The 64,442-nt window shown below is 33.4% G+C and overlaps 1 protein-coding gene across 3 annotated transcripts; it reads right to left on the bottom strand.

The window, feature by feature from the left end:
* Window positions 1-9,617: 9,617 nt before the first annotated feature.
* LOC145277071 (uncharacterized) lies at window positions 9,618-30,720 on the bottom strand. 3 transcript variants are annotated; one of them, XM_080128741.1, is made up of 2 exons: window positions 30,483-30,720; window positions 9,618-12,802 (listed from the first exon to the last, which is right to left on the bottom strand). In XM_080128741.1, exon 2 carries the CDS (start codon window positions 12,633-12,635, stop codon window positions 9,687-9,689), a length of 2,949 nt encoding a protein of 982 aa, XP_079984867.1. In that variant the 5' UTR covers window positions 12,636-12,802; window positions 30,483-30,720; the 3' UTR covers window positions 9,618-9,686. The 3 variants fall into 3 exon arrangements, with proteins under 3 accessions (XP_079984867.1, XP_079984863.1, XP_079984871.1); XM_080128737.1 differs by lacking the exon at window positions 30,483-30,720 and adding an exon at window positions 23,213-23,343; XM_080128745.1 differs by lacking the exon at window positions 30,483-30,720 and adding an exon at window positions 21,074-21,818.
* Window positions 30,721-64,442: the final 33,722 nt, after the last annotated feature.

Raw genomic sequence — 64,442 nt, 5'->3', positions numbered from 1 at the left:
TCTGGTGGACAGTAATCTCATAAACATGTTTTTCCTCTTCCTCTATTTTAAAAGCAAGATCATCTGGTGTCGCCAGGGATCTTGTCATATAACTTATATGGAACGGCTCATCAAAAACTTGTTTACGTTAGACTTGAAGACAACCATATTGTAGTCAGCCGGAGAGCAGGAAAACGGAAGACAATTCCATAGGCGTGCAGTTCTAAGAAAAAAGTTTTGTTCATGGAATCTACATTTAGGTTTAGGCACAGATAAAGAGTGGGGGAAATTAGTGATAGTGTTTTCTGCTAGATGGGTGTTTCTTGTGAAAGTTTGGCGAGGGGAGGGACCATAGATTGGAGCTCAGCTGAGCATTTCTATGAAAATAATGATAAAGCAGAGACAAACTCGCAACATCTCTTCTGTGAGAAAGAGGTTACAGGGAAGAGTAAAGGACATCCCCTACGAGTCTACGAAGTCTATTTTGAACTCTATCAAGGCAGGATAAGTCCTTTCTAGCAGCTCCTGCCCAGATTTTCCAACAGTACTCCATCCTTGGACGTACCTGGCTCTTATATAGATAGAGAATTGCATCAGCAGTAAGATTAATTTTTATTGCAGTTTTCACAGCTGCATATGTACATCCTATAAATTTTCCTATTTTTTTTTTTTTTTTTTCATTTTTCTTAAACTTTTTCTTCTAGGGGATAGGACATCCAACCAGATGTCTGACATTTACCCCTATTTTAGTGAGTCCAACCAAGAGATCTTTTCAGGATTCTAGCCGTCCCTTTCAGTGCAATCGTTTGTATTTCACTTGCACTTGGTTCACCGGGTATGCCTGCTATGTACTTTTTAAAGTTCTTTTTCATAAGCCCAGTTGCTCCTATGATGACTGGTATAATTGAAACGTCTTTTAATTTCCAATTTCGTTTCATATCATACAGAAGTCCTTGATACTTTGTTATCTTTTCCCTCTCAACTCTGTTAAGCCCTGTATCATTGGGTACACTGCCCTCTATTACGGTCGCTTTTGTTTGCTCTGTCTCAAATCACTATATCTGGTTTAACAGCTGCGTTTTCAAGATATGTAGCAGTAGGGATTATGTAGTCATAGTGAATAGTGTAGTTGTCATTCCCAACTGTTCGTTCGGGTATATGTTCCCAGGAGTTTTTACTACACTGAATGTTGAGTTTCTTACATATCTTCCAGTGAAGGTATTTGCAAACTCCGTTATGGCGATCTGTATAATAACCGTCTCCAAGTAGGACTTTGCAACCAGAAATCAGGTGGCCCACACTCTCAACCTCAGTGCTACAGAACCTGCATTTATTATTGTTGCTTAGACCACACATCTGTGTGTGCGTGTGACGCGGTTTATCTTTGGTTGAGAGCAGGTATACAATGGCCAGTTTTCTTTTTTTACATTTAACATCTATTCTTAATATTGATATAATTTTCAACTCATTTACACATAACATTTTATAATGAAATACACATGGTATACGTTTATAAGCCATTTTTTAAAATAAACATTTGTTTAAAATTAAAATTTTGCCGTAAGACGCCATCATCAGAATTTAATCTATGATATTTTTTTTCCTTGCCATGGTCGTAAAAAGAATACAGTAGTGAGAGAATCTGCATGTTTTTTTATTTTCCCATCTACTACAATGGTGAGGAAAAATTTTATATTGGGTATTTTCAAAATAAAATCAAGAAAATTTTAGAAACTATGTAGACGGTTATGGTAATATATTTTTACAATTAATAGAAAACAGTAAACTTTATCAGATAATCAAAGTAAATTTACTTTGATAAAAAACAAACAAAAAAAAACATCAAGGAATGCATGTTTTTATTGCTTTTTTGCATTTTAAAATTTTCTTTCACAGTTGGAATTTAAATATTTGCCAAAAAAGAAAAAAAAGAAACACAAAAAACAATGTAATGAGAAAAAAAAAAAAAAAAAAATGAACAAAGATTACCAAAAATGTACTTTTTTTTTTTTTTTTAATGATAAAGATAAATAAACAATATGTAATAAAAAAAGAAAAAAAAGAAAAAAAAACAACAAACAAAAAACAAAAAACATTGCAATCGTCTTTTCAGTAGTTTTTTTTTTTTTTTTTTTTTTTTTTAAAGAAATTTTTCAAAAGCAAAATAATTTTGCAGGATGGATTTTTTTTAATTTATTAAATTAAGCAAAGTTTTTCACAAAAAGCTGTTTTAGTAAATTCATTTTTCGCTTAGGAAAATATAAGAAAATGGTCAGTTGAATATTTCATGAAATTTGTTTTTAATTTTCAGATGACAAAAATATATATTTAAAGGGCATCTTAATGCACCAGCAATACACATTGCTTTTATCATTACCCTCCAGCAAACGAACACAAATATATGTACATACACACACGTATCAAATAGATAAATTATGTAGGTTAATAATTGAACGTAACAGCCATTTGATATCTAAAGCAGTTTCACAGACGACTGAGATCATAGAAGAGTAGAAAAAAAAGGTTTGAGGTATAGATATTTCCAAAATATTTATGTAATAAACTTTACAAATTCATTTTCTGAACAAAAAATGCGGACAACTGAAGATGGATTTCGTCTGTTTTAAAAAAGGAGAAAACAAAATATTAATCGGATTTATTAATGAAAGAGAAAGAACAAGTCTTTTTTAAGAAATGCATTCAAGAAACCATTTTTTTGTAGCTGTTAAAATTGGTGGTTATTCTTGATGTTTTGATTTGGAAGCTAAAAGCTATTGATTATCTCCCCTGTTGAAAAGTATAAAAGAAGTTTGGAAGTATAAATGCTTTAGATTTGAAACCGTCGATAGGATATAAAAATAGTTAGGTGGCCGACTATAGTTGAAGACGACTCAAAGGCTCCCTATTCATTAGCTGCTACATAGAAGTGTAGGACAAAGTGTCATTCCATTCCTAGGATTACTCTACTTGTACTTGATCCTCCACTTATAATACTAAGTTTTTAGTCAAAGGACATCAAGTACCATTTTTTAGTATTTTGGTATGACTATCAAGGATTGAACTCCGGTTTCCTGGCCTATTAGTGAACACTCCTACCTTTAATGATACAAAATATTATTAGGGCTATCTGGTAAATAGATGAAATAGAAGAGTTTAAAAAAAAAAAAAAAAATGTAACATCTATGACTGTCCCTCTCTCTGGCAACTGGTTCAATATAATAGGAAAAAACTGGAACGGTAGGAATGGGGGGGGGGGGGAAGAAAGTTAACCCCCCCCCCCTTCCCAATAATTTGGTCACTTGTGACCACATAGGGACTGTATATTGTAGTATTTATTTTTATTGTAATCATATCAAGGTCACACTGAATTTGATCATATGTATGTTTATCCTATGTAGTTTCTGATTTTTAGTCAGAATCACAACTTTAATGGATTAATATGTTAAAGGTAGGTAATTTGCGCCAATCGTTTTTGTTATTAGTTTCTTCACATTTAAAGTTGGACTTGTATCATAGAATTTAGAGTTTCAACTGTAAAGTGGTTACTCTTGAAGTTTATGGTTGCCTTAGCATTTTATGTACAGATGAGATAATCAACATTTTATTTTACAGCTGCTGAAAATGTCATTTTTTTGTTTTAGACAATATCCTTTGTTTGAAACAAAATTATTGTTTGTCAAAGTTGCTTGAAAGAAATCACATCTGGGAAAAATTATTATTTAAAAATTTATTTCCAATGCTAAACTTCAGGATAATTTTTGTTGGTTTTTAGTAAATGTTATTTTTGGTCACACGTCTTTGAAAAGCCAATACGCTAAAAACTTAAAATATTTATTTAAGCATCTAAAGCATTAAAAAACAACCCCCCCCAAAAAAAGTTAACCCATCGGAAATAAAAGCTCTGTCCCCTTCCACATTATTTAAATTTGCAAGACCTGTAGAGAGGCATGAACCTGAATCCAGTTTTTCCCTTTTTTTAAATTCTTTTAATAAAAATAAAAATTTAACAGATTTTAAAAGTTTGTTTTTAATGTAAATGTAGTAAATAATTGTAATAGTATGATATTTTGAAATGGTAAAATGAAAAATAAAAAAGATTTTTTAAGTAAAAAAGAAGTAAAAAATTAAAGAAAAACACTATAAAAGGTAATCAGAAATTAATACAAGAATCTTGAGTTTTGGCAATTCTTTGCTGAATTGTTTTGAATATTTTAATTCTATAAAATAAAAAAGTGGAATCAAATAACTGCAATTGCCCCAACAAGATTTGAACATAATAGTTCATTATCCTGACATTCAATGTTGCTTTCAATGTAGATGCTGAACACTTTCAGATAAGACAGTTTTGCAATGCACCTTTCATATATATATATATATATATATATATACAGGATGTCCGTAAAGTTACTATACAGTCTTATTGTTTTAATCAAGTATGACTGTATAGTAACTTTATGGACACCCTGTATATTAATTTATCCATTCTCAGGATGTGTTGGTCCCTAATATCTTATGGAATTTGGAACAGAGTATATGGAAATTATAATAAATAGGAAGTTATTTTCTTTATTTTGAGTGTTCAACAAATGGTTTACGTCAATTCTAATAAATTTAAGTCACAACAAAAATGAAATCAATCTGATAAAAAGTAAATTGAGCACATTTCTATTTTTAGATTTTACAAATTTTTATTCTTCAAAAGTAAAGTCAGTAAAGGTCAGTTTTCACCTGAAGGTTGAGAGTAAATAAACAAAAACTTGTGTTAAAAAAAAAAAAAAAAAAAAAAGTTAATACAACTAATAATTTGTTCAGGGAGAAGTCATGTTAACTTCAAGTGGATTATGGTCACAAGTTTTTTGTTTTAGGTTAAAAATGTATAGCTGATTACTCTTTAAAGACCTGGGTTCGGTAATAAAGCAATGAAAGAAAACAGAACACAATCAAAAGAATTACTAAAGACCCCCCCCCCTAAAAAAAACCCTTGAATCTTATCAAATGACAAAGAATAGTTCTGATAACTTTAGAGAAACTTTTAGTTTTTTTTTTTAAATCTAGTAATAAAAAAGACCTGCTAATATAAATGAGAGTTAAACAAGACAAGACTATTTTTTCACTGTCTGCAAGTGTACATATTGTAGGCTCCCTTTTGTATTAAAGAAAATGAATACCAAACCAAGGGAGACAACCCAGTAAACACTTAAAGCCAAATGCTTCTTTAGTAATTCTAAATTTTTTTATTTCCGCTAGAGACAATACAAGAGCACAAATTACAATGCTAGCATTTAACTTTTTGTGAAAATGTCTGAATACACATCTCTAAAAAAATCTGCAGATCATTTTCTTTCTTTCATAATGTTTAATACTGAATCTGGACTATACTGAATTTAAAACGCTAATTTTGTTACAATTTTACTTCCAGTATTTGTTCCATTATTCACATTTTGCTATTTTATGAATTAAATATTGAGCACTATTGTAAATAATATCTGCATATATATGTATAAAAAATTAGTTTATGGAAATGTGGATAAGAAAGGCAACATGCTAGTAGAAATAACGCAAACACATCATTAAATAAATAATAGATAATGGAAATAAAACTAATTTTACCAAACGAATACAGTCGAACCTTTCGATAAAAATATCTTGGTTCAGCTTTAATGTGTTTGTGTCCTTCAACATTTCGTTAACTCCCACATATATATGATTTCAAATATGTAGCCTTTATCTCTTTCTTTTACGAAACATACTTATTAAATACGTTTGTAATGTTGATATATTGTCTGCCTTGGTTCGAAATCAAATTTGTTTAGAAATTTGATATTTATTCTGAAATACTACGAAAAGCTGTCAGTTTTCTGTCAGTCTAATTCAATTTGTGTAATCCAAGATAAATGTGTGTGTGTGTGTGTTAGTTACTACATTTTTTAATAGGAGTGTGCTTAATAGCACCTATAGAGCCTGTTTATATTGAAGTTTGAAGAGTGTACATAGAATTGATAGTGCATGCATTTTCTCGCATCATGTTTATAGGAATGTAAAGCCAAAAACTCAATCCTCTGCGCTAAACTAGGACAAAGCATGACTGGAATTTAGACAATCATTTTAAGAAAAAAAAAGTTTATTTTTCCTCTTTGAAATGATTTTGATAGTGTGAATGTTTTACTTGAAATATTAAAAGTTGTAATTAAGGTATGATAATTGTTTGAAGTGAATTTAAATGTCTCACACTGGGTTTCATGGTATGTTTGAATCCAAAGACAGATTGAAACATCATTTTCTTAATGTATGAAAGCAAATGACAAAATAATTTCTGAAAGTTTATTAATTTCATAAAACTAATACAAATTTCTTAAAAAAAAAAAAAAAAAAAAAAAAAAAAGATTTAATATTTTTTGTAGTTTTTCTAATAATGCCATACAATTGCAGATGAAGGTTTGAAAATGATGTAAAAATATCTCTTTAGGATTTCATAGGGAAGATACACCAAACCATAAAGCTTAAAATTATCTATACATTTCAATAATATAGATATATATATATACATATATATATATATATATATATATATATGTGTGTGTGTAACAAAAAAACCTTTATAATTTATGTCATGTTTATTTAACAATTATTAACTATATTTAGATAAGAGTATATATTTAAAAAGGATAAAGAACTTTTTTCTATTGAATACGGTTAACAATTTTATTTAAACCATTTTCAAGAAAAGAAAATGAAAATTATTAATTCTTGTAAACGGCAATAAATGAGATTTTTTTGAACATTACAACATGAAATCTTATTTGAATATAAAACTTTTGTCAGATATAAAGCTTATTTGTTGCTTTTTATTTCATTTTAGTTTATTCATTTAATTTGGATAAAATCTATTCTTTTACTTTGAAGTAAATGAAAAAAAAAATGTGATAAAAAAAAAGAACAAACTAAATTCATATTAACAAAAAAAAAAAAAAAAAAAATACAAATCAGAATGTTCCAGGTCGAAAACTGTTCATATCAAGTATTTATGTTGAGCAAGAGTTTCTCATACAGACAGACGAACGAGATCACAGATATTTTGAAAATCTTCATCTTTTGTTTTTTTGTTTCAGTTAAAAAATTGAAAAATACTTGCAGCTGAGAAATATCTGAAAATTATAATATCATATAGAAATGTGTATATCATTTGTTGAGACTTAAAAAAGAGGAAAAAAAAATTAATAGAAATGTAAAAGATTAAAAAAGAAAAAATACAATTTTTTTTGTTTTTACAAAATATAAGTCAGTTTTTTTCAATGGAATACTTTTGAGATTTATTGTGCTGGGTAATTTATCTGTCATTTTATTGCAGATAATGAGCGAAAGAAACGTACACACATTAATTATTAGTTTTGTGTGTACACATGTGCGCATATCAGTTAGGAGGAGGCAGAGAGTTAAAAAAGGAAGATACAGAAATGTAAAAAAGAAAAAAAAAGAAAGAAAAGAAATTAATTGAAAAGATTCTTTAGAATATGCAAAAAAATGGCAGCTTGTGACATTAGGTTGAGATGTAACTTCAGAAATTTTAGAAACAAAATTTTAAACTTTAAAAAACAAATTCGTTATCTGCTCAAATTTTTCAGTAAATATAAAAATCATATAAATATAAAAAAACGTTTTTGCATTTTACTTAAATTTCAACATATAAAACTTTTTCAAGTAGTAAATTGTAAAATTAGAAAAAAAAAATCCAAAAATGGACACTAAGAATTAAAAAAAAAAATCCAAAACAGTAAAACTAAGTGAACAGCAATATTAAAAATTTAATCCTACTGTTATGTGTGAAACGTTGAAATAATGAAGTTTGCTTTAACTAAAATAAAAATTGATTTAAAAAATAAAAAATGTTATTCAACTTTGGGGGGGGGGGGTTAATTCCAGGATGTCACCTAACAATAAAACAAATATTGAACGAAATTTCACCAATGCTTTTAATACTGTTTTATTTACAAGGTCTTTGTTTTATCACTTACTTATATGACCCCCTTTCCCTCTCACACACACACACACACACACACACACACACACACACACACACACACTTCATTCATGTTCTGAATTTTCACACTGCCACTGTCTCATTGACAATGCTTTCATGGCTGTGGAATCATTTTTATTTCTAGAAAAGAGGGCTATTTAAGTAGTATTGATTTTTGTACAAAATATATTGTACAAGTCTATACAAATAAATTACATACATGCATACGATATACGATCTGTAACCTGTTGGGCCAACGTTGACACATTATACATTAGATAAATACAAAAGGATAAGACAGCATCCATGTTCACGTAACTTTAAGAGAATCGATAGACCACTTTTCAACACATTCAATGTTCACAAAGTCAGAGAATTTCAGAATACATTGTGCTGTCATAATAGATTTTCTCTTCTCTATTTCTCTCCCTCTCTTTCGCATCTTTCACCTTATTTTAGATTATTTACATTATTTCATTCCTCTTATCATTCGTCCTTTCTCCAAGTCATGCGCAAACATCTGCAGCCGTCAACATTATATAGATATCGAAAATAAATAGGAGTGCTGCTGCTGTTTGACACCACTTACAGGTGAGCCGCCACTATTATACTCTATATAAAGAGAAGGAAGAACAAAAAGAAAGAAAAGCAAAAAAAAAAAGAAAAAAAAAAGAAAAGGAAATATAGGAAAGGAAATAAAGAAAATAAAGAAGAGGAAAAAAGAAAAGGAAAAAGGGAAAAAAAGAAACCTTTTTTCTTTCACTTTCTTCATTCAAGATAAGCTCTTGAGAAAGAAAAGGATATCAGTTTAGTTGGATATCAGAATTAGCATAAATAAATAAAAAAAATAATACTGCAAAGTTAAACAAAATAATTATGCAATTTTCTTAGGAATTTAAAATGATACAATTTTCCAAGCTTTACTTTGGCAGAGACCAAAATTTGAGGCACCTAGTGAGGTTTACATTCAGTAGTAATCAATGCAACTCACTAAGTATGAGATGCCTAATAATAGCTTTAAATATTCACTTGTTATTTTCAAATATATAAATCATTCAATATGGAAAAAAAATTGAAGAGATGAAAAAAAAAAAAAAAAAAAAAAGAAAGCAACATCGTCTTCAGAAAGTTCAAAAACAAAACAAAGTCATGAAACTCCACAAAATCGAGGAGTGTCCCGGCTCACAGGGTAGATCTTTTTTTTTAGCATAAAATCCACCCCCACACAATTTTTTTTTTTTACTTTTAAAAACGCAATTTATCTGAAGTACAAAGTTACATTTATAAAAAAAAAAAAAAAAAAAAAAGATCCCCTTTCTTTAAAAAAATGAGTTTACTTTTTACATTTTTTTTTTTTTTCTTTTTGTGCTTAATGTGTCAGAGGCTACTGCAACACTTTCACTTAGGGAAAGGTCTGAACTTGTATATTCTTCCTTCTGCTATGAATTAAATAGTAGGATAGACTAGATTCTCAAGCCTTGGTTGTGCAACTAGTCTAAGAGAAGGAAAACTCTGAAATAACACCAGTCTTTCTCTGCTTATCCTGGCATCGTTTCGGTTTGTCCTGGACTTCTTCTTGCTATGGGATTCAAGCAATACTGGTTCAGGAAATGTGGTTAAAGATTGTGTAATCCTTGCTTCATTATAGACTCCCCATGCAGATAGTCTTACATAGGGTATCTATTATCTCTCAAGACTGAAAGAGGGTCTCTTTTAATGTGTCCGTAACAACTTCTTTATGCGTGTTCTTTCCGATGCGGTGTGACAGTCTGTGCTGAATAAGCATGTAAGAGTACAAGTATCTCTTGCTACATTCCTCGCATTCGTATGGTAGATTCTCGTAAGCATGTTCTTTGCACAGGTGTTCATGAAGACTCTTTTTCAGAGGGAAACGCCTTTCGCAGTGGTCACATTTAAATAGCGACTCACGCGCGTGTAATTGTGCATGACACTGCAGCTGTCCACTCGTGCTGAATATCTTATCGCAGATGTCACACTGGTATGGCTTGTGCGTTCGCATATGGGCATTTAGGCTTCCAGGGCGGGTGAACTTTCGCCCACATTCGTCGCAACTGTACGGTTGTACACCAGTATGTGTGTGCAGGTGGAAGTTGAGGTTGCACTTTTGCAAGAAAGTCTTGTCGCAATGATTGCAGTTGTAAGTCTTCTCAGTGTAATGTACGAGACGGGTGTGGCGGTTTAAATCTGACTGGCATACAAAAACCTGCTTGCACTGCTCGCACATGTAGCCCTGGTGCGTGATCTTGCGGTGGAAAATCAAAGTGAGGAAATCTTCAAAGATCTTGTGGCATACGTCACACTGGTAAAGGATGTCACCCGTATGGTTTTCTAGATGTTTGCTGAAGAGACAGCCAACGGCAAACTTTTCACCACAAAAGTGACATTTAAACGGTTTATCTCCAGGATTACTTTCTAAAAATTCCATTAACTCTTTGCTGTGCGTCTTCTCACCACAATACACGCAAACATTACTCGAGATTTGGTCATTAGGCGTATTGTTTGCTGCTTCAACAGTGAAATGATTCTCCTTCACTGGCTTCGCATTAATCAATGATATAACTGAATCATCCGTGTTTAAATTTGAGATTGGTTCTTCTTTAATGAAATTGCTACGGTTTTCTAAAATATTGTTATGCTCCATTGGTTCAGGATTGCTAGCCATTTGGCTACTGTGCTCCTCCTTCACAAGGCTTTGGTCGTTGGTTTCAGGAGGTACAATTGTACGGAAATTATTTACTATTTCATAAGGAGGCACTTCGTTTGCAACATTCATATCTGCAGTTGATTCCATCGGAGAGTTCAGTTTTGCATCTCCGTTAATTTCCATTGGTTCCAACTTGATTAACATGGATGCGCGTTCTGGTTGATTATCTTCTGGGGAAGGTTCCATATAACTAACTGAACCTTCAGAATCAGAATCTATTTTTTCAACCTTCAGTAGGTTGAGGTCGGAAACCAGAGTTGGGGACGGTGTCGAGGAAGGGGTAACTGCAGCCTTCATTTGGACGTCATTTGTCAGCCATTTATCAGATTCTTCTTTTATCTTCAATTTAATCGGAAGTTTGGGGATGGACTGCACATCTTTAGTCGTCGCTTGGTCAATACTTGCAAAAGGAAGAACAGGAAATGCTAGCTTCCCGTTAATAGGTTGCACTTCAGTTGAGGCGGGTCTCTGAATTTCAACAGTGTTGGTCAAGTTTGGACAAATGACAGCAGTTGTATCAACATTCTCTTGTTTTATTTTTGTGACCAGTGATACCGGACTCGCACGTGTTGGAATGGCGACTTGATTAAGAGAAACTGGATTGATAATTGAAGAAACGGTAGCTGGTACAAGGACAGAGGATGAAACAGGGGACGAGACAACAACTGATGCATTGGATGATGAATTATTAATTGAACTAATTGAAGTAGTAGCAGGTGAGCTAACAATTGAGGTGGAGACAATTAAACTGCTTGGTAATTTTTTTGGATTTATAATACTTGAATCCTCTCCAATCTGATGGATAACAGAACTCCTTACTGCAGGAGCGGAGGTTTGTTGCCGGAAATCCAATGGAGCGGTCATAATTGGATTGGGGTTAGGGTCAGCAATTTTAATGGGTAACTTTCCTTTAGAATGAGCTGGAATAGTGTTCTCGATGGTTCCGGACGCATTCACGATTTGGCCTGGTTTCAGCACGTCGGACGTAAGAGAGTTGTTGCGCAACAGGGAAGTTAACAACACGGGTGAAGATTTCGAATGTTCTTTCGAGATGGGTTTGCAGGTGTTGGCATGAATCCGTACATGTGATGCAAGGTGGCGCCATTGAGAGAACACCCGTTTACAATACTCACACTCGTATGCATCAGCACCCGCATGCTGCTGTTGGTGAATCTTTAGGACCGTGCTATGCTTGAAGTTTTTCCCACACGTATCGCACTTGTATGGTTTTTCTTTGGTGTGGCATCTTTTATGGGTCAACAGATATGACAATAAGGGAAAACTCTTGTAGCAGACATCACAGGTGTGGGTCGGCTTTAAAATGTTGGTATTCTGTTGTAGAATTAGGTCGACCTTCAGGGAGAAGGCCCTTTTGCTCAATTTGGATAGTCGTGTCAGCTTCTTCTTCTTTTTCTTTGGATAATGAGAACTGGACATGTGTTTGTGCATCTCTTCATTGCTTACAAACTTTTGGCTACAATACTTGCACGGAAAAATCAGGTGTTCTTTTCGATGGGCTATCATGGAAAAGAAATCGACAAAGAGGACACCGCAGAATTCACAACGGTACAAACTTTTCCCCGTGTGGTTTTCCATATGTGCAATGAAGAGACATGAGATGGAGAAAATTGCCTGACAAAACTGGCATTTGAATGGTTTCTGTTTGGAAGTTTTATCAAGATCACGGGCAGACTCCTGATTATGAGTACGGTGACAAAACCGACAAACAGAGGGCGTGGAGATGATATTGAACATGGTCAGTTGAGAAGGATCATCAGTTTCGGTCATCTGAGCTTTGACCAATGAAGCAGTTGATAAAAGAGATGACCGTGGCCGATAAGGTTTCTTCCACATTTTAACTGGCTTTGGTAAAAGAAACTTGTCAGTGTTGGCTTGGGCTATTTTCACATCCATATTTAGCAATTACAGTTTGCGTTTCCAGATTATTATTATTATTATTATTATTATTTCACTTTTAATTTTGGTTGTAAACTTCCCAGATTCAAGGACTTTAATCTCAATAATCAGCACAATTCCAAGAATTGTTTCTTTCTGTTTTGGTAGAGGAAATTTACCATTCTCTGCAAATAAAAAGAAAACAAAATAAATTACTTAGAAAAAATTGTTTACTCATGTTAGTTGAATTTAAAAAAAGATATAAAAAAAAAAAAAGCAAATGGACATTCTAAAATTCAATCTACATGTTTATCGATAAAGATATTTTTAACTCGAAAATGGCAGACTGACAGACAAAGTCTCTTATAAAGATGCTTAAATGCTTATAAAATCTGCTCTTAATAATTCATAATGCTTATTCAAATTGAAATATGACTGATCGTCTCGTAGATAAAACCTTTTATAGGGATGCAAGAATAGATCTAAAAGAGAGAGAGAGAGAAGTTTAATCAGTTTTAAGAAAAAAAAAAAAACCCAAAAAAACTCATTGAAATGTTTAATCGTTTTGATCAAACAATCTCCTTTATTTTTTACCTGGACATTTTAAACTACACAAAAAAGGTAGAATGCTGCTAGTTTAATATGTGGCAAACATACTAATATTTCAATTATTTGATATCAGTAATCTGTATTTTCAATGTGGCCCCTGCCCAACTCCGACATTAGTGGGGAGAAATTTAATGCAAATAAATATCAAACTCAACACTTCTTATAATGTCTGCTGTATGCGGGACCACAGAAAATTGGGACAAAACACCATATGATGTGTTTGGGGGAAAAACAACGTAAGCACCACTTGATCTTTTCACACACGCAAAAAAAAAAAAAAAAAAAAAGAGGTTAAATGTTGTGAGCATAATGATACTTCTTTGAGCCTTTGAATGGAGTTTAATAATCGTGTAATGGAAGAAATTTATTAACTATTTAAATACAAAGACGATCTTACAATGTCATTCGAACATAAAGTACAAATTTAACCAGATATAGTTAGAAACCATATAGAGGTCAGTGCAGTGAATAATAATGAACAGAAAAAACATTTTACATTGAAGATATTGATATGTCATAAATATATGTTGATTTGCAAGTCTGGAAAAATCAAAACAAATAGAACATAATTAGGTAGAGAATTTTAAGAAAATCCATGGTCTTAAGTATTCACATTTCAACAGACGTATATCAAATATTCAATTTCACATAAATACTTTGAATTCAGCAATGATTTTTTTTGTGATTAGATTCTCCTTGATATTTTAGCGTTTTGTGACAAAAATCTCAAAATTTCAACTTTTGGCGCTTATGTTGTTTTTCCACCGAACGCGTCATAAAATCTGTTTCTTTCACAGTCATTGTACTCATGTATGATGTTCTAGTCATAACTCAATTGGCTATGTTTCATTTAGTATTTCACTAGAATTAATAATTTTTTTTGATAAAAAAACAAAACATTGATGGGCCCATATATATCAAATTAGGGAGGCGGTTATGAATCCTTAATGCCAACATTGAATGTCAATGATTGATTTAACAAATCTATAGAATGAACTGAAAAAAAAAAAAAAAAAATTTTTTTCAGAATTTCTTTTGCTTAGATTTTTATATGTAGAGCATCATTAAAAAAATATGTATGCTATTAATAATTTGCAAATACTATTTAATAAAACAACTACTCAAGCACCAGATATTTTTTTCATAATGAAATAAAAAGAAAAAATCCCAATCTATATAACATTTTGCTGAGTCTGTATGTTATGCTTTGAAAAAGGCCAAATACAATTTCTGAAGGCCAAACTATTTAAAAAAAAAAGGCGATTATTGTTGTAATGGTGTTAGAAAGGATGGCATAGTAATTTGGATGTGCAGTAGTTCTTCACTGAAGAAAGGAGTCAGTGAAACGTTACGTAAAAAAGGGAACATTCGAAAGAAATAGAAAAAGATCATTGTCTGTCAAGAGGAGCTGGATGGAAGGAATAAATTAAAGATTGTCTCTTACAATGTAAATTTATTATTTGTATTGTAGCACAATATTACTTTCTGAGTATTTGCTAACTTATTAATCTTATTTCATTTAGATCAGTTCTTTGTTTAAAATACAATTGACACTATTTTCATAGAAATGTTAATAAGCACATATTGGCTGCATGTTATTAGTTATAAAAAAAAAACAAAATAAAAAACCAAAAAAAAAAAAAAAACCCCTGATTTTTTGCACTATTCAGAAAACTATCAGCTTTATCAAAACATTTGTTAATATATTTCTCATTCCATGGAATTTTCACAGGTCCTGTTAGTCAATTAGATTTTGTTTTTAGTGGTTACCAGTGTCAGAACTAAACTTTGAAATAGGAAAACTTTGGTTTTCTTTTCAAGCAGCAATAAAGTCGAAAGGTTCTTTCTTACTCATAAGCTTGAAATCAACATTAGAACAGTATGAAGTTAGTGCTTGAAAACGGGTCATACAGTAAACCCACAGTTCATGTTAAGAAAAATAGGCTTATCATTTTGTACAAAATTTTTAAATATTTCACAAATCATAATTATTTTCGATATAAACGAATTCAGATAAGAAATAAATTCAAGTTTAAAATAGTAAAATTTTCAAGTAAGAGACAAGAAAAAGAAAAGTTATCCCCCTTCATGATTTGGATATATTGGCCATCTTTTTTTGCTGGTTGATTTTTGGCTAATGCTTGCATTGCTATCACCCAATGCTTAATTTTTTGTGCTTATTCAGATTGACACTTATGGCAGCATTTAAAATAAAATACAGAAATGTCTGAATGATGTACATACCAATCACAGGACGAAAATGAAAAATTCCAAAAACCATTTAATTTAATCAAGTAGTTTTATTTCAACGGTTCAAGAAAATCAAATTTTACTGTTTCGACAAGAGTAAGAAAAAACAAACAGAAAAACGTTCAATGAATCAGTAGACAAGGGCAGACAACTCTAATGCACATGGAAGCTGTCAAAACAATCACTTCTTACCCCCCTTTATTATATTCTATTAAAGTATGGTCTCACCTGTTACTTATCAGTAAAAACAATTTGTTTTTTGTAAATAAAAATAATTTTTATGATTTGTGGAACATACAATCTTCAATCCATGACAATAGTTTTTCTCCATTTTTGTTTGTTACAATGCCAATCTGAATAAGCACCAATTTTTTTTTCTATTAAAACGGTTATATGTTAAAAAATACTTGAACTCCTAGTACTTGTGCTTCTCAACTAACCAGACAAGCAGCAAAATTCCGCGTTTTCACTACTGAGGTCCGTAAATGCTAGAAAGCGTTTTACTCTAATAGTTTCTTCCCTCGAACAACTAGACGTTGGAATTCAATCCTTGTTTCCAACTTCCTTTACTTTACTAACCTGCAGAAGTTTAGATGTAATGTGAACAGACATATCACCGCTCAACTCCCCCCAACTCCATTAGTCACAATCTCAAATAGTAGCTGCTAGCGTTCAAGTGCCAATATGCCTCATTCAAGATGAAAAAATAAAAAAAAATACGAACAAAACAAAAAAAAAAAAACAGTAAAGGAATCTCAATTATATAAACAATTTCCAACCAATCAAGGTGACTTCCTCCTAGGCAACATTTCATCTGAGAGGTGGTGGTGGTGGTGGTTATTACCAATCGTTTAATTGTAGAATGACGATGGAACCAATCATGGTTAATTTTACATTCATCCAAAGTGCCCCTTTTTGAAGGGAGTTGGATTCCCAAGATAAACTATTTTCGTTTTTAACTTTTCCACTGTGGAATGAGGAGGCATCAGTTGTAAAATATCTTTTGAAACACTTCATTAAAGCCCCCCCCCCCCGTCTTTCCAATAAACATCTTTCTTGAAATACAATCGATTCAACTGATGTCAAAAGAGTCTATGTGAGTAATAATGCTGATCAATGGTGTGACCTGCATTTGATTACTTTAGAAATGTCCATGACATGGACATTGGATTTGAAAACGACCAAGTTGTAATCAGGAAGGAAGCAATTCCACAGCAATGTTTTCATCAGGTGAGAAGCCTCTGAAAAGAAACTGTCCATGGAAATAAAGAAAACAACTCCCCACATCTTTAATTTTAGAGTAGGATATTTTTATATATATATATATATATATATATATATATATACATTTTTTTTTTTTTATCGGTGATTTGTGGTTATTATCAAGAGAAAAGTATAAGGCACCTTAAACAAGACATATTGCCACCAAGACGTAAATGTGATTAGGGGTTAGAATTATAGGGGCATCCTAAGTGAAGAGTTGTGCATCAAATTTCAGAAAGCAAGAAACTAAAAAGTTGCAGTGTATAATCGTAACATGCATGCGTAAAATGTTGCAGTGTTTGTTTCCTTCATTCTCTCATTCACATAAAAAGGGGTCATTAACGCAGTTTACATATGGGGAGGGATCGAGTTCTAATAGCATTAGGAGATGGGGTGCAAAAATGATAAGAAAAATAACAAAATACTTTAAAATGTTATCTAATGTAGTTTTCTGTGAATGTTCTAGCATAAAACCAAAGTTTAATTTTGTTAATTTATATACTTCCTATCACTAGCAGTTCAACCCGGCTTTGCTATGGCCTTATGTACTGTTCATAACTTTATGTGCATATATATATATATATATATATATATATATATATATATATATATATATATTAAAAAGTTTGACTCATGTCCAGTAACCTACATCTAAAATTTCAAGTGTTTATACCCAAAATTGTCGGAGGAGTTTGGTAGAGTCTGCAAAGGTCAACTCTTTTAACTTTGACCTCTTGGCAACCAAATTTTGCCCCAAAACTGATTTAAAAGCTTGCTGCATGCCTGAATACTCTTTATATAAAATTGAAACGTTTGCTAGAGACTGCAAAGGTCAAATCTTTCGAACTTTGACCCCTTGTTAGGCAAATTTTCGGCCAAAAGAACGATTAAAAACTTGCCCTATGTCTGAATACACTTTATGTAAAATTTCAAATGTTTAGACCAAAAATTGGTTGAGAAGTTAATTTTTTAAAAAACTTTGACCCCAATTTTGATTCCTTAACATTTATTGTTTTGGGCTCAAATTAAGTTAAGTTTGATCCATGCCCAAAGAACCTACATATAAAATTTTAAGTGTTCAGACCCAAAATTGACGGGGGAGTTTGGTAACGTTTTCAAAGGTCAAATTGTTGAACTTTGACCCCTTGACAGCCAAATTTCTGGCCGAAAACCGATTAAAAAGGGTTTCCCAAATCTCGATACCCCTTATGCCAAATCTCGAGTCTGTAGACTGAAAATTGTCAGAGTAATTTGGTAGGGAAATGCATACACACACAAAATTTCACTTTTCTAGATATATAGATCTATTTTACTATAAACATTCAAGTATAATGTAACTGTAAGTATGACACTAATAAAAGGCGGAATTTTCAACCTCCATAGCAAATAATTACAGTAAAAACATGTAAAATAAAATAGATTCATCGTAATTTTAGTTGTATTCTCAAGAAGACTTTTAAAAAATCTTTTTCTTAACTCTCCATAGAACTGATGAATTTTCCAAAAATTCCCCCAAAATCTAAATACAAAAAAAAAGAAAAATGGAATCCGATGTTATTTCTACGCATTTTGATGTAAACAATAAAAAACATGATTTTTAAAATTCTTTCAAATTTCGTTAATTTTTTTTTACTAAGTTTTTTTTTCTTATATTTTTTTATGTTTTGTCATTTTGTGATGTTCAAGTCCAATTTCATCGGTTTTATGGAATGTAAAATAAATGTTTATGTGCGATTTAAAACCTGATCCTTCTTTCAATATAGAGTAAAAATTATGAATTAATTTCATTTTACTAGTTTTACTTATTTTTTGTTATGGTGTCGAAAATTAGTGTCATGCCTAATGTGAATGTAATAATGAGGACTAGAATAGAAAATAAATATTGTAATGAACGTAAATATAAAACCATATAAGGGAAGTGTAGAAAATTTTTGGATCTATTTCGTTATTATAATAAAATTCGGAAAATTGAAATATTGAATTTCAAGTGAAACCAATGGTATCTACTGGATTGTCATGTCGCACTAATGAAAATATCAAAAAATTACGAAAAACGATAAGGTAGAAAATTAATTATTAATGAAAACACTTTTCAAAGACAATTAGCGAAAATTAAATTTTGCAAAATTGACCAAAGGTTTTCAGTTTTCAAAATATATTTACCTTCCTTGGGTTACAATTAGAACTCTCCCAGTTTTTTTTTTTTTTTTTTCTGCAAAACTCAATTTTTGCGAATTGTCTTTGAAAACTATTTTCATTAATTTTCTACCTTATCATTTTCATAAGTTTTGTTTATCATTTTCATTAATTTTTGTTTATCATTTTCATTACTGTGACATGACAATTTAATAGATACCATTGATTTCATTTGAAATTTTATATTTCAACATTCGAATTTCGCTACAATAACGAAGAAGGATAAAATTTGTCCCCTTGTTTAGTTTAAGGTGGCAATTTGTCATATCAAGGGAGACAACTTTCCTTATTTCAAATTATGTGATTTTTTATTTATTTATTTATTTTTTTTATATATAATTTGAGATAAGAAAAAGACGGAAATTCTCCCGAACCCGACAGGACATGTTACGTTTGGTTGTATGCGGTAGCGACAACGTGAAATGGAAAAAGTATTTCCGTGTATCATTCGTTCTTTAACATATTTTTAAAAATCCGATCTAAACTTAAACAATCTAACAGAAAATGGCTAATAAAATTGACGTACTTGTTACATTTGAGGGTCCCGAATGGAGTGTCTTACGTCACTGGAATGTTAGACAAGTGATTTATTTTCACTTATACTGCTAAACTTAAAATATACTGGAATTGACAAAAGCTGAAAATGTAATTAAATTTCGGTAATCATGCAGAATTGCCATGTTTTAGATGGGATTTTCAAGTTAAAAATTAAATTTTTTTCAGTATTCAAAGAAAATACAGTTAGAAAACGCCCTCCCCATGTTAAGAATGAGTTTCTAAACATTATTTCAATACGGTCCATATTCTGCATAAGTACCTAAATTTCCTTGTTTGATGAATTTACACCCAAATAATTTTTTTTTTCCGAAAAAAAAAAAAAAAAAAAAAAAAATTTCGGAAAAATAAATATTCACTTTAAAAACAAAAATATTTTGAAGGGGAAAAATGTTTTCTTTAGTTTTAAAGTATTAACTTTTAAAGCCAAGGATTTACCCATTTTCGCCCAAATTTTTGTAATGTGGGATAGCCAGCTCCCCCAAAAGAGGGGAGGTAGGTACACTATGAACGTGGTTGGACTCGTCATTTCATGAGCTCGGGAGACAAGCAATAAACCACACTCAAGAAGTAATGTTTGTGAGAATAGCTTTCTTACACTAAACAAAACGATTTTTTTTTTTTTTTTTAGCAAGATTGAAAAACTGTTGGTTTGTCGCGAGTAAATACTCGCCTCCTCACGAGGGTAAAGTTAGACACAAAGTCGATTTTTAATTTAGAGAAAATCCGGTTCTCCAAAAAGGCACTGTGGATTGGGACAAAAAAATTGATTCAGTCTAGGAGGAGGAGTTCTCCTTGATTGATCAATAACAAAAAAGATAAAGTGTTTCAAAACGGATATCACACTTATTAAAGCTAAAATTCAGGACGATGACGCCAGAACATGTATACCAATATCGGATCTTTTAAAGTACCAAATAACTACGATATTAATATTTTTTAATTCGAAATTGGTTCCGACATTTTCGTTTTTACTTCTGTAATCGCTTCCTTTCTTTAGTTCTTTTTTTTTTCTTAAACTATTTTCGATATACACCCATAATTAATCGGCATTTAATTATGCAATCAAATACGAATTAAACTGTGTGTAAATAACATTTAATGTACGAAGTTATTACTTAAATGTACAGTTATTAAGCATAGCGAACAACGGCTATTAAGTTTTAATAAGCTCATGTGCGACGCTGTACATTTTTGTTGTATTACGACGTCATGAAGGATGACGTCATTTTTGGCCACCTTCCCTCCAAGCACAAAAAAACAAAAACAAAAAAACACCAACCGTAACTCCATTTGAAACATCGCTTTTCGCTAAAGCTAAGACTGCGATTATGAATAATGTGAAACATGAAAACAAAAAAAATGACAAAAAAAAAAATAATAATAAAAAAAAAAAAAAAAAAAGAAATATAAAGAAATCAGTTATAGTTTGTTTTTCTTTTTTTGGTAGTAAAACTTCCTGTTGGTTTGTGTAACAGTCAGTGATATCACCAATGTTAAAAAACAAAATAAAAGTCTCTAACTCGCGATTTGTTGTAATGTTTTCTTTCTGACAAACATGAAATTCTACTGATTTTACTTACCTTAAGCGAGGAAGGTGAAATAAAGATTTGTTTAAAAAAAAAAAAAAAGTAGGTTCGAGCCAAACTCCAAGACGATCACTTAGGATCACACTATATGATTCTTTTGAATAATATGTAATGCGATGACGTTGTCAGGGAGAGGAAAAAAAGCGCGTTTCTCGGGGAGAGGGGAGGTATTTTTTGTCTGTCTCTCTCTCTCTCTCTCTCTCTCTCTCTCTCTCCTCTCCGCCCCGTGACGTATGTGTGTTAGTAGTACTGCTTCTTCAGTTTCTCTTTTTATAAAATACATGGAAAGATAGAGCCTAAGGCAGCAATAATGATAATAAAGTTAATGACGTTTAAAGTAGGATTTTATTTCTTTTGAGGTCTCTTTGGAAAGATGAGTGACAAATCACGATATCGCCATCCAGGACAAACAAACAAAAACTGGAGTGGGGATCGCCAAGAAAAAAAGTTCGGGTCCGTCGCCGGCGCTAACAAGAGTCGAATTAACGAAAGAATAGAAATTCATGAATGAAAAGTTACCTTCCCATAAAAAAGCGTAGTGTAGAGGACCGTTATGATTTGTTCAGGCATCTTCCAGAAAAACAATGAAATTTTAAACGTTAGAGTAGTTAATACTACTAGTTAAAGATATAGCTTTTCTTTAATTTTTCATTTTAGTAGAAATTCGAATTAATTAGATGATGCTTGATTATAAGTAAAAAAAAAAAGTAGTACCTAAAGTCGATAATGTAGTAGTAGTAGTAGTGGTGGTGGCTCTAGCGGTACGTCATGAACAAGTATGAGTAATCAAAAAAGGAAAACGTGACGCAGGTGCGAGGGAGAGATGTGCGAGAGAAAGAAAAGTAGAGGCAAGAAGCACACGTCACAAACATGAATTAGAACATGACGACACAACAGTGGCACTATCGATGATCATGATGATGGTGACGTCATCATTTCTAGGTTGTGAAAAACGGTGAATAACAAGTGCGTCATCATAGATTAGTTTTTGTTGTGGCCGAGTAAAAAATAAAAAAAGGTCTTGAGTGAAGAAATAGTGTTCGATTTACTTTTAAAAGGGTGAAAAAAGCGAAGTTAAAATAAAATAATGCATTTTCCACATCCATTATTTTAAATAAATTGTAAAAACAAACGATTGGTTCTTTTTTTTTTTTTTTTTTTAAATTTTGATTGTTTTTAAGCGATTGTATAAATTAGTTGAAATTTTAACAAATTCGAATATATTTAAGAATTTTATAATTTTTGTTGACAATCGAAATTCTACCCCCCCCCCAAAAAAAAATGAAGGAGCTTTCATTTTCATCCATAATGAGAAAATATATTGAAATTTTTATATTTTTATCAAATTATTTGAAATTTTAAACATTTACAAAGTTTATATTAATTTTTCTAGAAAATAAACAAAAGTTTAAAATGAGACGATAATTGCAAACAATCATTCTTGTTGTTTTTGAATTGAAAACAAAACAACGATTGAATTGAACTCATCAACAAACACTTCAATAAATGATGCAAATTGTTATGGCATTTGAAGGGGAGGAAAAAGGGCGTTGCCGTAAACATTTCACCACCTTCAAGAATGCAGATGTGGGGTCCAATGTGACTCATAAGAATGGGAGGAGAGAAAACATACGAAATTATTAGCTAAGTTAAAATTTGCAACAATTGAGTGTGTATGTGTGACGGGGACGGGGGGGTATTTAAGTTACTAGAGAGAAAGCGCTAACAAGGCAACTGGCAACACTTATTTTAATCTAATTAAGATGTTTCAATTTCCTATTAATGGTTCCCGTTATTGTTAACTTTGTTGATTCAAATCCTCTCGCTTCGTTAGTCTGCTGAATATTTGAATGAAACACAAAATAAAAGAAAACGTGTGGAATTAACTAGTAAAAACAACACGGGAACTTCTTACAGTTTAAATAAAGTTTAAACAAGAAATAAATGTTAAAATGTATTAAAAATACGATGCGTTTTTTTTTTTTTTTTTTTTTAAATAATCTTTTAAGATAAAAACAAACAAAACAAACAAGAACAGAAGTACAAACAAATAAGAAAATATGGATAAAATATTATACACCGGGTAATGTAAAAACCGAAAAGGAAAATTGATAACTTTAAATAAAAACTTACATTATATAAAACTCAAAGATCCAAAGCCTGGTGGCGTCATATTTTTTTCTTTTCTTTTTTTTTTTTTTAACCCTCTCTCTTTATTATGTTATGGTATCTACCCCACCATCCCCCGGGCCCGTAATCTATATATCTCTCCCTTTCTCCCTCTCTACTTATTTATTTACATTTATTTACCCTGTCTTTAAAATACGCCCCTCCCTCTCTTTACTCAACGTAGAACACGTCATAAAAATGACGTCATTCCCGGATACATTTACGATGACGACGGCTCGATGTGTAGACTTATTTGTTGAACGCCGGTGATAATTTATTTCGCCGTACTTTGTTTGCAAAACCGATCGAAATGCAATCTGTTTAACGAGTTATTTTTATTTCTATCGATTAAAATCCTTCCTCTGTTTTTATGATGAAAAAAAAAAAAAAAAGAAAAGAAAAGTCATTTTCAAAGTTCACAAAAACAAAAATTAAAACTATTCAACCCGTTGTTACTGATGGTTTAGTTTATTTCTATTTAAGCTCATTTTAAGCGTTTTATTATTATTATTATTATTATTATTATTATTTATCTATAAAATTATATTTTCTTCAATTTTGTAATTAACACTTCAACAACCTTTTCTCTCATAAAAATGAATAAATTCTTGAATCGTACGAGGCGGACCTGTACGAGAGTGCCCCCTTAAAAATTCGCCCCCCCCCTAAAAAGAAAAAAAAACTTTTTCCTGCGATTATCATAGATTACAGACTTAATTATCATATCAGCAGAAAAAATGATAAAAAATAAATTTAATGACTTTTAAGAAGGGGGTTCACTTTCTCGTTATAACATTCTACTTGTTCCCTGACTTACTGTACACCTCTTTACCGACGTGTCACGGTGAGATTTCCTTAAGTTCACTTACAACAAACAATAAAAAGAAAAAAAAAAAAGAAAGAAAAAAATGTCCCCTACAGCTCCCAAAATATATTTTAAGCGTCTTTTAATACAGGTCTTCTTTATTTTTAATTATTTTTTTTTATTATTAATTATCAAAGTTACATACACACGAGAACTACATATACACAGAAAATCTCACCGATCACGTGACAAGTCGGAAAAGAGATGTACAGTAAGTCAGGGAGCAAGGTAACAAACAAATATCCGTGCATGAGGTCGCCAAGCTAATCAACAACCTTGATTCCAGTAAAGCAACTGGCCCTGACGGCATCCTAATTATAGTGTTAAAAAAGCTTCAACCAGAACTTGCTCCCATACTTACGAAACTGTTTAAGCGCTGTCTTAAGGAGAAATGCTTTCCGACTCCCTGGAAGACCTCATCAGTTTGCCCTGTATTTAAGAATTCAGGTGATAAGTCATCTCCCTCTCAGTACAGACCAATAAGTCTCCTGTGTGTTATGAGTAAGTTGCTGGAATCCATATTAAATAGAGAAATAGTCAACCACCTCAGCAGAAACAACCTTCTTAGTGACACACAATATGGTTTCCACTCTGCAAGATCTACCACAAATGTGCTGACGGTTATATCTCACAAGATTAGTGAATCTCTTGACAAAGGCTTCCTTTCTAGGGCAATTGCTCTTGACATATCAAAGGCCTTCGACAAGGTATGGCATAAGGGTCTACTTCACAAGATTTTCAGCTACGGTATAACTGGAAATGTTTTCTCAATCATTAAATCATTTCTCTCCGATAAGCTCATAAGAGTAGTGGTCGATGGAAAAAAATTGGAGGCCTGCAGTATTAATGCTGGAATCCCTCAGGGGTCAATCCTGGGCCCAACTCTCTTCCTGATCTACATCAATGATCTCCTTAAACACATACTTAAATCATTCGTTGACATCTATGCTGATGACACGACCATCTACGGCAACACATCAAAGGCTGTAAATGACAAAGTTCTCCCTGATTCTCTCTCCTCTGATCTCAAGCGCGTGGTTCAGTGGGGGAAGACGTGGCTGGTTACCTTTAATGCATCCAAAACACAAACTCCTATCCTTACATCATCAACACTCTGATTCCCATCTGGCATCAATTGGGATGGATGGCTCTCGTCTGGCAGAGGCTCCGTGTTTTGACAAGCTTCTGGGTTTGACCTTTACTCCTGATCTGAAATGGAACACGTACATCAAGTCTGTTGCCAAGGTCGCTGGAAAGATGGTGGGATCCTTCTACCGCTCTAGAAGATATCTCACTACTGATGCAATTCTCTATCTATATAAAAGCCAAGTACGTCCAAGGATTGAATACTGTTGCCATATCTGGGCAGGAGCTGCTAAAAACAGCCTATTCTGCCTTGACAGAGTACAAAATAGACTTTGTGGCTTAGTGGGGGATGCCCTTTTCTCTACCCTGCAACCTCTCTCCCACAGAAGAGACGTTGCGAGCCTATCCTTGTTTTATCGTTATTTCCATGGCAGGTGCTCGTCTGAACTCCAATCTCTGGTCCCCCCTCGCCAATCTTTCACAAAAACACCCGTCTAGCTGAATCCATTGTGAAAAATTTCCCCCACTCTTTATCTGTGCCTAAATCAAAACGTGGATTCCACGAACAAAGCTTCTTTCTTAGAACTGCACGCCTGTGGAACTCTGTTCCGTCTGCCTGCTTCCCACCTGACTACAACTTGGATGTCTTCAAGTCCAACGTTAACAAATTCTTAATTAATTGCCCCCTTCATCAAATATAATGTAGTGTACTTGCAATAACCCTTATCCCTGAGTGGCTTCCGGGCCTTGATAAGTGGTGACCACTGTGTAAAAAAAATAAAAAAAAGTAAGTAGAATGTTATAACGAGAACCCCTTCTTAAAAGTTATTAAATTTATTTTTTTATCAAATTTTTTTTCTGCTAATATGATAGTTAAATCTAAGCTATGATAATCGTTGGGGAGGGAAAAAAAAACAAAAAAACACGCATTTTTTTGTGAGGTGGGGGCACTCTTTCACAGGTCCGCCTCGTACGAATTTAACAAAAATAAAAACGAAATCCTATTCTTTCTTAATCGATTTCACGCCAACAACCTAAAAAGATATATGCACAAGTTAGACTTTACAGTGGGAGATCACTTCAACTATATTAAAGTAATGTAAAATGATCACTTACTTCGTGTTATGATAGTGCAAAAAAGAACAAGTATTTTTGCACACAAGAAGAAAAATAGTTTCCATATTATTATTATATAGCAGGTCTGATGGTTTAGGTGTATCAGAATTTTTTGGGAATTTTTGACACCCCTAACTGCAAATAAAATATTAAAAAAAAAATTGTAATTTCTCTTTTTAAAGTGGGTTGTTTATTTTCTTTATGGAATATACTTCTAAAATAAACTATTAAAGTTGTTTAAAAAATATTATATTATTTTTTTTATTTAAAAAAAAACAAAAAAACAGTGTATACAAAGTGCCTGCGCGTGTTCATGCAACCATTTTTTACGCAATGAAATCAATTGAATTTTACGAGTTAATTTTTTTCAATTTTAAAAATATCAAAATTTTTCTATTGGTTCAATTTTTAAGATATTTTCAGGTTCAATGTGAAATTTTATACTCTTTCTGAATATAATATTCTAGACAAGCGTTTTTTTTTTTTTTAAATTCACCCCCTCCCCATTTTGAAATGTCTACTAAAATGAAAATAATTAATTTTCTCACCTCAAACTTATATACCAAAAATTGAAGGTAAAAGATCAATAAATAAAATAAGCTAATAATAATTTAAAACAAAAAAAGAACAGTTATTTGCAAATTCACCTGTAAAGTCCAAAGTTTAAAACCCTTTTTTTTTTTTTTTTTTTATTAAACCACGTTGAACTTTTTTTTTTTTAAAGTTAAACCTTATAATCTTGTTATATTGTTCAGAAAATTTCGTAGAATTACGACAATTTTTTCTATTTCATTCAATGTTTTTTTAGATATTAAAAAAAAAAATTCACTCTATAAAGAAGAAATAAAATATATTAAATCAAAATCTCATGTATTTCTTTAAGAGAATAATAAAAAAAATATCTCGACTTTTTTTTTTATTGGCAAAAACTAATAAGTGAAATGGGATTATTTTTCAAGTATGGTGGCCCATATTTACTAACTTTTGTTTACAGCACACAATAGAAAGAGACATTTATTCTGTCGCTTAAAGCCACCGGAAATTTCAACTAGAAGAAAAGCAGACATTTGTCTCCCTTTATTTCAACTGTGAAAAACATCTGATGGCGTGTTTTTTTTTAATCCTTGCTTTAAAAAAGTATTTTATTTAAAAAGTACATGGAATATAAAATATAAATATGGATAAATTCTTAACAATGAAGAATGGAAGTACCCATTGATTAATATTTTTACAGTCAAGTGATTTTTTGGAATGTATATATACATATATTTTATCGAAGTAAGTTAAAATTTGTTGATTTTCTTTAAATCTTTTTAAAAGAAAACCGATTTAAAAAACAAATATTGCATAATTTGTTATTAAACCTGTTATTTTTGTTTTTTTAATTTAGTCTTTGCTCCTGTAATTAAAAAAAAATTAGGGTTTGAATTATATTTTTCAAATAGTTATAAGCTTCGAAAGATAGGAGGTCGAATTATTCAATTTTTTATCACGCATTTTTAATGACGTTTTCTGACACTGCTAGTGATGGTCACCAACCCTAAGTCTTGAGGGTGGTAGCGCCAAAAATGTTTATTTATGGTAACTATACTATTTTTTGTATAGCAGTTATGTTGGAAAAAAAAATTTATGCAGAATGCGCACGTTATTATTTTGCAACCCATTCTTAACATGGAGAGGGGCATTTTGTAACTATTCTGTACTTTCACCTAACACTTTAACACACAAAAGATATCGTAAAGTTTGGATTTTACTTGAAAATCCTATCTAAAAAAATTTTTTTAAATAGAATTAGCACAGTTCGTATTCTGCACAAGTACCATAAAAAAAATGGTTACCTGTTCATTCATCCGCTATTTGGTAGTAGTGGTCAAAAAATGAGTGATTATTTTACGTTAAATTTATACAGTAAAGTGATCCCGTTCTAAAATATATTTTAAACATCTTTTATAGATATTTTTTTCAGACCATTGACATGTAATCACATTAAAAAATGATACCTGTACAGATCGCGCTCCAAGGCTGAACAGATTGGCTCGGTATTTTTTTTTCCCTTTGGTAACAACAAAAAATATTATAATAGCTGAAAAACAACAAGACAATGAAAACAACGTATAATTTACACTGTTGCGTTGCCTGGTTTTCTTTTTGTAAATGGTAAAGAAAAAAAAGCGAAAAAAAAAAAAAAAAAAAAAGACACGAATGTTTATTCCATTTCTCTCATCATTACAAATGAAGTATGCACAATGACAAGCGAGCAATGGTCACTTTAACCATCCTACTACCCTAAGTCCGAGTGGCAATACATAAAAAATCATTTTCTGTATTATGCTGTAAAAATAAAAATAAAAAATATTACTAGTTTATTTGAAGCTTCTTTTAAATGGTATAAAAGTTATGATAATATTAAATTAAATTAGTTACATCGTGTTAAATATAAAAAGGGGTTGGGTAAATCTGTGTCGCGCGTTGGAGGTACCTATTGAACAATCAATCATTTTATGTGTACTCGTCTATCATTATTATCACTTGCATTTTAATTACGTCATGACGTCATCTCTTCTATCTGTTGTAATGAATGACGTCATAATTTTATGACGTCAACAAGTGTGCACTGCAGCCAGTGCACGACGTTTTTTGTGATCTCATCCAATATGAACCATGACAAATTAAAAACTGTATCTGTGATAAATTTGTATATTAACGCCTTATACTGAACTCACCTCCAACTCTTTAGAAAAAAATTAGATTCTACTTTTATTTAGAATTTAAAATGGGTGATCAATTTCGTATATTAAATTTAAATTAAAATATCCGCTATTTCCAAGCCATTCCAGCCTATTTAGAGCAATTTAAAAAATAGTATTTTACCATAAGTTCGACTGACAAATACGTAAAATCATACGTAATTGCTTAAAAATGTAGTCCCCTCCCATCCAACAAAAAAAGTCACAGAATTTATCTCCCATAGCAAAAAGAAAAAAAAAAGAAAAAGAAAAAATACTTATGCAAGATACGGACCGACGGGGCGCCGGGCCGCCGGACCGTGCTATGTTTTAATACTAAAATTTTACGGCATCTTTTGTTCATTAAATTGTTAGGTGCAAAAGTACAGAACAGTTACAAAACGCCATTCCTTCCGCGTAAGATTTCTAAATAATAACGTTATTATTTCAGTATGGCCCATATTCTGCATGAGTACAAAAAAAAAAAGAAGAAAAATGGTTAATTGTCCTAACGCTAGAACAGCACAGAAATGAGAATGCTTAACTGATCCCCCTCTGTAAATTCTAATTTTTTCCCCCAAATTATAATCTCATTTTTAGAGTGGGGGTAGTAAAGAGTATTAAGCTAATACTTTTGATCCCGAAGTTGAAATGAAACTACATTTTTTCCTATAAATTTTGGAACCAAACAAAAACTTAACATATTGACAATTCGGTTTCTTGGCCTTCGGGCCAAGATCAGTGTCGTAAACATCTGTTATTGCTACACTTCACCTTTTCTATCCACGGTCAGTGGAGAAGAAATCCTTCATGACTGAGACAATTTTAATTTTTGTTCGAATCCAGAGTGCCTCTTTATGGAGAGCTGTTTTTTTTTTTTTTTTTTTTTTTTTTTTTTTTCACATTTAAAAACCGACCTTGTGTCTAACTCTGCCCTCGTAGGGAGGCAAGTAAGTAGAAGTATTAATAACAACAAATGTAAAATGCGACGATATAGTAATTTTTCTTAAAATATTCGAGTAATTTTTAACTACTTTAGTAAAATATAGTTAACTTCCTTAAAACCATGATTTAAGCTTCCGAATTGCCGACAGATTAATTTTTAAGATTTCTTTAAAACTTGAAAGTAACCATAAAGCCTTTAAACTTTCGAGTAAGCTTAAAATCAAAATCACAAAACATAAACAAATCGCCATGATGCAAGAATGCAAATATAAACGCTTGATTGTGACTTCTGACGTCAAAAAATCAACATGTGATCAAATTACTCAGAAAGAAGAAAAAAAAAAAAATTGAACATAATAAATGACAAAACATTGATTCATAACCGGACACGGCGTTCATGAACACAAAATCGAAAGCATTTTTTTTTTTTAACAATTACGTAAGTTAAAATTTAATCTTTCATTATTAAAAAAAAATTTTTTTTCAAAGTTCTTACCGGCTTATTTCATATCTGCATCGTCATCATCTTTAGTTCTTCCAATGTTTGTTTTCCAGTGAGAGAACGAAAAGTTGAAAAAAAAAAAGGGTGAAAAATCAGTTAACTCGTCACATTGACATCTACTTTCGTTCAGCTAGAAATTGGACATCCACATACATGAAACAAAATAATATAAAAGGAAAACCGATACAAATATAATAATATTGCATAAAACTAAAGTATAGACAACGATTACGATTACTTCCGGTTACGTCACTTCCGGATATAAACAAAAACCCGCCATACAATTCGATTTTCCTTTCTCATAAAAGCTGTAATTTAAAAACATAAAGATTCTTATTTAGAATTTAACCTAATTAAAAAATAATAATAATAATAATAAATAAAATACAGGAAATTGTTTATGCTATACGTACCTGCCACGAAACGAAGATGTCATATTCCAAAAATCACATAAACTGATTAAGTAATTATTCTAAGAAAATCAAATTTTATGACGAAGCCAAAAAGGACTGTCTATCAATCTTGAAAAAACAAAACAAAATAAGAGCAGATAAATCCACAATAATTCAAACTTGCGAAATCAGTCTTGTAATGTTACCGATTTCACATCAATCGCTTTAAATCGTTTAAAAATGATTTTCTTCATAAAAATAAAACCATTTGATCAATTTACGTGATTTCTTGAAATATAAATTTCCGTTCTGTGACGGATACGTTAGGAGTATCAGAAGGCGCCATTGAAAACTTGAATAAACATAGACTGTCTCTGTTTCGAAGCTTATAATCAATATGAAAATGTAATTTCAAACCGTAATTTTTTTTTTTCAATAAAATGAAGAAAGACCGAATTTTAAAATAATGAAAGGTTTAATCGAAAAAATACAGTTTTTTTTCCATCGGTTTTCTTAAAAACAGATTTCATGAAATTCAACAAATTTTAACTGATACCAAAATCTATTTAATATATATAAATGCCAAAAAATCAATTACCTGTAAAAAAAAAAACAACAACTAAGCAATGGCTGCTTCAATTCTTCATTTATAAGAATTGCCCATATTTATATTTTATATTCCATGTATTTTTTAAATAAAAGGATTTTTTTAAAGCAAGGGTCCCAGAAAATCGCATTTTCGTAACTCGTTTTGCGCCATTAGCTTAAAGCGATGCTGCTACTAATTTGCAACTTATCAAATACGAATTCGTCAAAAGGACATAATTGATGTCTCTTTTTTATTGCGTGCTGTTAACCAAAATTAGTATTTTGGGGCCTCCGTAGGTAAAAAAAAAAAAAAAAAAAAAAAAAAAAAGCGCACATTCACTTATAAGTTTTTGCCGTTATAGAAAAAATCCAGTAGACCATTTTTTTTTTTTAATTCTCTTAATGAAATATATGAGTTTTGGATTATTATATTTTCTTTCTACTTTATCGAGTGAATTTTTGTTTTTAAATATCTAAAAAAGAAAACATTGAATGAAATAGAAAGAACTGTCGTCAGCGTCCGATATTTACTTGACAATATAAACATAACATGAGCTTTCATTTAAAAAGAAAAAATCATCGTGGTTTAAAAAAAAAAAAAAAGGTTTTACACTTTAGACACTAGGTAAATTTCCAAAACACACTTCATTTTTTTTGTTTTAAATTAGAATATTTTATTTATTGATCTTTTATCTTCAATTTGTGATATATAAAACTTTGGGGAGTAAATTAATTATTTAAATTTTAATAGACATTTCAAAATGGGGGGGGTGAATTAAAAAAAAAAGTTTGTCTAAAATTTTATATTCGGTTTATTGGAAAGAGCATAAAATTTCACATTGACCCTGAAAATATCGTAAAAATTGAACCAATAGAAAAAGTTTGATAGATTTTTAAAGTTTAAAAATTGAAAAAAATTTCACTCGTAAAATTCAATTGATTTCATACGTTAAAAAAATGGCTGGTTGAACGCGCACCGGCACTTTGTAAACACTGTTTTTTAAAAAATAAAAAAATAATATTTCTATTTTTTAAACAACTTTAATAGTTTATTTTAGAAGTATATTCCATACAGAAAATAAACTTCCCACTTTAAAAAAAAAAAAAATTGCAAGATTCTGGTAGCAGCAGAAGTTCGCACGCACACACACACACACACACACACACACACACACACACACACACACACACACACACACACACACACACACACACACACAATCCACTAGCAACTTCCAGTTTAATAATAACCATATGGCGAGTTGTCATCCTTATTCATATTTAGTTGCATAGTTTTTAGAACCACAGATAATACTTATGTGGTGCAACTAACTTTTGTTTGCCTGACACCTTAAAAAAAAAAACCCTGAACTCGATCTCTTTGTAAACGTTTTTTTAAGCTCAGGCTATCGATGCTGTGAGCATCTTGCCACTATCGTAGGCCGTCTACCTTCTTCCACTGGTCATAGTTGAATACTCACTATGATAGATCATTTTATTCATTGGCCAGTGGCCGTTTCCTTGCAGAACCTTTGCTCTGAAACTGTGGCCTGTTCATTCGTGTAGAATTTGATCTCTATCTCTATATTTTGCTGTACCCTCCACTGTTATTACCGACAGAGGTTTGCAGTTTTCCAAACATACTTTCGAGGACCTTTGTAAATCTTTTAGAATTTTACAATTTGTGACTACAGCAACAATGATATGATGCAGTGCTTTTATCGCTAGCCCTATCCATCCAGTCCACACTGCATAGGTGGAGTGAAAATATACTGCTCGTTCTTTTGGAACTTCGGTCCATTATTAAAGCCGACTTGAATATTACATTAGCTGAAATAGTTCTTTAAATTTTCTTTTGCCTACTTGGCGTTTTTTTTTTTACTGAGAACTGATCCATACTCACTGCCATCTCCAGCTATGTAGGCAGTTTTAAACTCGCAATGTCATAAGTACTGTATACCTACCCCTCGCACTGCTAGTTCCAAACCGTATTATCTGCCCGACTTTCAATCCGCAAAGTTTGTTTTTGCCTGTATGGACTCTGTACACAAACCTCTCCAGTCTCTTTATAATGGATCATATTTAGTGTTGGAATGTTCCGATAAATATTTTGTTAAAATAAAATACATATAAAATATGTTTATAAGCAAAATTACAATGCAATATTATGGAAATAAACAAATGTTTATTTGCTTAAAATTAATATTTTGATGAATTTTATACAATTTTTCTTTTTCCTCGCCATGATGTTAAATTGAAGAAAAAAAAAAAAACAATTAGTGACAACAATGGCAAGATGCTAAAGGCATCGATCAGAATAGCCTGAGCTTAAAAACCCATGTTTGCAGAGAGACTGAGTTTTGGGTTTATTTAAACGTGTTGGCCAAACAGAAGTTTGTTGTGTCACACAAGTATTAGCAGCAGTTATAAGAACTATGCCTCGAACTAAGAACCACAACTCACTATATGGTTATTGTTAAACTGAAAGTTGCTAGTGGATTGTGGTTGTGTGTGCAAGCTTCTACTGATACTAGAATTTCAGAAACTTGTTTCCTACAATACTCCCCTCCAGATAGCCGAAGGGTGAAAAAAGGGCGAAAAGGATGAACAATTAGGCATGAAGTAGCATGAGTTTTTCACAAAGTACATTTTATCTTAAAGTTCTGGGTTGTTGAGATAAGGGCTAATTGTTTATATTACGTGTATTGATCGGACTATTGATCTCATCTTGAGTGCTATTTGTGCACCATTTCAGTTGGATTGTCTTTGGACCATCTTCAGGCATTTTGGTTATTGTTGGGAAAAAAAAGAGAACAATTACTGGCTCTGTATATATATTTGTATTCTGTGAGTTAGTCTCTATTTTATGGTTATAGTTTCGAATTTGGGAAAAAATTGATTGACAAAGAGTAGGCAAGTATAATAAAGATCGACAGAACATTATCTCCCTTTCATTGCCGAAATTTTAAGGGTGTACAATGTTTTTTTTTTTCTATAATTAGAGGCTCCCAAATTGGATCAACAACAAATCTCTCTTGGAATGCAAACTGGAACTCATTTAACCACGAATTCTCGAGTAAATAACACTCCTAGAGCAAACATGGTGATGAAATGCAGGCATGTGGATGGATATCAATATAACACACACACACACACACACACACACACACACACACACACACACACACACACACACACACACACACACACACACACACTACATACAGGCTTGAACTTTGCTTTTTTTTAAACAAAACATGTATGAGAACTCTTCACACTTTCCTACTAATGGGACATTTATGCAACACATGGACTCGCTAACCTTTATCCTAGACCAGACTTTAGAAATATTATCCTCTACTATTTATCGTCTTCTTCTTTCCTGCCTTCATCCATGTAATTCCCAAGCATCGGTTATCTTGATTCGAAGATAAACTGCTCATAAACTTTTAGCAGCTAACGAACCTTCTTAATTCCTTTTCTTTTCCATGTTAATAAAAATAACCAATAAAGTTTGTATTGTTTGGATTGTCAATCCAATAATACAAATTATCTCATCTCCTAAATTCTCAAACATTATATCAAAGCAGTATGGACCCGAATTTATTACAAAAAAAAAAAAAAAGGAAATGTGTTATTTGTGCAATGTTTCAGTCGGTTTGGTCTTCAACAGTCTTCGGGCATGTTGATCGTTGTTTGGAAAATAAAGGAAAAAAGTTACTGGCCATAAAACAGAGACTAACTCCAAGAATACGAAAATATCTACTGAGCCAGTAACTTCTCTTTTTCTTTTTCAAACAACAACCAACATGCCTGAGGAAGGTCGAAGGCCAAACCAACTGAAGCAATAACACTCAAGATGAGAACAATAGTCCGATCAATACAAATAATATAAGCCCTCATAATGAGCCTTCATCTAAAAAATTCAGAACTTTAAAAATGGAAATGATTCAACACTCTTTTCATTTCATAAAAGCATCACATAATCTTAATTCTAACGACATCGATTTCATAGAGAAAAAAACAATAAAAACTTTCTTTCTCACCATTCAGCAAGAACATCCATTGTGAAGATACCCCTTAAGAAGATTGGAGGTTACATCGACTGAAACGCTGTGAGAATAAGTATTAAGATGAAAACAGTAGTCTGAACCATCTGAATAATACAAATTGTAGCAGACGAGCTTGTAACAATTACAAACCAGCTCCCAGTCACGTGACCAAGCATATAAAACCTGAAACCAGCTAGGCTCCTCCTTTTTTTGCTCCCTGCTGGCTGGCAGCAAACACTGTTTGAGGGTTTTGGCCCTAGGCTAATGTAAGTACCACAAGTCAACATGGTTATCGTCAAAACTTGCTTCCACATGCGCTTCACACACATACTCTTTCCTACAACGAGACACTAACCCTTTGCCCTGTCTCTACTATCAGACGCACACTCCTACAACATGTATATACTGAACACTTTTCCCTTTCTTTCTATAGGCTTGTCGGATATCTAATCTACGTCCCCACACCAGAAACTCTTTTCATGACTACTATAAATACAAGCACGCACGAACACTGAACTCTCCTGCTAACCCGTTGCTCTTTCTATAGGCTTGTCGGATATTTAATCTACGTCACAGGACTCTTTAATCCTTTGCCCACAACACGTGGCACACGCACAAACTTTCTTTACAAGCTACAGGACTACTCACGTCGATATTTTGAAGAAAAAATTTTTGATAGAATATATTTGTTGTTTTCAAGTCGGTTTCTATTTAACCCATAGTTGGAACCCTAACAGGTACTACTACTCCGGGTCAGAGTGGACCTGGGAGCAATATATACATTGAATAAGTCATGTATAAAAAAAAACACGTAAACTTACTGAACACCTTTCTCTTTCAACAGACCTGACCTATATCTAACCTTCGTCTCCACATCAGGAACTCTTTTCACAAATACTATAAAAACTACTATAAATACAAGAATGCATGAGCACTCTTCTCTCTTTCAACAAACCCTTATCATATTAAATCTATCTTTACACACAAGAACACTTCCACCTAGTAACCCGTTTCTCTCTTGTACACGCTACTAATGAAGATAACAAATAAAGTTGTTTTTTGAATATAGAATGGAATTCCATTTTGTTGTCTCTTATTCTATAAAATTACGTTGGGCAACAATTTTTTATGTTTTGAATGTTGTCTAGATTTCTACAACAGGTATTTTTGCATTGCCGAATCAGGAAATGGCATCTGTTTCTCTCCATCAGGTCAGGTTTTTGTGTGAAGCTTATTTGAAAAAAAAAAAAAAATCAGATCTTGTGACAAAATCGATTACATTTTTGTGACATTATCAGCAAATTTTTGTCAGCACATATCACATCCTAATTGTTCTTAAGAGAAAAAATGTTTTGACAACAACCTATATTAATTACCTGATAGAAACATTGATTATTTTTAACTGAATGGTGGGCATTCATAAAGGTAAGTATACATAAATAGCATGTTGTTTCAGCATTGTTCAAACTTTATGACTTGAACTTCTGTTTCTTCGAACTTCTGGAATGCTCAGCAGCAGAGGGAGGGGGTGGTCTCTCTTCAGATTCCAATAGTTGGCAGCCATCATAACTGCATCCCAGCAACCCTGATACTTAGTCTCCATCTCTTTCAGATCTTGATGGAATCTCTTCCCTTGCTCATCAGCCATTGAACCCAGGTTCTCAGTAAACTGGTCCATATGAGAAAATACTCATGTTGCAGTTCAAGTCTCTGAAAGAAGTCAGCATGTTGTTGACAAGTTCTGCGTAGTTTCTGGCCTTATTGTTGACAAGAAAGTTCTTCACTACCAGAACAAATACCTTCCATGCTTCCATTTCCACTTTGTTCATTGAGTTTTCGAACTCTGGATCTCTGATGAGCTGCTAGATCTGAGAACCATCAAAGATGCCAACTTTCAACTTCTCCATGGTCAATTCTGGAAAAGCCTGGCACAAGTAAATGAAGTAGTCACCATCCTTGTCCAAAGCCTTGGTGAACTGCTTGATTAAGCCGAGCTTGATGTGCAATAGTGGGAAGAGTATTCTATCTCTGTCCATTGGAGGGTCGTTGATGACATTCCTTTCTTTGCAAGGCACCAATTCTTGCCGCACAGGCCATTCCTTCTTCATGTATGCTGAGCACCAATTTTTGGAAAATTTCGAGATTGTATGACTTCAAACTGATCTCTTTTCAACATAATCACAGAAAATAATTTGTATGTTGCTATGCGACATACAAATATCTGTGCATGATGTTGCCAAGCTAATCTTGATTCCAGTAAAGCAACTGGCCCTGTCTGCATTCCAATTATAATGCTCAAAAAGCTTCAACCAGAACTAGCGCCCATACTTACAAAGCTGTTTAAGCATTGTCTTAAGGAGAATTGCTTCTAAACACCCTGGAAAACCTCATCAGTATGTCCCATATTTAAAAATTCAGGTGACCAGTCATTTCCCTCTCAGTATAGACCAATAAGCATCCTGTGCATCATGAGTAAGTTGCGAGAATCTGTGTAAAATCGAGAAGTAGTCAACCACCTCAGCAAAAATAACCTCCTCAGTGACATGCAATATGGTTTCTGTTCTGCTAGATCTAAAATGTGCTAACGGTTATATCTCAGAGGATTAGCGAATCTCTCAATGGAGGCTTCCTTTCTAGGGCAATTGCTCTTGACATATCAAAGGCCTTTGATAGGGTATGGCATAATGATCTATGCCATAAGATCTGCAGCTACGGAATAGCTGGAAATGTCTTCTCAATTATTAAATAATTTTTCTCTGATAAGTTCATAAGAGTAGTGGTTGATGCGCAGAAATCAGAAGCTCACAGTATTAATGCTGGCGTCCCTCAAGGTTCATCCTGGGCCCAACTCTCTTCTTGATCTTCATAAATGATCTCCCAAATCACATCCTAAGATCATTTGTAGACATTTATGCTGATGGCACTACCATCTATGGCAACACTTCAAGGCCATAAATGACCAAGTTCTCTGATTCTCTCTCCTCTAATCTTGAGCACATGGTGCAATGGAAAAAGAGGTGGCCGGTTAATATTAATGCATCTAAAACCAAGCTTCTATCATCAACACTCTGATCCTTGTCTGGCATCGACTGAAAAGGATGGTTCTTATCTTAGGAGGCTCCATGTTTTGACCAGCTTTATTCCTGATCTGAAATGGAATATTTACATCAAATCCAATGCCAAGGCTGCTGGAAAAATGATAGAATCATTCTACTGCTCCAGTAGATATCTCACTGCTGATGCAATTTTCTACCTGTATAAGAGCAAAGTACGTCTAAGGATGGAGTACTGTTGTCACATCTGGACAGGAGCTGCTAGAACAACCGTATTCTGCTTTGACAGAGTTCAAAATAGACTTTGTAGCCTAGCCTAGTGGAGGATGCTCTTTTCTCTTCCCGGCAACCTCTCCCACAGAAAAGACGTTGCGAGCTTTTCTGTCATTTATCGCTATTTTCATGGCAAGTGCTTGCTTGAGCTTCCATCTATGGTCTCCCTTTGCCTTACTTTCACGAAAAACACTTGTCTAGCTGAAACTGTATGAGCCTTTTTCAAGTCTCACACAAAACACACATTCATATTTCAAGCTGTCATATACATACGCGCACACAAACATACGCGCCCACGTCCACACATGTACACATATTCACGTTCGCGTACATACACTCACATTCACGTATATATACACACACACTTACGTATACACATGTACTCACACACGCGAACACGAACACACACATGGATGACGTCACTTCCGCTTTCTAAGGAAATACACATGCACAAAAGACACTCCAGAAGCGAGTATAAAACATGAAGACAAGCTGTTTCTAATCCTCTTTTTAGGACCAACTCTCAACTAGAGAGGTTGGGCGAACAAGCCGCCGCCGTTTCGGCGCGCACGCACGCGCACCTCACGCCCACTTCCTACTATGTATGGGGCACGAGCTGATGACTGTATGTATACATTCTCCCTCTTTCTCTCTCCATCTACTACTGGCCACTAAGAACACCTTCGCGTAGCTGACTACTAACTGATGACAATTCTAATATCCTCTTCCTTGCCTACATGCTGGATTCTCATTTCCACTACAACACTCACTTCAATTCCCACGCGTGAACAAACAATAATGACCCAAACTTGAGATGAAAACACATTTCCCTTTTCTTGCTACAACACCAGTCCTGCAACCGACATTGGTTACATACGCGCGGACATGTTATAACTAAAATGTTCATTTCTTTCAACAGCAAATAAACAACGTTTATCTTATCCATTACTTGAGTCTTTGTTTCCTTCAATTCCATTCGTTTCATTATTCTTTTGTAACGGGATTGGGGTATTTATATATCCTAGTCCCCTACAAAACCACTATGAATAATTTCCCCCACTTTTTATCTGTGTCTAAACCTAAATGTAGACTCCATGAACAAAGCTTCTTTCTTAGAACTGCACGCCTGTGGAACTCTATTCTGTTTTTCTGCTTTCCAACTGACTACAATATGGTCGTCTTCAAGTCCAACATGAACAAGTTCTTGATGAGTGTTCCCTTAAGTTATCCAATTTACCAAATTTCCACTACTAACGATTACTATGACATTTTCCTATTGACTGCTGTGCACATTTAACGATTAACTCATTAACTCTTATCTTAGAATGGCACACAAGCCTTGATAAGTGGTGATTCCTTTGTAAAAAAAAAAAAAAGACCTGGATACGTCTTGTTATTAAAATAATTATTTTCAATCAAAACAATTATTTGACATGGTATTTTACCCCCACCAACTTCTCCTAAAATGCTTAACACATACAACATGCGGCCATAGCTCAAAAACTTGATTGAGCAAGACCAATGTGATTTTTGAATTCAGTGAATCAGTGAATCAGATTCGTTCTAAATTAGCTAAAAAAAAAAAAAACAAAAAAAAAAAAAAACGCAGACAACAAATTTGTCGTTGACCTATGCAATCCTCATCTCCAAAATTCTGAACCATTAAGCCAATAAAGTTGTTTTAGATATAAAAAATAATGATATGATTTGTTAAGTCTATGATCATGTTAATGCCTGCCGTACTCACAGCTTTCAGCATTTCTGCAACAAGGTCCCTGCAACCTGACTCTTAGTCAACTTACAGCTACCTGTAATATTTCTTTCCTAATTCTTATAGCTGGATTAAATACTCTGTCTGCAACTTCTAAATTTTCTCAGGTATCAAAAAAAAAATGTTTTTTCTACTCATGAGTCACTGATCACTGAGGCCCAAAAGCCACTTGAAGAGTTAACGAATTTCTCAAGTGAACTGTCAGACAACACTGTGAAGACCAATAACGATTTTTGTAAATCAGTAGAATTTGATTATTTAATTGGATGGCTCAACAAGAATTTTTGACTTGAACATTACCATGTTGCAGTCAGCTGAGAATCAAACCCGTGATATAGTGTTCCACAAACGGGCAGTTCTAAGAAAGAATCTTTGTTTATGAAAGTTTTGGTAAACAGAGGGAGAAAGGAAAATTATTGACAGTGGTTGTGACTTGATGAGTTTTTGTTATTTTTTTTCATAGAGGTTAACCTTGTATTGGAGCTCAGTCGAGCACTTACCATGAAAATAACAATAGAGTGGAAAAAGACTAGTGACGTCTCTTTAGTGTCAAAGAGACTGTAGGAAAGGGATCATCCCTTACTAAAGAATAAGTGTCAATGAGATTGTCAGTCGAATGATGAACAATACGATGAGAGGATTAGGAACAATAGGTTGGATGAAAAAGATTTAATTACTTAAGATAACTTAACAAGTATTTGTTCACATTGAACTTGAAGATGACAATGCTGTAGTCAGCAGAAAATTAGTTAAAAAATAATGTGCTCAGCAGATAGGAAGTACTTGGAAAGAAACCTTGTTCATGGAAATCCCATTTAGTTTTAGGAGCACAGAAAAGAAAGAAAAAATTCTTTGCAGTTGTTGTAGCTAGACGAGTTTTTGTTGTAAATGTTTTACAGGAGAGAACAAGAGATTGGAGCTCAGTCGAACACCTACCATGAAAATACGATAGAGTAGAGAAAGACTAGTGACATCTCTTCAGCGAGAAAGGGGCTATAGAGAAAACAAGAAATTACTCCCTGACTAGATTGCAAAGTCGATTTTGTACTTTGTCAAGAAAAGAATGAGTGCTTTGAGTGGACCCTCTCCGGATGTAGCATCAGTACTCCATCTTAAGACATATCTGACTCTTATATAGATAAAGGATTGCATCAAGAGTCAGATACTTTCTAGAATGTCCCAACCATTTTTTCACCGACCTTAGCAACAGATTTCATTGAATTATTCCCTCACAGGTCTGGAGTTGTAAACAATTCATTGAACACACGTTGCTATTTTATTCATAGTGGGGGCTAATTGTTGGTACATACCTTTCCCATTAAGAAAGGGACTCTAGGGAAAAGAAGAGATCATTCCCCACAAGATTTCAAAGTCAATTTTGTACTCAAGACAAGAAAAAGTGCTTGGAATCTCACCTCCCCCAGATGATTGATTCAAGAATGATATATTAGGTTGGTGCAAAAACAATATCGCTTTCTCACATATGTCCCATTTATATACGATTTTTTGATCAATTCATTGATATTTATAGCCATGTTATATATCATTTCGAAGCTCGTTTTTCGCTCTATCGAACACTGTTATTTGTTACCATTCTCAATCGCATCATTTATTTTTTCAGGCTTTTCAACAGCATGGACAAAATTCAAATCCATATGATTTTCTTGTTCCAGTTCAAACTAGGCCGAAAAGCTACCGAGTCGGCTCGTGATATCAATGATGCATTTGGCTAAGGAACAATTAATGAATGTGCGGCACAACGGTGGTTCAAAAAATTTTGCAATGGTGACAAGAGCCTCGAAGATGAAACCAGTCGCGGCTGGCCGACTGTGGTTGATAATGAACATTTAAAAACCTTAATTGAAGCCCATCCTCACAAAACCACATGAGAAGTTGCTGTTGAACTCGAGGTTGACCATTCAACAGTCGTTTGCCATTTAAAGCAAATAGGGAAGTCAAAAAAGTTAGATAAATGCATGAATTGAATAATAATAAAAAAAATCGTTGCTTTGAGGTGTCTTCTACACTCCTTCTGCGCAACAAGAATGACCCATTTCTCGAGCGGATTGTGAAATGTGATGAGAAGTGGACAGTGGTTGGATGCCAGAGGAGTTCCACAACACTTCCTGAAGCCAAAATTGCACAAAAAAAGGTCATGGTGACTATTTCGTGGTCTGCAGCCGGTTTCATCCATCACAGCTTCTTGAATCTGGGTGAAACGATTACAGCAGAGAAGTACTGTTGACAAATTGACGAAATGCTCCAGAAGCTTCAATGTATGATCCCAAGATTGGTTAATATAAAGGGACCAATTTTCCTCCATGACAATGCTCGTCCACCTGTTGCTCAACTGACTCTGCAGAAGCTGAACGACTTGGGCTAAGAGACTCTGCCTCATCCGCTATATTCACTGAACCTCTCATCCATCAATTATCACTTTTTCAAGCATCTCGACAACTTCCTGCACAAAAAATGCTTCAGAAGCTGAGATGATGCTGAATCGGCCTTCAATGACTTCATCGCTTCCAGAACTCCGGATAATGGGATAAATAAACTTGTTTCTCATTGCCAAAAAATGTGTCGATTCTAATGGTTGTTATTTTGATTAATAAAGTTTATTATGAAAGGAGTTATGATTTTTTGAAGTTGAACATCAAAAATCGACATCATTTTTGCACCAACCTAATACTTTCTGGAGCGATGGAAAGATCCAACTAATTTTACAGTGACCTTAGCAACAGATTTCAAGTCTCGACTGAAGATCAGTTCTAGAAGCTTATCAAAGCAAGGGGCTTCCTCAAGGAGAGATCCATTCATTTCAACTGGAACAAAGTGAGTATCCAAGCAATGGCGGTGAAAAGAGAGACACTTGGTTTTAGACTATCAAAAGTACTCAGCCACCTTTTTCCGAACGCACCCTGTGCTCCAGGTCAGAAAGAAGAGAATCATAAAAAGCTTGATCATTAATGCTCTTTGAAGTGTTGCCATAGATGATTGTGTCATTTACATGAATGATCTTAGAATGTGTTTTGGGAGATCATTAATGAAAGTCAGGAAGAGGGTTGTGCCCAGATTCTTGAGGCACTCTTGTAGTAGCAACAGCAACTACAAACGATCATAGCAGCAGCAGCGATAGCTCACAATTAATGATTTTGAATTTGTGCTTAATTTCTAAGCTCAGCACTGATTAGTGAAAGCATTTAACTTCCTTTCTGGCTTGCCCAATCAGAGAGCATCTTTCAGGCGAGCTGAGTACACAATCAGAGATCATAAAAGGGATAACACAGTGTTTGTTTCTTCTTCCTTCCCACATGAGATGAGACTGGCATCATCCACATACACAGGTGGCAAAAAGAAAGTCCAATCAAATGAGGTATAGGTTGTTTAAACAGTTACATTAAATTTAGCTTAAATTTGCAGTTTTTGAAAAAATTACAAGTGCGGACTCTCTTTTTTTGCCAGCACTGTAGCTTGAACCAACCCCCCATATCGATAGCAAGTTTGGTTTAAAAAGTTTTATTGTTGCAATATAATTATATAACTCGTTTTTATTCCTTTAGTTAAAAAAAACTAATATATATCAATACAAAGTTTGGTTTAAAAAGGATTTTTGTCGCAATATTTGTTTACACTACAGAGACAATGTTTATGCAAAGGTGAAGGTCAAACCGGTGTTGAGGGAAAAGTGAAGTCTTCGCAGTCTTTATTCCCTACTTCATCCCATCTTCTATTGATGTCATTAGACAATCTCTTCAGTTTTAAAACTAGTCTCTTGGCGATAATTTTTACAGCGTTTTTATTTTTAATCTACAATGCTGAAGAAAAAGAAAGAAAAAAGCCTTGCATATAAAAAGGAAAGATTAATTTTAAAAATTTGTATCTTGTTTATTTTTATATAGAACATGCATGCATAATAAGTCACAAGTCAATATATTGATAAGATGAATATCTGCTTATGTGAGTATTTGACGGCATGGCATTTTGCATGCATGTGCATTTACCTTTGTTTTTGTTAGTCCATGTATATATATACACAAGGTGACAAAGCTGAATACAGGAGTTAGTGGGTTCTTTCATCTTGCTGCTCTGGCCCCAAATGAACAAGGCATATTTTGTATAGAATACCTTCTTGGGTTCCTTTCATTTGATTGGTTAGTGAAGATTTTCTTGACTCTCTGATAGGTTTATAAGAGGAGCGGTTGATGGACAGAAATCAGAAGCTCACAGCATTAATGCAGGCGTCTATAGAAATGAGGGAACGACGAAATGGAGTTTTATTCTTTATTAATAAACAACTTTGTCATTTTCGTTAGTAGTGTATAGATGCGTTAGTAGAGAGAGAGAGAGAGAGAGAGGTAGGTACGGATTGGTAGGTTGAAGTGTTCAGTTCCGTTTACATGTGTTTATAGGTAGTCACCATCAGTACAAAGGAAGCCGGTTAAAAGAGAAATAAAGTCTTCAGTGTGTTGACGTGTTGTCGTGTGTGAGTGTGAGTTGTATGTTCTTTATCATAACAAAGAATGTTCGTTTGGGTAGTCCTGTAGAATGAGAAAGTTCGTGTGAAATAAATGATAGTTAGAAGAGAGGCAATTCTTCAGCAATGTGAAATGTAGCGTTACTGAAAGCTTGTTGTTTTTAAACATAACGAAAATAACAAATAAAGCCATTAGAAAGTTATGTGTTCCACGGTCACCAAATATATAGAAATGAGGGAACAACGAAATGGAGTTTTATTCTATATTAATAAACAACTTTATTTGTCATTTTTGTTAATAGCGTATAAATGCGTTAGTAGAGAGAGAGAGAGAGAGAGAGAGAGAGGGATGGATTAGTAGGTTGAAGTGTTCTTGTGTGAAGATAGAATTAATATCATACCGGCTGGTTGGAGAAGAGAACAGTTCAGTTCCGTTTACATGTGGTTATAGCTAGTAGCCTTCGGTACAAAGGAAGCCGGTTAAAAGAGAAATAAAGGGTAAAGTCTTTAGTGTGTTGACGTGTTGTTGAGAGTGTGTGTGAGTTGTATGTTCTTTAGCATGACAAAGAATGTTCGCTTGGGTAGTCTTGTAGAATGATAAAGTTTGTGTGAGTACAGCACGTGGAAATAAATGATAGTTAAAAGAGAGCCATTGTTAACTTGTAGTACTCACGTTCTGCCTGGGGGGGCCGAAGCCCCAGTCGATGTCTGCTTCTGGGCAAAGCAACGAGAAAGAGAATTAATTGTTTCAGATTTCGCCTTTTATATACTCTGTCACATGATAGAGAGCTGGCTTGTGATTGGACAAGCCAGAGAGAAAATGGATTTCAAATCCAAAAGTCGTGAGAAGTAGCTCCTGCCTGTGATGTAGCAGATGTCGGCTGCTACACGTCCCTCCAGGTTCTGTCCTGGGCACAACTCTTTTCAACAATCTCCCAAATCACATTCTTAAATCGTTTGTAGACATTTATACAGACAACACTACCATCTATGGAAACACTTCAAAAGCTGGAAATGATGAAGTTCTCTATAATTCTCTCTCCTCTGATCTTGGGCACGTGGTGCAATGGGGAAAAAGGTGGCTGATTAATTTTAATGCATCTAAAACCAAGCTTCTCACTTTACCTCATCAGCGCTGTGACCCACATCTGACCCATTGAAATGAACGGTTTTCACCTTGAAGACGCTCCATGTTTAGACAAGCTGCTTGGTTCGACCTTCACACCTAATCTGAAATGGAACACATACATCAAATCCGTTGCCAAGGTTACTGGAAAAACGGTTGGATCATTCTACTGCTCCAGTAGATATCTCACTGCCAATGCAATTCTCTATCTGTGTAAGAGCCAAGTACGTCCTAAGATAGAGTACTGTTGCCACATCTGGGCAGGAGCTGCTTAGAACACCTCATCCTGCCTTTACAGAGTTCAAAACTGACTTCGTAATCTAGTAGGCAATGCCTTTTTCTATTTTCTGCAACCTCTTTCCCACAGAAGAGATGTTACGAGCCTGTCTCTGCTCTGTTGTCATTTTCATGGCAAGTGTTCAGCTGTTCTCCAATCTATAGTCCCTCCCTCGCCAATATTTCACAAAAAACACTCATCTAGCCCAAATCACTATCAATAAATTCCCCCACTCTCTATTGGTGCCTAAACGTAAACATGGATTTCTATAAACAAAGCTCCCTTCCTAGAACTGCCCGTCTGCTCAACTCCGTTCTGGTGGTCTGCTTTTCAGATTGCTACAATACTGTCCTCTTCAAGTCCAATGTAAACAAGTTCTTATTGAAGCGTCCTCTTAAATAATCAAATTATACCAAATTTTCATAACAAATGATTACTGCTACTGTTCCAATGACTATCGTACACACATTAACCCTTATCCTCGAGTGGACACTGGGTCTTGATATGAAGTAAGCCCTTTGCAAAAAAAAAAAAAGAAAGAAACTTATTCTGTTTTCTGTTTAGACCATGCATAAAAACATGTACCTTAGTTAATTTCCTTGCAAGCATAATTATTATCAGAAATAAACTTAAGTGAACTAGATTATATTCGGGTCAATAAAATATTGGTTGGTTGGTTGTTTTTGTTTTACGGCATACCAACTCAGGTTATTTAATGCCAAATCCAGTTATTTTGAAGAAAAGTTTTTTAATAGAATATATTTGGGTTTTTTTTTCAAGTCGCTTTCTATTCAACCTATAGTTGGGACCCGAACAGGTACTACCACTCCAGGTCAGAGTGGACCTGGGAGCAACGGCAATTAAAGGGTGGTTCCACACTCCTCAAAGCCCGCAAGCTGAGGCCTCACCATCGGATATAGTTTAAGGTCATATCCAGGAGAAAAAAAAAAGAAGGTTAGTTTGAATCAAGTATGGTTTTGTCAAATGCATCGTTATTTAGCCCTGACTTTGGAAATCTGACAAAATAAATTTATATTTTAGGTGATAAATTATTAATTTCTTTACATTAAAAAAAAAAAATGTATAACCTTATAAGAAATATAAAAATGTGCAAATTGTAGGTGTTAATCAGTATTTTATGATATTAAAATTATATTAATTATATTTTTATTTCATTGAGTTCTTATTAAAAAGCCATGCAAAACGATGATTGCGAACCTGAATAAAAACATTAATGTTTCTCTTTCTGGACATTAAAGTGATATATGTCATTTAGAAAATGTTGAAATACATTGAAATATTATTCATACTGGCCCAATGGAAGTAATGACGTCAGCGCTAACTACCGAATGACGTCATAACATCTTCGATTGACGTCATTAGACAATCTCTCTAGTTTTAAGACTAGTCTCCTGGCGATAACTATTACAGTATTTTTATTTTTAATCTAAAACGCCGGAGAGAAAGAAAAAAAGTCTTTCATATAAAAGAGAAAGTTTAATTTTTAAATTTTTTATCTTGTTTATTTTTATATTTAGTATATATATGATAAGAAACATAAAAACGAAATTTAATTTTTTTAAACTGAAATTAAAATAATAATAATAATCATAATACTTGTTGGCACGTCTACATAGCAATTGCATTAGTAAAAAAAAAAAATAACAGGATAATTTCTGAAATAGTTACTTTATCAGCATATACCAAAACTTACGGAAAATTATCCAGTAGATATCTAATAATGAAATAAAAAAAAAAAAAAGAAATTACTTATTAATTTTAACATATTTTTTTTTTTTTTTTTCTTGTTTGACGTCATTTTAAATCTCTATGTTTCTGTGCAAATCTAGAAGATCCACCTTCCCAAGTTTTACCTTCTCTCTTGGAGAAGGAGTTAGTTTATTACTAATCGCCTGAGTTGACCCTACCAGAGAATGCCGACTGCTAAGGTATTTTTGCATGAACCAGAGTGTGATGGATTTTCAATCCTTCACTTCTGACCCTTTATATCATCATACTGGGGTGAAAGGAGGGTAAATACCAACAACTTGTTGCTTGATCTTTTGGCTAGGAGCAAAGTAGGATGTTTGTTTTTACACTACGTCTCATCTTTTCTGTCCTTGGACAGTGAAGGAGAAATTCTTTTGGACTGAGCCAATTTTTATTTTATTACAAATCCAAAATACTGTGCTTTTAAGGGAGTTTTTTTTTTAATTTTTTTTTTTAAATACTCGCATTCACCCAACACGGCATATTGCTAGGATGTAAGGGGCTACTATTTGGGACCATGCTTAGGGAAGATGAACAAGATGTTGGTTTACGTTACATCTAAACTTCTGCATATCAGTACAGTCAGAAAAGCAGGCAGCAGGAAGGGAATTCTTCCAAAGTCTGTTCGAGGGAAGAAACTATTAGAGTAGAAGGCTTTCTGTCATTTAGGGACCTCAACAGTGAAAGGGTGTGATTTTGTTGCTAAGTGGATTTGTTGGGGGTATGTACATCGAGGGGCCACAAGTGCAATGAGTTCATCAGAACACGCTCCATTAAAATACTTGTATAACAGGCACAGGGATGCAACATTGCGGCAATGTGACTGGAGTTGCAGCTTAGTTGACAAAGTGGGACCAATTAGAATGGAGTCTCTTCTTTGAACCCTATCTAAGAGGGAGAGGCTAGTGGTAGATGCACCAGCCCAGATGTGGCAACAATAATCCATGCATGGGAGAATGGCAGGTTTGTAGAGGTACGGGATACTCTCAGATGTGAGTAATCTTCTAGCATGCATGATAGAGGGAACCCACCTTCTTTGCAGCAGCCTTCGCAATGTCCTCAATGTATTTGTTCCCGTTTATATTGCCTGTGAATGTTAAGTTCTCAGGTAGGGTATTATTTGTCATGGATATTGGTGGTTGCATTGTTTTTTCGATCAACATCATTATAAATCTTTAATTTCTTTTTGCCTTCCAAAAATAAATGGCGACCCCTGGATGGCACTTTGTCTCAGTACGCTATTGTGTGTATGTGTGCGTTTGTGTGTGTGTGTGTGTGTGTATATATATATATATATATATATATATATATATATATATATATATATATATATATATATATATAAGAACAAATAATTAATAAAACATGTTAAAACACTTTAAGAAGGGTTAAAAACATATAATTTTCAAAAAGGAAACACAAGTTAAATGGTTTGTCCTTAATCTGCGGAGTTTCGAATGAAATATTTTCCTTCTCATCAGAGCGTAGGAAGTAGCAAAATGTGGAATCGGGTTTTACTTGCAAAGTATTTAGTGAAACTACAAGTAAGCCATAGAGCTTACTTAAGTTAAAAATAGTGAAGCAGAAGGAATTGGGGGAAAAAATGATTTCACGTGAATGGTAAAATATCTAATAACGGTAAAATTCAAGAAAACTTGGTCAAAGTTCCGTACTCACAAGTAAAAACCCAAAGGAATTGTGTTACTGGAAGATATTTCGATGAAATCCAAAAGGCAGAAATCCGTGAAATAATTCACAAATGGGTACAAGGAAAAAAGAGTGAGTTCAAAATATTATTATTAAAAGAAAGATAAATTGTGCGTAGAATGAAGAAATGGAAAGATTTTAAGGCACATCTGCCGAGGCCAATACGGCATAATTATGCTGACACCCCAAATGGCATTGAACCTGATCAGTACTAAATGGGTGATCATTTGGGAATACCAGGCACCGTATGTGCTCTCCGCTTATCTTGGCATTGTTTCCAGTCGTCCTGAGTTTCTCTTTGCTACTGGAATAAAGTATTACTGCCTCAGGAGAGGTGTGGTTTGGATTGTGCAACCTTTGCTTCATGATTATATGCACAGGCACTCTTACAAAAAGGTATCCATTGACTATCGAAACAGAAAGGAGGTCATTATATATATATATATATATATATATATATATATATATATACTAACAGGGAGACCCGCTGTTGCCTGGGATTGAATGATGATCAATGAATGCTTCACTCTCCCATATTTTTATTGTCATCGAAATCGGTGAAATCGACTATTTTTCAATCAAATCGATTGAATACCTGCTTTAGTTAGGGACCCATTGTGGTGCACCTGGAGGAAGCTCCACATACCTCCTTACAATGACCTAGTTCACAATACATTGTAGTCTATATTGAACTGTAGAGAACCTACTGTTGGTTTTATAAAATTATTTTTATATACATTACGTATCAAATTATTAACGAAGTTACATTTTTTAAAAAAATTTAAGGAACGAGTGAATAAAAATCCATGAAACTTTGAAAAAGTGCTTACAATACTATTCAGCTACTCCAGTCAGAAAATAAAAGTATTTAAAACAGTATTCGTGAAACTATGGCAGAAGATAGGAATATCTGTTAATTTCAGTGTGTCAAGTTATTAACGAGATTGAGAAAAAGACACAGTATACCCATAACTTATTTATTGAAATAATTTTCAAACATTAAATGAACTAAGAAAAATGCTTAGAACACAATAACTACATAGCAATTTCTACGTTGACATAATTAGTAGGACATATGCGATTCTTTTTCATGAATGACGTGTAAAAAACGTTGGTCCACAGAATTAATCAAATTTGTGATTTCGTCAACAGTTTTTCCTCGCGATATCTCGGAGAGCATCCCACAACTCATCTTTGCTCTTAAATTGGCGTCCATTTGCATAGAGGCGTCGCTTCATGATACTCCAAAGGTTCTCAATTGGGTTCAAATCTGGTGAATTTGCAGGCCACTCCATCTTCTGTAGCCCAGAGAACTCCAGTTGTTGCAAATACTCTTTGTTTTTGTTTGCTGAATGTGAGTGAGCATTATCTTGCATAAAAATAATGGTCCTTTTGTACGTCAACCTTTGCTTCTTCAGCCATGCTTGAAAGTGCTTCTTTCAGAAAAACTATGTAAGCATTTGACACCATTTTTACGCCTTCTGGGACTCTCCATGGGCCAACTAAAGTACTTCCGATAATCTCAGTCCAGATCATTATCCAACCACCACCTTGTTGGCACCTTAAACGCTGATGAAAATGTCGCCCATCTAGGACACATCCCTTGCTCCAGCCACCTGGGCCATCAAAAGAGATACGCACTTCATCCCTGAACAAAATTTTGGAAAAATCCGTTTTCATGTTGTCCTCTTCCAATTTCAATCCATTTTGTATGTGATGTTGCTTTAATGGAGGCTTTGTCACAGGCTTAACAGACTTTGCTACTTCTTTCAAAAAGCAACATTGAGTACTTTTTGAGACATTCTTCAATCCAGCTTGGAGTTATAAATAAAAAACTAGACAAAATACAGTTTAAAACTCGCTTAATATATGTTACCGTGACATAGGCTGACATATATTCGGTGGGTTTTTAACAGTATTTTGCATATTTTTTTTATTTTGAACTCCCTTTCCCAAACTTACCATGTCAAAGGGAGAGTCGGGCGCCATTTTAAATTTTCCAATACATCGGTAAACACTGTATGTTTTTCAAGCTGAATAAACATGTTACATTGAATAAAAACACTAAAAACATATCCAGTTAGGTAGAAAAGTAACTTATCTTGCTTTGATAATATTTATTTGTTATATATTTGTTTTTTTTGACAACTTTTTCGAATCTATGCGTACAGTAATACAAACCCAAATATGTTTATGTGTATTGTACGATCGGGCAATGCTGGGCGTCCAGCTAGTATAAACTATAATAAGCAGTTTTAAGGAAAGGCGCAAGGATGACTCAACGTTGATTGCGTGAGAGGTATGTATGAACACTAGAGACATTTATTGGAATATTTTTTCAATAAATGTAAACTCTTTAAGTACATCCGGCCTTTACCCAGAACTGAACTCATTTGTAATCTTGCTCCAAGACCTGAACCTCATATATTACTATTTCTATTTTTCTTTTCATTTCTATAACTTTAAAGCTATAAATTAAATCAAATAAAGTAAATAGTTGCCCTTCCTTTTATGAATATCCGGTGCGAATGCAGATCTGTAGAATAGAAAGACAATTTCTTATTCTAGCATTAAAAACAATTTTTATTGAGTCATCTTTGTTAGCATGCCCATGTGGTGTTAAATAAATATCCTGTAAGAGAAGACAGAAGAGTTCATATATCAAGGAAAGGAATGTCCTATTTGTAAGGAAAGGAAAGAGTTCATACGTCATTCATGTTTGAGTATATGGTTTAGTGTTAATTTTGCTCATTTAGAACTATTTTAAAACTTCACCGCTCACTCATTTTTTGCGACCAAATTTCAAACAATTTTTACAGTTCATAGGTCACCTTCTCAGCTATATTTTGAAATAAAGATTTCCAATTTTCTTTCATTAAAACAAAAGTTATAATAAAATTACTGGTGTTCAAAAGTCTTCAGAATAAGTAAGGAACGTAAGAGATGGTTTCTTCTGATTGGCTGTTGGTTACCATAGCAACTTTTTCAACATTAAGGTTTTAAAGACGATTACTTCTTATTGGCTGTTGGTTACCATAGCAACTTTTTCGTCGTCGACACCTTCATAAATCATAGTGGGAATGTCGCTCGCATGCCATTTTATCTAGGTCATATAGAGAGAGTTAACAAAAGTGATGCTTTTTGCTGTGCTATGGCTGATAATCTTTTGCTTACGACGTCGCTCGTTAATTCTGTTTCTCTCTTTTTTGTCCCTTCTTTCTGTTTATTTACTTAATCAAATCTTTTATTTCATTTTTTTTATTTAGTCAATTTAAGAAGTTGGTAATAATTTTTTAATGGATTTTTGATAATGCGGATGCTATTGAACACAAAAAAGAAAATATTATTTCAAAGCAAAGCCTGGAAAAACATGCGGGAATTCATACTAGTTAACTTAATCTGTACTTACTAGCATAGGGGTCAAATATGTAACAATTATACTTCCTTTGATCAAAGTAATACATACTTATCCAAGTATTTTTTGCTAATCTTTATACTGTCAAAAGTAGTGTTGGGACGATTAATCAGAATCGGGAATCAGAAAAAAATAGAACTTTTTGGGATATCAGAATTGATATCAAAATCGGAAAAATTTGTCCATATTTTCCGATGCCAAAACGATTCTTTTAATTGTCTTTTTTTATTTGATTCCACTGCTGGTAGTAATAATAAATATTTATTGATTTTAAACTAAAACTAAAATCAATAGATCAACCCCCCCCCTCAACAAGTGTATTTTTACATTTGAGAACTTATGTGCACATTTAACATGTGTTTTTACGGTAATCGTGAAAAATAACAACTCTATAGTTAAATATTTAGAGATTTATGAAGAATCGGAATTTGTAATTGTATCGGAATTGGGAATTTAGTAAGGAGTCGGTAATTGTATCGGAATTGAGAAAAATATTGGAATCGTTTCATCACTAGTTAAAAGGTTAAAAGTGCTTTTGGAGTTTATCTGTTCACACACACACACACACACACACACACACACACACACAAAAAGAACAACGTGATTAGTTGGCAAAAAAGGGGAATAGGCAGAGTATACATTACTGAGTCAGTAGTTTTTATGATATCAATATACGAGTTTGAATCTCGCGTTAATATAAAAGTTTTTTTTTTACTGAATGAGTGTTTTACAAATAAAAAACATAACATAATAAAAAAAAATTTTTTATAAATATATTTTTTACAACTAAGTAAACCTTTTCTTTTTTTTTTTTTTGATAATCTGCAAAAAAGAAGTAGATATAAAGGAGATTTATCAATAAAAACAATACACAAATATGTTCATCATAGTTACTTTCAACGAAAAAGCAAGCGACTTTAATTGCTATTCCTTTTCTTTCTCCGCTTTGTTGGGATTCACTCTCTTCCATCAAGTTGGTTGTCACAGAAACGTGTGAACTGAAAATATTTTCCAACCAACGAAGGCCAGAGGAATAGTTAGCCGAAACATCATGAAACAACAACTAAGAAAGATTAGTATAATAGTCCGCAATAAATAAATTAATAAATAAAACTCATCTCAATAATGAATTTCAATTAAATAATATATAGACCATTCGGGATGGACCCAACTATGAAAGATCAGATAATAAATAAATGTGGATTTATAAAGCCAAAAAATCCAACCTTGACTGCCCTTCGGGGTCCATAGCACAGTGGATAGAGACATTGAATCTCTACGGTTCCAGGTGAGAATTGTCTGAAGATTGCGGTTTCAATCCTACCCAAAGCTGGCCAGAGACTTACTTGACCAAAATGTGGTGAGATGACAACAACTATGGAAGGCAGTAATTGCTGAGAATGCAGTTAGGAGATTCAGAGTTTCTATCCCATCGCGGTTGACCAAGGATTCGTTCTTGACACTCAGCCCGACAGGTGAGGGGCCGGGAACCGGCCCAGCACCTGTTGGACTGAGGTATACCGCCTGGGTAATACCTAGGAGATCCACCCTCCCAGGCCTTGCCACTGGGCTTTCCGGTGGAGTAAGTTTATCGCTTACTGCCTGAGGCGCCCCGACCGGGGAATGCCGACGGGGTTAGTCAGGCAATTTTTACAATTGCAGGAGTGCCCCTCCTTTAGGGGAGCCTGCTAGATCCCCACTTTCCAGCCTTGTGCCACATTTTACTGAGGTGGGCAGCAAATTAATCCTCTACCCCATTATATCTCCAAAATATTGTAACACTTTATGTTTCTGAAATTTTGAGATGAGGATTGATAATGTTAGGAATATTCAAGCTACTGTTCTTATATTCCTAATATGGGAACGATTAGTTATAAATAATACATAAGGTCAACAATATATATAGATATATTAGTGTTGGGATGATTAATCGGAATTGGGAATCTGAAAAATCAGAACGTTTGAGGATATCAGAATCAGAAAAAATTTGTGCTGATTTTCTGATGTCTAAAAACGATTCTTGTAATTTTAATTTTTATTTGATTTTTTTTTTAAAGCAAAACCTTCCACTTCTGGTAGTAATAATAAAATAATAAATATTTATTGATTTTAAACTACTAGTAAAACTAAATTCTATAGATCACCCCCCCCCCCACAAATGTCTTTTTACATTTGAGAAAATATCTGCACATGTAACATGTGTTTTTTTATGGTGATCAGAAAAAGAAAATATATATTATACAGTAAAATATTTAGAGATTTATAAAAAATCGGAGTCAGAATCGGTAATTGAGTCGGAATCAGGAAAAATATTGGAATTGCCTCATCACTAATATATACATTAAAGATACAATTGTAAATTACTTAAAATTTCTACCCAGTCATAGCTGATGGATTGAGACCATGCTATTCCCATGGATTAAATCAAAATTCCATGCAGATTCCCAGATTCATCAGAAAGATTCCTGAGTTCAATGAGGTATATTTAAAGAAAGTCAGAGGTCACATCGGCTGAAACGTTGTGTGAATAATAGTCAAGTTGAGAACAGTAGTCAGAATAATCCAAATAATATAGATCATTTATTGAGAGTGTCGGACTGACTTCCTCATCTTGGTTGTTATAGTCACTGATTGGATAGTAATTGTCTGTATTGTAGGAAGTCAGTCCGACAATCTCAATAAATGAAAACACCTCATCTCAAAAATACAGACAATATAGATCATTCTTTCTATGTCAGTGGGTAAAAGAACGACCATGTGTATGTTTCCTTTTATCTTGTCGACGTAGAAAATACAATTAATTGATAACATTTACATAGAAGTAGAATCGGATGCCAAATCTTTAAAAAAATGTTGTGTGAAAACATTCATTCATATGAATACAACAGAACACAACGTCTAGACACACACACCACACAACTCCATGCAACACCCACACTCTCACCACATAACACTACACAACATCTATGCCCACACTACTCAACACCACATAACACCTACACCCACACCACACAACTCCATGCAACACCCACACTCACACTACACACTACCACGCAACACCTATGTTCACACTAACCAACACTACATAACACTTACACCCACACCCCAAAACTTCATGCAACACCTACACTCATACCAAACAACCCCATGCAGCACTCACACTCACACCACACCACACCTACCCCTACACAATGCAGCACCACACAACACCCATACCTACATTACAGGTTTATTTCACTTTATGAACACTTGGTTTACAAAGCATCAGGATTACGAATTTAATGTTTGGAGATGAATGGAGCAATTAGCCGTTGTCTATTAATGATACATCACATCATGAATTAACTTGGCTCTCTGAACACCTTTCCATCACCATTATTTGAAGAAATGCTCCAAACCTGCTCTCAGCCTGTCAAGCCAGCAGGACATCCATTAAAAGTTGTGACCCAACCACCTATGGTTGTCGAATTTTACATTAATTACGGTTATAATAGAGCTAAGCTAGAGCTTTTATTAAGTGAACAATCCCGGGCAATATCTGATTGCCTTGCTGACTCCACTTATTTGGTCGATGACGCAATCAGACTGAGGAAAAGTAACTTCAGTTAACGGATTTGGGATTGATAATAATATGTTAATAATAACATTGTTTTTCTAAGAAAACAATTGATTTCGAGAGAATGGTATTAAAAGTTGTTTGGGGCCACGATTGAGAGCAGCATCTAACCCTGAAGTCATCTCCCAAGGATGACCAGCATAAGAACAACTCGATGGAAATTTACTTTGATAAGCAATTATGCACGGTTGGTTCGGGGCCAATTAGAAGAGAAGGAGATATGTTGTAATGACCACCGATTGTTTGTACTGGGAGCTCCATCATCCACACATCACCACATTAGATAAATGTATGTATGAGCGATTTTTAGTCAATTGGGTTGAGAACTATGGAGTTGAGCTGACAGTGAGTTGAATAGAAACCCCTGATCACTGGAAAATACGTTGACCGCTGTCAGCCTTCCCTCATACCCATAACTACAAACTGTTGGTGACAAGACAAAAAGAACAGAAAGAAAAAAAGACAGATTCACTTAATTTTGTCTGACATTATCCAACCTATCAAGGTTTATGATATACAAAAATTGAATCCGGAATTATGGGTGACTGTTTCTTCAGTCGCAGATGACGTGACATGTGTTGAACTGTGGACTCTAAAGTGAATTTAATTTAAACTGCCTATACATTTATCTTTGTACATGGAGTACTGTTGTCACATTTGGGCTGGTGCATCTGCTACTAGTCTCTCACTCCTAGACAGGGTTCAAAAGAGAGTCGCCAACCTGATAGGTCCTGAACTGTCATCTAAGCTTAAACCTCTGTCCCATCGACGTAATGTTGCATCCCTCTACCTGTTCTACAAATATTTTAATGGTGAATGCTCCGACGAGCTGCAAGCTCTTGTACTCCCTCGACATAAATACCCCTGACAAACCCGACAAGCAGCAAAATCTCACCCCTACACAGTAGAGATCCCTAAATGTAAGAAAGCCTTCTACTCTAATAGTTTCTTCCCCAAAACTTCTAGACTTTGGAACTCTCTTCCGAGTTCCTGCTTTCCCAACTGTACTGACGTTCAGAAGTTCCAGTGTAATATAAACAGATATCTCGCTGCTCAACTCCCTACATAGTATCCCTGCAACTTATGTCCCCGATAGTAACTCCCTACATCAAAGTGGCACTACGCCTTGCTTGGGCTAAAAAAAAAAATTAAAAAATATATATTTTGATTGTGGTCATCTTGTATTTGTCTTTTTTTTTTTTTTTTAACTTTTGCGGTGGGTTTTGTCTTGTGAGCTTTTGTAGGCGGAGCAGCTCAAGAGAAAAAAGTGAAATTGAATTAAAAAAAATGGTTACATGGTTGTGTTTATTATTTATAAAATATTAAAAAAAAATGTGCCTCACGGGTCGATTCTTTTACCTTCCTTATTTCAGATATTCCATAAATGACCTCCCTGATAAAATTGTGTCTGAGATGGGTATATTTTCTAACGACACTATGCTCTATAATAAACATGAGGGGAAAAAGAAGGTACACATATCAAAGGCAATGGCAGAAACCTTAGAAAACAACCTACAATCTGTAGTGGAATGGAGCCGTAAATAGATGGTAGCATTTAATGCTGCTAAGATTAAGCTTCTTTCCTTTAAAAATTACAAAAAAAAAACATTCTCAATCACCGATTGCCATGACAAAAAGCACCCTGTCTAAGAGCTCAGCGTTCAAACTCCTTGGCAAGTAACATGAGCTGGAACAAATACATTGAGGACAATGCCAAGGCTGCTGCAAAGAAGGTTGGCTTCCTCTACCATCCTAGAAAATTATTAAAACCTAAGAGTATCCTATATCTCTATTGTACAAAGCCACAATTTGCTCATGCATGGAATATTGTTGCCACATCTGGACTGATGCTTTTACTATTAGTCTTTCCCTTTTAGACAAGGTTCAAAAAAAGGGCCTTCAATCTAACAGGTTCCACTACTCAACTCCCCACAATCCCTTGTTAGACACGATCCCAAATAATGTATTTGTTCCAATTCATGTTACCTGTGAATGTTAGGCCAAGGAGTTTGAAAGATGTGCTCTCAGGTAAGGTATTATTTGTCCTGGCAATCGGTGGTCGAGAAGTTTTGTTTGTAGTTATTAAAGGAAAAAAGCTTAGTCTTAGTAGAATTAAATGTTGCCACCCACTTATAGACCCATTCCAGTACCCACTGAAGGTCGTTTTCTAGGTTTTCTGGCATTGCCTTAGATATGTGTACCTTCGTTTTAACCTCTTGTCTATAATAAAGCATAGTGTCATCAGCAAATATACCCATCTTAGACACAATTTTATCAGGGAGGTCGTTTATGAATATCAGGAATAATAAAGGTCCAAGGATTGACTCCTAAGGTACACCCGCATTAATATCATGTTATTTAAACTTACGGCCATTGAGGGCAACTTGGATTTTCCTTTTGTCTAGGAAGGATCTAATTATGTTGAATATTCTTCCAGAAATACCATAGGATTTAATTTTTATGAGAAGCCCTTTATGCCAGGCATTGAATATATCAAGAGCAGCAGCTCTAGCTTCCCCATGTCTTATGTAGTGTATGATAAATGCATTTGGAGATGATGATTAAAATATCTGCAGTAGAACAAGTTTGCTTAAGTCCATACTATTGGTCAGAAAGAAGCTTAGCATTTACAAGATGCGCGATTGTTTAAAGGCTCAAAGATTTTAGCGAAGAGGTACAGGATACTGATAGAGAGATAATCGAGTATAGTAAGGTCTTTCAACAGAATTCTTGAATTCTAGTACAACGTAGGCAATTTGAATTCTAGTACAACGTAGGCAATTTGAATTCTAGTACAACGTAGGCAATTTGAATTCTAGTACAACGTAGGTAATTTTCCTGCTATCAAGGAAGCAAAACTAAGCTAGGCATTTGTTGAAGAATTTGGGGAGGTCATGGGCTAGTTCAGTGGAGCATTTCTTAATTCATGTAGCAGGGTCGGGATTAGGTCCACATGCTTTGGTGATGTCTAGACTTTTTATCACATTAGAAAGGAGATGGAATGTGGCACTTGTGAACGAGTGCTTCTGTCAAAAACTGGCTACGTCGATCACCTTGTCACATAAAACTCCTGTTTGGGTCAACTCTGTAGCTATTAGTCTGGACCAAACGATCTGTTTAACATGCAGCAAAGTTTGCAAGTCTACTGCTGGTTTGAGAAGACATATTATTATTCATACGAATACCCTGTAGCCTCAATTGCTCAATTTGTATGTCACATCTGCTTCAAGATGTCCAAATCTGTGGCAGGCTGCAAATATATCTAAGATGGCATGGACGACGAGAGGGGGGGAACTCAATGTGATAGCAATTATCTGAAAAGACGCAGCAATCATCATATATATGTATATATATTAGTGGTCTGGCAAGGCCACAAGGTAGATGACTGAAGCAGCAAACTGAAGCTGTCTGCTAGGAAACTATATACACAAATGTAGGCAAATTTTGGCATGTTTTATTGGTTTGAAAATATAGTTTCTTTTTTTACCAATTGTCATAAATTTTAAACCATAGAATAATATGATAACCTTCAAAAAGCCTGCAAATTTTCATGTAGTTTCGTCTTTTTTATGTTCTTAAGTTCTTTACTAACTCAGTGTTTGAGAGGTAAAGGAGAATGTTAATGGAATATTCAAATATTTATGAATCTTATATGTCTTATATATATCTTATATGTATCTTATATTTCTTATATATATCTTATATGTATCTTATATGTATCTTATATGTCTTATATATCTTATATGTATCTTATATGTCTTATATATCTTATATGTATCTTACATATCTTATATGTATCTTATATGTCTTATATATCTTATATGTATCTTATATATCTTATATATATCTTATATAATATATATCTTATATATCTTATATATATCTTATATATCTTATATATATCTTATATATCTTATATATATCTTATATATCTTATATATCTTATATGTATATTATATATCTTATATATATCTTATATACATCTTATATATCTTATATATATCTTATATATATCTTATATATCTTATATGTATCTTATATATATCTTATATGTATTATATATATCTTATATGTATCTTATATATCTTATATATCTTATATGTATCTTATATATCTTATATATATCTTATATATCTTATATCTTTCTTAGAACTGCACGCCAATGGAACTCTCTGCCGCTTGCCTGTTTCCCACCTGACTACAACTTGGACGTCTTCAAGTCCAACATAAACAAACTCCTGACAAACCGCCCCCTTAAGTAAGACACTCTATCAAAAATCCCAATACTAATGATTACTACAATACTATCTCATTGATTACTGTACACGCAATAACCCTGATCCCTGAGTGGCCTTCGGGCCTTGATAAGTGGTGACCCTCGTGTAAAAAAAAATTATCTTATATATCTTATATATATTTTATATACCTTATATGTATCTTATATATCTTATATGTATCTTATATATCTTATATGTATCTTATATATCTATGTATCTTATATCTCATATAGAGATCAAGTGTTATCTACAGCAAGGAGGCTCCCTTGATTTCTGAGAACTTCGATTGAAGTAAAATGATATCAACAAATAGTGTAGCAGACGAAATTGCAAGGAACACAAGCAGGAGCGAATTCTCGCGGTTGGAGATTTTAAATACACTTCCTTCCTGGCTTGTCAAATCAGAAACCAGCTCCCAGTCACGTGACCGAGTTTATAAAAGGTTAAACTGACAACACACTCTCTCTTTTTCTTCCCATATCTTGTTTTGGGTGAGTGGTATATGGAAATTTTCAATCCTCTCATAATATTTATCATCATTCAACTGTCAATCCATCCATCTTATTAACTCTATTTGGTTGTTGTTTCTTTTTTTGTTTGGTTCTTTTTTGTTTTTGTTTTTGATTTTTTTTCTTTTGCTATTGATAAGCGGTACAAGCTGTTAAATGGAGTAGTGTTGCCACATCTGGGCAGGAGCTACTCGATGCACCCCCATCCAAGTAACTCTATATAGAACAGACCTGTCCCTCTCCCAACTTCTCTCTTGCGACTCAACAGAATTCACTTGGCCTTCGGACTCGGGGTTCAACTAAGACATTAATACAAAGAAGCCAACATGGCTACCTCCACGCACAGACTTGAATGTGGTCCACACACAAACTCTCTTTCTCATCGTACAGTATTGTCTCTAATCTTTCATGATGCACGTTTCTACTACTAACTTTAAGGAGACGAATGATACATCATGGCTACGGACCATAACTTTAACACATGAACATTTTTTTCTTTTTCAACAGGTCTGTATAATTTTTAAACTACGTCTCCACACAGGAACACTTTCCATGACTAGTCCTTTCTCTATATAACCTACTAACGAAGATGATCAATAAAGCTGTTTTTTTTTTTATGTTAGAATGAGATTTCTTGTCTTCAGATATTGATAATAAGTGATAATTAATGTTTTATTTTGTGTTACAGCATTACTTTTGTACATTTGTTTTGTTTTTACCTAAAAGTTATTGCAAAACCTTGATGTTTTCAGATAGGGTTTTCTTGATTTATCTCCCTTTGTTCTGAAAAGAGTTCTCCAGAAATGAAAACAAAAAACAAAACAAACCAAAAAACAAACAAACAACAAAAAATGTCCCAAATAACACAAATTAATGCACAAGTGCCTACACTTTTCTCTACAGAGCTTTTCGACAAATTAATAACCATTGGATTTCGACTATTGTACAAATATAACAATCTCATCCGTTTTTTTTTTTTTTTTTCAGCTAAACATTCCTCTGGTTAGAAACGTAGAGTGACTAATTCTATGACAACCTCAAACAAAATGCACAATGTTAATTAGCTCTATGGGAATTCCGGGAATCAAAAAGGAAGTAAACGTTTCATACTTCCTTTCATTATCAATATTAGCCAGGATTTCTAAATTTAGACAATTGGTAAAACCAGTTTCATTTTATATATATATATATATATATATATATATATATATATATATATATATATATATATATATATATATATATATATAATCGGTAATTGTGACACCCTGCACTGATAATTCCCAAAAGGATGAAACACTAGTGTCTAGGTATTTAATAATTATTATAGTAAATAATTATATCAGCCCGTTTAAGAAACTCGTTCTTTTTCTTATCGTTGAGCCCTTTACAGTTGAAATAAAGTCGGTCACTTTAGCTCGAATGCGCAGATCATGATATTATAACCACTCTGACAGACGTTATGACATTTAAAAATAAAAAAATAAATGTTAAATTTCAACGATATTTCTCGCGGTTCACGGTGGACCTGGTCCTTGCTAATGGAGTCATTGATAGCATTCCCAAAAAATTCTAACCTAATGTGTCAGAATGTTTTTGGTATTTTCGACACCCTTAACATAAAACCACGGAATAAAATATATAAAACTCTTAATTTCTCTTTTGAAAGTGGTTTATTTAATTTCTTTATGGAATATACTTCCAAAATAAACTATTAAAGTTTTTTGAAAAATAATATTTCTATTATTTTTTATTTTTTAAAAAATAGTGTTTACAAAGTGCACGCTTATGCAACCATTTTTTCTACGTAATGAAATGAATTGAATTTTACGAGTTAAATTTTTTCCAATTTTTCAATTTAAAAATTTATCAAAATTTTTCTATTGGCTTAATTTTAAAGATATTTTCAGGTTTAATGTGAAATTTTATGCTCTTTCCAATAAACCGAATATAATATTCTAGACAAGCGTTTTTTTTAATGCACCCTCCCCATTTTGAAATGTCTGTTAAAATGAAAATAATTAATTTTCTCACCTCAGAGTTATATGTCACAAATTGAAGATAAAAGATCAATAAATAAAATAATCTAATTTAAAACAAACAAACAAAAAGAATAGTTTTGTGCAAATTTACCTGTAAAGTCAAAAGTTTAAAACCATTTTTTTAACCACGTTGATTTTTTTTAAGTGGAACCTCACATTTTAAAAATATTGTCAAGTAAATATAAAGCACTTACTATACTTTTTTCTATTTCATTCAATGCTGTTTTATTTTAGATATTAAAAAAAATCATTCAATAAAGAAGAAATAAAATATTTTAAATCAAAACTCATGTATTTCTTTAAGATAATAAAAAAAAAATGGAAAATTTGTCGAAGGGTTTATTTATAAAAGTAAACTTACTTAGGGGTGAATGTGATCATTTTTCAAGTACGGTGGCCCGTTTGTCTCCCTTTCTTCCAGTTTTGACCATTTAATATCGCTGTGTTTTTAACCCTTGCTTAAAAAATTATTTTATTTAGAAAGTATATGGAATATAAAATATAAACATGGATAAATTCTTAACAATGAAGAATGGAAGTACCCATTGATTAGAATTTTTTATAGGTAAGTGATTTTTTGGAATTTATATATATTTATAATATATTCGAAGT

Source organism: Euprymna scolopes, chromosome 1 (genome assembly GCF_053919585.1).
Source record: "Euprymna scolopes isolate OS-2025 chromosome 1, ASM5391958v1, whole genome shotgun sequence".
Lineage (NCBI taxonomy): Eukaryota > Metazoa > Mollusca > Cephalopoda > Sepiida > Sepiolidae > Euprymna > Euprymna scolopes.
This window is presented reverse-complemented; position numbering and strand designations above follow the sequence as displayed.

Bases quoted from the DNA above. Each gene is read 5' to 3' on its own strand.
- LOC145277071 (XM_080128741.1), bottom strand. From the start codon at position 12,635: ATGGATGTGAAAATAGCCCAAGCCAACACTGACAAGTTTCTTTTACCA.